Consider the following 72,089-nt stretch of genomic DNA (forward strand, 5'->3'; position numbering starts at 1 on the left):
TAATTCAAATTCAAAATTGTAATTTTTGATTAGTTAAAATTTTTAATTTTAATTTTAATTTTGAATTTAAATTTAAATTTTAAAATTTAAAATTTATATTTTTGAGGACTAAAGTGAAAAAAATATATAAAGTTTAGGAATAAAAATTGACATGCGAAATAAAATCAAGTAGGTGCGGATATGGAAAATTCATTAATTTTAACACCTCTTTTAATGGCTGGAACGTAATTGTAATAAAATCAGTTTGGAAACTTAATTGAAATAAAAAATATTAGGGGCCAAAATAAAAAAATAGTGCAAAGTTGGGGACCAATGGTGCAATAAATTATGTACGTGGGCCTCACATCTCTCCAGAATGTGGAGAGTCCTCTATTAAGGTTGCCGATTCATGTATTTTATTATTTTATTATTTTATTTTATAGATTTAGAAAAAAAAATATTGGGGACCAAAATAAAAAATGATGCAAAGTTGAGGACCAACGGTGCAATAAATCATGTATGCGAGCCTCACATCTCTCCAAAATAAGAAGAGGCCTTCTTTAGAGTTGCTAATTCACGTATTTTTATGTATAGTTTATTTTATAAATTTTTAAAAAAATGTTAAGTACCAAAATTAAAAAGGTGCAAAGTTGGAGACCAATAGTGTAATTAATCAAAATAAAGAGAGGGCTCCGTTAGAATTGCCCATTTATGTATTTTTATATTTACTAGTGAAACGACCCGCGCGTTACAGCCGGTAGATATTGTTGAAATAATTTTTTAAAAAATTTTCTTTAATATCATGTGAGAATAAAAATATAAAAATAACCTGTATTCTTCCACAATGAGTATGTCAAAGAAAAAAGCTTGCATACAAAATTAGTACATATGATTGCAAATTTAAATGATGATCTCAAAATTCCACCGTATTCCTCGTAAAGAATTAGGGGAAGGTCGAAATGGTAGATTGTCACATGAGGCTGTATTCCTACAAAACAAAGCATTTGCTGTGTCAGTATCCGAGTACTTCGCGAAACTTGATAATTAAACTTTAATGAGGTTAGGTAGGAGAGTAACCTTATCAGCTGCGATAAATGATCAAACATTGCTCTCCCCATTCTTTTGAAGTTTCTCATATAGTTTTCTCAAAACCTGCAAAGTCGAAGTAAGATAGGACACAGGAAAACCGAGCATGCATATATAGGAAAAACAAAAACTAACTACCGGGAGAGAATAGTAGTGGTTTGAAGGTTCTCGATCCTAATTTTCCTAATCAAGTCTTATAAAATAGTCTGTTGGAATTGGACCAGTAGTTTCTCCTGATAAACCTATTAAAAAGTCAAAATTTTCTATCGGCATCCCAACAAAACAAATGGGTGACTATTTTTTAACCGTCGTTTCTCATAAACCTGTTAAAGAATCAAAATTTACTATTGGCTTCCTAACAAAATATATGGGTGACTGTTTTTTAACAAATGTTGTGATTCTATCATTTTAGGGGTCAGAAGGTGATAAAAATCTCTCGCTTTAGTTTACTAACGAACTGCACCAATTGCATGGCTTTTATATAGTAGAAATGGTAAAAGCTTTCTCCACCCAATAGTATATACTATGGTACTCTATCAAGTTGCATGGCCTACAATAAACAGCTCATTATACTGTTGGCATTACCTTTATTCAATTAATCGATTCCTTAAATTATACCAGATTTAGCATATAACAATTTTTACCTTAATTTTTTTTAAATTTTAGAATTAGAATTGTCTAAGAATAATAGGGTATTTAACTCACTCGATGTGAAGTTGGAGAGCCAGAGCCAATAACAATGTGATTAGCAGGTGAACTCGGAAATGACTTCCCAGGAGAGCTTAATATGGTTGGTGTTGGGCCAGGAGCTTGAGCATAAGGCGAAACAGGATAGCGTAATATAGAACTTTGATGATAAGGTGAAAGCGGAGATTTTGTTGAAACTACATCAAACAAAAAGGAATCTTCATGAACACTTCCTCAAAAGAATTAACCTTTTAGAAATCATGATGGAACATAAGATACTGATGAACAGCACCTTCATTTTCAGGTTCAGGAAGAATCTCTCCTTCATAAAAGCTTGGCTCAAAGTTGGTAACCGCTTCCCTCCCATTACACCTAATGGCGGCCTTGTCATATGCCCTATTCAAACAAAAGGAACAAAAAAGAGACAGGTTCAATCAGTTTAGATAATATCGGGTTTTTAATCTTTAATGTCAAATTGACAAACAATACTATCAGTGGCAAAATATTCATTTCATAGAATAACCTTGCAGCTTCTATTTCACTGTCGAACAACCCAAGATAAATGTACCTGCATGCAAACACACATTTCTAAGTTCCAAGTTTGCTTTTTCTGAAAAATACAAAATTGGCAGAAACAGAGTAATCCATCAAATATGCTTATTGTACATCTAGAATAACTTAATTCCACCTGCCTACAATCTCCATCAATGTTCTTATCATAAATGTACAATAAATAATGGGACGTAGCTATGAAATTCAATGATGATAAGGAAAAGTTTGAATCTTTTACAGAAATGCATCACGAACAAACAAAACCGAAAATTGTTCTATTCTCACATATAGAAAAAAGTATATATACCAAGGAAGATTGTTCAATCAGTGATATGACCTTTTGCTATTTTCAAGCACATCTTTCCATCGACTTCCATAAATGGGTCAAAAATGACCTACTAAAGTAGATGAATTGGCAGAACTTAACCAAGCTAAAACATACCGGAGCAAAGCTTCCAAGAACTGCCCCATGCGAGCTTGCCTGAGGCCACACTTATACAATGTCACCCCTCTATACTTGGAGCTTCCCCTTGCGAACCCAGTGCTTTGACGGCGAAGTATGTGTACAAACTCTTCCTTTGTCAGGTTCCTCATCTAAGGCAAAAGACAAATTCATGACAAACTAATGGTAATCCCTCAAAAATACCAAGTATACTACAAACCTTCTAATAGTCTAGAATCTACAATCAACATTTACCTGTTTCAAATTATCATCGTAGTCGCTAAGATTGAAATTGATGTCGACGTCAACCCCTGGAAACTTAATCGCGGCACGATCGTATGCTCTGCAGTCCCAACACACCAACCATACACTCATAATCATATATAAAATGCTACTCAAAAAGCTTTCAATATATATTAAATTCATGTGTACAGTCCAAATTACCATTGTTGATTTGCACAAACAATCAAAAAGAATCATATATATGGAATCAGCGATAGATAATATTATAGGAAACTAATTTCTCTAATGCTTAATTCCTACATAAATAAAGTGTCTTCCTACATAAATAAAAGTGTCTGACATGCACCTACTTGAATAGAACGGAGGAGCTATTTCCTCGATAAGGGAATATTAATTAGCTGTGACCCCAACTCCCTATGCTTTTGTAACATCGTTGCTGTAACTTACTTTTCCCATAGGGAAATTAATACCCCATATATATATACTAGTGTAGAGACCCGCGCGATGCAGCGGGTAGATAATAAAAATAAATTTTTAATATTTTAATAAAATTTATATTTACAGCTTATAGAAAGCTATATCATGTTAAGCACAGTCAATTTGCATGACTAAATTCAGTTGTTAAAAAAATAAAATAATAGCTAGAAGCATATGAAATACATAAATAATAACTTAACGTATCTGGCTTAAGAAAATTTTGGTTGGCGTTTCAGACTCCAATCTCCGCATCATACTTTTTAATCTACGAAAGAAATTTTGCCCACAACAGTGTCTACTCAAAAAAATGATCATAATATGAAAATAAAACAAAAAACATCAATCTTAAAAAAATTAATATTTTTTTGGAGCACTTCTCTTACTCATCCAAATCTCATACATCTTCTTAATCTTCAGCTGGTAATTGCTCCGAGCGCCGAGTCATTTCTGGATTTCTATTGTAACCTATGAACAAACACCTCATCTGCATCATCAAACTGCGATATCTAAACCGATACAGCATTGCCATCATATCAACCATAGAAATCCTTATTTTTAAACAATTTGATTTACCAAGAAGTTCCTCCGATTCTTGAGAAGCGAGCTCCCGCACAACGTCGCTGCGAAGAGGAGGCTAGGATGGCGCTCCCCTCGGCCTAGTTGCAGGGGCGTGTGAGCCGTACGAGGAGGCAGCCGAGGCGGCGGCGGTTCACGGCGAGCGACGGCTCCGGTGCAGAGATAAATATTATCTATTAACCTAAGAATAAAGGGTTTCCTGCCACGTGGCAAGAAACATTGTGGATTCATTATATTTAATAGATATATATATATATATATATATATATATGAGACCAAATTACAATGTATAGCTCGCTCAATCTCTCTTTATTTTTGAAATATTTTATTGTGAGCAACTACAGTTAATTTGTTATTCGAGATGTTATATAGAAAAACAGGAATTTAAGCCTTTGAGATTCATTAAATCATAAAGTGGGAAATATCTGACCTTGCTGCAGCATGAGCAGTGTCAAAACCTCCTAAAATCCAATTAAATAGAGAAAGAAAACACAACCAAAAAGACACATAGAATCAATGCTCCATTTCTTAGGTTTATAGAAGAGGAAAAGGCGTATAAGGCGAATAAAGCCTTACCCAATAGACCTGCTTCCCATAATCCCTGTATAACAAAGAAACCATAACCCGATCAAATTAATCAAAATTGCACTAAAGAAGCAGGAAAAGGGCAAAAGTGTTTACTGATGATTTTGCTCACCATATATGAGATTCCCATCTTCCCGTCCTCCTATAGAAGGTGACACCTCGATACTGCGAGCTCCTCGACCTCGGCCCTCGTCGACTTTTCTTCACCTGTTGCTGCGCCTTCACCGTTCTCTGCCCGAAGGCGAGATCTATCCGTCGAGAATCGCCGGAGGACGGCGGAGCCACCGCCGCCAAGGACCACGCCGCGTCATCACGCCCCGATCCTTCTCGACCCCATCCTCCTCCTCGAACTCCTCTTCTATTTCCTCCTCCGCTCCATCAGCCCCCGCCTCGGAGTTCCTCAAGTTGTGCCTCGCAATCTCCACCGCCCTCGCCAGCGCCGCCGCCGACGCCCTCGTCGTGGAGGATTTCGAGGACCAGTTCGCCGGCGGCCCCAAGACCAAGGACTTCGTCGCGGCCATGCGCCGATGGGGGCTCGACCCCAAGCAGAAAGACGGAGGAGGGATCGAAGATGAGGTGGGGTAGAGATCGAAGCGGCGGGAGGCGTGGAGCGATCGAAGCGGCGGGAGTATGGGAGGGACCGAAGCGGCGGGGAGTGGGGAAGGGATCGAAAAGGCAGGTTGTGGGAGAGGGATCGAAGGGCTATGGAAAATTAAATGGGAAGATATTTGTTTGGGGATGAATTAATTAGTAAAGTGCTTAGGATGACAGGTAGGGCCTACAAAGGTTAATTAACCTAATGCTGCCACGTGGACAGGAAGGAACGGGGATTCATTATAGTTATAGATTTTATAGATTTGAAAAAAAATTGTTGAGAATGGAAATAAAAATGGTGCAAAATTAGAGACCAATGGTACAATTAACTATGTATGTATGTGGGCCCACATTTCTTCAAAATATTATCAATTTAAGATATATATCTCTGTCTGCGCATTGTGGCATTGTGTGCAATTAATGAATGAATGAATTAATTAGTATTAATATGTATATATATGTGCGCGCGGCGCATGCGCTTGGTTACAGGAATCGGCGGGGCGCCGACCCACAACATTCTGAAGTGCTCAAAATCGGACTTGGAGCGCGTGCTGGCCGTGAACGCGGTGGGGCCCTTCCTGGGGACGAAGCACGCGGCGCGCGTGATGATCCCGGCGCGGCGCGGGGTCATCATCGCGACGTCGAGCCTCGCGGGCGTGGTGAGCGGCGCGGCGTCGCACGCCTACACGTGCGCGAAGAGCGCGGTGGCCGCGCTGACGCGGAACGCGGCGGCCGAGCTGGGGCGCCACGGCGTGCGCGTGAACTGCGTCTCACCCGCCGCGCTCGCCACGCCGCTCGCCGAGCGCTACGTCGGCCTCCGGGGCGCGGACTTCGAGGCCGCCATGGAGTCCGCCGCCGTCCTGAAGGGCGTGCGCCTGCGGCCGGACGACGTCGCCAACGCGGTGCTCTTCCTGGCCAGCGACGACGCCCGCTTCGTCAGCGGCCTTAATCTCGTCATCGACGGCGCCTTCTCTGTCGTCAACCCCTCCTTCGACCTCTTCAAGGACGAAAATCCAGCTTAATTTAATTAATTATCAGACTGTTACCAGCTTGCTGGTACCGATTGAACTTTGTTTTAACTATAATGTATGTATTTTAAAAATAAATATGGAAGTTTATATTTTGCTATCATAGATATAATATAAAGCTCCAAAGCTTTTGATTTTGAGCAATGTTAATGGCGCACCGAAAATATGGTTATAAATTATAGCCCCCACCGGTACAAGGATCTATATTAATTTCTATACTAGTTCTTAAATTCTTCATTTTTGGGTTTTTGCGTATAAAAACCATTTACTCAAAATTTTCGAACTTACACTTCATTTTGCCAAATACCCTTCTGAAATGTCAATTATGTTATCAGCGAACCCTAGAGGGCATGGGTATATTTGAAGGAATTTTTTAAGATCAATTAAAGATATTTTAATCAACCAGGAATAGAGAGATGTTTGGTCAAGATTTTAAAAAATAAACCAAAATCAATAAAAGGTATTCTAGGCTGATCTAGCGAAATGCTCTACAATTTATAAACGGAAATCAATTCTAAAAGTCAAGATCAATTCTAACAAAATCACTATTTCAAAAACCATGCCGAACACCCCCCTAAATTAGTTATTTTTTAAGTTGGGCATATTTGATATTATCCAAAATCTTTTAATATAAAAATTCAAAATAGTTGTCTAAATCTCTGGATGGGTGGGTGTAAAATTTGCACCCTTCAATCACTTTTGTTGAGTTCAATGTGACATCATCAACTATGAAGTCGACCCTTTACTAATATAAAAATTCACAAAACTAATTTTGAACCATTTTCTAGCACATTTGGTTCATGCTATGCAGTATCTTTAGTTATTTCAACATAACTAAAATAAGATCTTGTTTAGTGCAGTAATAATTGCGCATACAAAATTATTGTATTTTGTTTATCTTATGAGTTTCAGTGATCTTGCATTTTGGAGAGAGAGAGAGAGAGAGAGAGAGAGAATACCTGAACCTAAAAATCTTAGAATGGAGAGGTAGAGAGGAGAATGGAACTTCTCTATGATTGAAAAGACGAGGTGAGTAGAAGTTTTCGGATGTTGAAAGAGGTAATTTTATAAATATTCATAATTTGTAGAATATGCAATGCAAAATGCCCGTGCCTCTCCTATAATATTTTTGAGCTAATTATATACGGGATTAGCAAATGCACTAATCTGAAAAGATTTATGCAGAATTTCTAGCAATCCTAATTGGATAGCGCGAATCAAGCACACCTAGATAACCTTGTGGGTATGTTTGGTTCGCACTATTAAAAATTACTAGAAATAAAAAGATGTCCGAAAATTTTATTTCTATTTATTCTATTACTAAGAATATAGCATTTCTTTATTTGGTTCGCACGGTAATATTATTTAGTCATATTATTTAAAATTATAAAAAATATACAATTAATTTATTTTTTTCTTTAATTAATTTTAGATAATGCTACCAAAAATTTCAACATCTTTTTAGAAAAAAAGGGAGAGAGAATATAGGTTAGAGAGAGAGCATAATTAAAGAAATAGAAAGAGAAATAGAGTCTAGATTAGAGGGCGTGAGAGAGTTGAGATTTAGAAAATGAGAGGGAGAGAGAGTTTAGTTTAGAGAGAGAAAAAGAGTTGAAGTTTAGCGAGATAAAAAAATAAGTTTAGAGTGATATATAAGGTTAGAGTGTAAAAAAAAATAATACTAACTAGCCGGCCGGTAGATAGAAAGAAAAAGATTAGACATATTATGATTATCCCAATCCATTAATATGAGGATACCCATCATTCTTCAAGGGAATGAGATTAGTAATTTGGGATGAATCTCATTCCCAAGTAAATCTAATATTATTGCTAAGTGCGTTTAGCCAAATACCGTCATATTTTTTTATTTCTATTGGATTACTAGGAATTTTAAAAAGATAGCGCGAACTAAACGCACCCCGCACTAAGATCTTTCGCTGTCCATTTTGCCGTGAAGTACCGTAAACGCCGTCAAATGCCAGGCCGAGTAGGTCCAATATCTACAAGAGCAATTCACGGTCCGGCTTGTGACGTTCATATGCCATCATTCAGCCGAAAGCTAATGGAATGGCCCACTAAACAAACCAGACCTATATTTCGAAGGCCCATTGGACAATCGGAGCTTCAAAGTGAAGTGCCTTCTGCCCCTCTCCGAGCGAGGAGCGTCCACTCCTGGCAGTCCAACCCACGGCCGCTGGGGAAATCTACGGTAAGTAGAGGACGAGCTCCACCAGCGGCGGGCGGCGGCGGCGGCAGCGGCAGCGGCGGTGGTGATGGGGGCCTCCGCTTCAGTGCTTGGCGTCTCGGCCTCCGTCCTCTTCGTCGGCGTCGGGTGCTTCGCCGTCGGCTACCTCCTCGCCCACCGCCGATCCCTCTACCTCTCCGCCTCCCCCTCCCCCTCCTCGCCCTTCACTTCCGATGACAGCGACGAAGATGAGGAGGCGAAGGAGAAGGCGACTAAGAAGACGAGGAGCAGAAGCCTCTTCTTTTGGGCCAGGAGCGCACTCGCTATGCCCGTCCCCTCGGCGACGTCTAGGGAGCCCAGGGGCTCTAAGCCGAAGAAGAAGCAGAAGCCCCCTCCCCTGGAGATCGAAACCCTAGCCGAAATCCTCGAGGACTTCAAAATGGTAGAATTTACTGACATTTCATCGAGAGATTTTGTTTTTGCCTTTCTTTTTTACTCTCTCTCTCTCTCTCTGTGTTTTTTTTTTTTTTTTTTTTTTTTTTTTTTTTTTTTTTTTTTTTGAATGTTTTGACAGCCGACTTTGCAGGTATTGGTCGTTAGGAACGATTTGAAGATGGGGAAGGGGAAGATCGGCGCGCAATGCAGGTGCCTTCCCTTCTTTGTAGCTTGTGCTTCCATGATTTTTGCACCTTCCTATCTCATTCCCTATTTTTCATGTTTTTTTTTTCTTTAAATTATTTGCTTATTAATTCTGATTTTCTATGTATTTTTGGTGGAACTAGTGGTTAATATATTTGGTAGAATTTAGGGCATGTTTGGTTCTGCTGATGAGTGTAGTGCTGCATGTGTAGTGCCTTTGGAAGAAGCATTATTTCGAAATTCTCTCAACAGACTCTCGTCTGCAAAAAGTAGAATTATCAAATTGAAGCTTCTATTAGAATTTCATTTTTGATCTCTGCTTCACTAGAAGCAGCGGAAATTTCTATTTGCAAATACTTGAATGGAAATGTTATTGCTGGAAGCAGTAATAGAAGCGGAAGCAGGAGCAAAGACAGGTAGTTTATGGTAGAAGATGTATGTGATTACTATGGTTTCTAGTTACATGGAGAGTAAAGAAGTTCCTGGTTTGCCATCACATTAGCTGAGATAGTGTAGTGGGATAGGAGGTGCTTCTTACAAATAACTGAATAATTGCTTTTCAACTTTTTCTACTGCATCTGATGAGCCTCGAAAGCATTTTTTGAATTGATGAATTGTCTTATCAATGGTATGCATATATGCATTCTTTCTAATGCATCAGATGAGCTAATTAATCCCGTTTGAGATGCGGAACCTGTCAAAGGAATATTACATGATCTATTGAAAATACTCTCTTGCTTATTGTCGTGTAGACAGCAAGAGTACAACCAGTCGCAAGATAGATTGGTCTTAGCTGCCTATCACGGTGCCTCGTTAATCAGGTTGATGGTACTCAAAAGGCCTGATAAAAATGTTTACCAATACCTCTTATTTCAATCTTTTCTTTTGTCAATATGGCATGTCCTACTTGTTGGGAATAAACCGCACTAAAAATCAATCCGATTGTGATTAATTATCTAACAATTTTTGTGATAAAGATTGATAAACCAACTTAGAAGTGAGCGCTTAAAATTTAGAAATTGTAGAAGGAGAAAGCCAAAATATTTGATCCGAAAGCGTGTGAGCACTCCTCTAAGGCGTTTTTCCGTCATTCGTGCGAAATTAGTTAGAAACACCCCCTAAGGTACGACCGGAATTCCCTCTTCCTGTGAGCACGATCGTGGGGAATGTTGACGGAGCTTCTTTTAACACTCGGTGATAATGAAAAATTCAAAGGAGATTAAAGAATTAAAAAAAAAATCTCTCTTTATTTTTTATTTTTTTTTCTTCTCTTTCTACTATGTTCATATATCACATGAACAACAATAGAGAAGGTTATATATAAAGGAGTGGGAGTCCAAGTGGGATTCGATCGTTGCTTCAACGTTCGGCTCTGACTCCACGTCTTGCGAAGTCTGCGCATAAGTGCGGACGATCGCACCAAAAATGCTCCAAAAGAGGATTCAAAGAATGATTAAGATTAATAAATAAAAATAAATAATAAATAAATAAACAAATAAATATTAAATAGAATAAATTTATAATAAATAAATAAAAATTTTGGGTTTTCACTAACAATCCCCAACAAAACTCAAAATTTTAAAAATAAAAATTAAACTCAATAAAAAAATAATGATTAAAAATTAAAAATAAATAAATAAAATCGCTAGATGCTTGTACTATGCAATAGGTGTCACGCCCCGAGACCGCTACCAATTTGGTCCGGTCCGAGTGCGCCGAACAGACGCCGAACGGACAGCATCTCCGATGTCCGCCCAAGGCTCAACAATGAGATCAAGTACAATTAAGCGCCCAGGAAAAGCTTAATGAACATACATGATCAAATGCGAAGCACGACAAGTGCTAACAAGTAAGACCAAGAACCACAAGTGCACAACAAGTGAATAAAGAGAGATATTCTAGCTATTACATCCATTCAACCATTCATTTACATCGAGTTTACATTTGTAACTCCCAAAAATGAATATATACAATGTTTATCCAAAATACATAAACAACTCTCCCAAAATACATCCACCTGTCACAGGTACATCGGTACTCTAATGCATAGGGAGCTGCTAGCTAACTAGGGCACGATGCCCTTACCACGGTCCTCTGCCGATGCTCTCTCGCTAGGCCCTGCAATGAAGTGGGATGAGAACTATTGTCCATAGTTCCCAGTGGGTTCGGCCGCCAACTCCGCGATCTCCCTACTAGGTCTAAGCAGGCATAAGTAGATAAATAGATAGATAGATAGATATCTAAAGCTGTAAATGATGCACACTGAAAGAATTGCATTATACTACTATGCCTTGAGATTCAAGAATGAACAAGATAGCCATGCATTCGCTAACATGCTATAATACCAACATCAAGTATAGATACAACTCTACTATGCTCAATATGCACAATATGCCCAATTTGCATAACTCTCTTGAGTTTATTACCCAATCATCTGGCTGGCCTATAGGTGCGCCTTCAACTCACATCTCAAATCCATCTATGAAGGGGGACTCGAACCACCCGAGGGACTGTCTGCGGGACCCCACATAGGCTATCCCTTGGGACCCCACATAGGCTATCCCAATCAATTCACGTGCCAAACTCCGGAGCACACTACTTGTGCGGAGCGACCGCCACAAGTGCTGAACAGACAATGTGAGTATGATCCATTCCTCGTCCAATGAGGAGATCCGGTCACTAGGACTATCATGCCACAAGTGTTCTTTAACACTAAATTCTAATGCTACTCGTCAAGTTGTTTACTTGGTATACATGCCACTCATCATAATGCAATGTCTCGACTATTCTAGTCATATATCATTATACTCATCCATGCAAGATCAAGTTATTGTTTAACTTATCTCTATAGGGTTCTATGTCACGAAGCTCATTCTCATGCATTCCTAAGTTCACATGCCAAGCCTACTATGCCGTATTACAAAGGAACATGCAAGAGTAGTAAAGTAACATCTAAACACCTTACCATACATGATGCTATATATGGAGTGTAATCAACGTAGAGATACTTAGACATAGGGAGAAGCCCGGTTGCTTCGGGATGACACCCCCCCCTTTATGCGATATAGCGAGGTTAGGAACTTGATTTCGTGATCCTTAGTTGCCGCTTCGACTCTTCGAGTCAACACGAAGCCACGAACACTCGTTTCAGCGATATCTTTGCACCCGCTTGACGAATCGACGAACCGACCTTCCCAACGTGTTTAGACACCTAGTAATTAGGTTTACATATGATCAATTTAGATTAAAACCCTTCACTTTCAAAAACCTCAATTTGGAGCCCTAGGTTCCAACCAAAGCAAGAATCCCCTTCAAGCTTCAAGATTCAAGCATAAAGCTTTTATTTGGCATCAAAAAGATCCAATGGAACCAATTCTAGAAGATAAAAATCCATCAAAATGGTTCTACCATGAAAGCTCTCATGAGCTTACCTCTATAGCAAGCTCCAATGGTGGAGAGGAAGAAGAAGATGCTACTAATCCTTCCCTTGGCCTTGACCTCCATCGACTTCTCCTTCTTCACCTTCTAGAGAGAGAGAAAGAGAGTTTAGAGAGAGAGAGAGCTAGGGCTTAGGTGTGAAATGAGAGAAAGAGAGTGTTTTCTCTTCTATACCTCCAACTCAAGTCACAATTGCAGTTTAGCCCCTCCACTTTGCTTCTCATGCCCTGCCCAAGCTGGGCAGTTTTCGGGTACCGGGACCAGTCCCTCTATGGATAGACCGGTCTCCGAGAGCAACATTTGCGGGCGGAGCTCTTCTGCCAGCTTCTACGCGTACGGAGACCGGTTCATCCCACCAGGGACCGGTCCCCCAGAGCGGAACTCTCAGGACTTAGCCGATTTTTCCTTCTTTTCGCTGGCTGCGCGTACGGGAACCGGTCTGTCCCACCAGGGACTGGTCCCTGAGAGAAAACATGGTGCGCAGAGGCTTCTCTGCCGCACCCCTGCTTACGGGAACCGGTCCCTCACACCAGGGACTAGTCCCCGAGAGCAAAACCTGCAACTTAGCAGATTTTCACAATCTTGCTCTCCGAGGTTCATTGCAATGCACTTTTCGCATTTTCAACTTCTTCGGCTTTTCTGAAGCACATCCACTCGACAATTAGTCGATTCTGAACGAAGTCCAACTCTCGTATTTCGAGAAGTCACTTCCTTTCAATAGGTAAGGTGTCTTTAAAAGACTTAATGCCATTTATTGTAAGCATTTTTTTTCCGAAGGAATCGGAGTGAACCAAGTCTTGAACTACGTTTCTTTGATCCCGACTTCAATTACGTCACACATAGTATAGAGTTCTCCGTCGCAGGTCTGTGCGTTAATAATCATGCACAGTATCTTGATTTTTCATAAGAGTTTTCATAGACAACCTACATCTCATAATCACGGCCATATACGGATACTCTCATATAGGTGGTTTTCTTTAGAGATGTGTATAGAGTCACATCTCGTGAAAATTACCGCCTCGGATTTCATTAAGAGCTATAAGTTCAACCTCAATCACTACATAGCGCTACTCGCCATAGGGATGTGATTGAAACTAAAACTCCTCTATAAACTGTAGTAAGTGCTCTTTGGCTAACCTGACAGCTTATTTTTACCACATTGAATCTTCTTCAAGGAGTTTCCTATCACAAAGGTTGGGTTCCCATTATAGGAAGACCTTTTATGGGCAAAGTCCATCCCCCTTGATTACTCCAGGACTTTAGTCCCATTCAGACCTTTCGTCAAGCAACTGCAAGATTCTGTTTAGATTTGATAAAACTCAAATAAATAACATAATGAAAAATTAGTCATCTAACATACTTCTGTTTCAATTTAGTATGTCTGCTAGCCTTAAAATTTATCCATTTTTTTTTTTACAAAAATCAATTGTAGCTTGAGAGTCACACCGAATAGAAATAGGTGGAGTACGAGAGGAAATCAAAGGAATCGAAGACAATAGGTTCTTGAACGACTCGACTTTCAAGACAAGTAGCGTCAAGGGCAACCAACTCAGCCTCCATAGTACTTCTGGCTATTATAGTCTGTTTGGTCGATTGCCAAGAAATTGCACCGCCACCACGAATACATACATAACCAGAAGTGGATTTGATATCCAAGGAATCAGAAATCAAATTGGCATTATTGTATCCCTCAATTATAGTAGGATAGCCAACAAACTAGAGAGAATATGAAAGAGTACCTTTAAGGTAATGAAAAACTCTCTCCAGAGCAATCCAATAAGTCATACTAGGGTTGCTAGTATATCTACAATCTTGATATGGTATAAGCAATATCAGGTCTAGTCTTATTGGTTAGGTACATAAAAAATATATAATCTTGGCATATCTCTCCTGATTCACAGGATTACCAGTGTTCTTCACAAGTTGAAACATTAGGATCAAAAGAAGTAAAAATAGGAGAGCAATCAAAATACCCAAATTTATTAAGAACCAATTGGGTATAATGAGATTGGGTCAGAAGTATAGAATCGGATGATCTAAGAAATTTCATTCCTAAGATTACATCTGCCTCACCAAGGTCCTTCGTATCAAAATGATCCGATAAGGACTTAAATTGGTTAATCAAATATAAGATCAGGAACAAGAATTAGGATGTCATCAATGTAGAGGCAAAGAAGGACGCAACAATCAACAGTCTCTTGAAATAAAGACGGTTGTCAAAATCATTGGTTAGAAACCTATATGATGCAATCATAGTTAGTTAATTTGCATTCGGCAAAAATTCGGTACAGGTATAATACGAAAAAAATTCGTATCCTAATTTTTTAAATTCATTGAAAAATACGGCTTAAAAAACAGATTTGCTAATTATTCAGATACGCGATTTATACGAAATTATATGTTCATCAATTAAAATATTGGGATAAAAAATTCGGCTATTAAATTAAACTTTTTTCCCTAGATTTATGCTACTAGCATAAATAATTATAATTCTTAAGAATGTAAAAATAGAGGACTACAAAATAAAATAAATTAAGTAAAAAAAATAATAGTAAACTACATTATACACTACAATATTTAAACAATCAAAAAAGAAAGATATTAAAATAGTCCATAATTAAACAAAAAATATATAAGATTTTTTTTAGGGCGAACGAACAGACAATTCATACTTAAACATAAAATATTAGTTAATCTATACTTAAACATAAAAAATATAAGGTTTTTTATTCAGATTTTCAATAATTCGTGAATAATTTGTGAATAATTCGGCTATCCCAAAAAATTCACGTTTATTCCCTTTTTTTGAAAAAAAAATTGCATACGTACTGCTTTATTCGGATTTTCAATAATTCGCGAATAATTCGCGAATTAACTAACAGAGGATGCAATAACACTGTCAAATTTCTCGTGCCACTGCTTAGGTGCTTGTTTTAGTCCATATAAATAGCGGACTAATTTACACACCTTAATTTTTTGAACAAGTACAGAGAAATCTTTAGGTTTGAGTCATATAGATTTTTTTTTTTTAGGATCGCCATGAAGAAAAGCTGTCTTGACATCTATCTGGTGAATCAAAAGCTTATGAATGGATGCTAATGCAAGAAGGACTCGAATAGTAGCTATGCAAGCAATAGGCGCATCAGTGTCAAAGTAGGCAATATCAGCTTTCTGTCCAAAACTTTGAGAAACAAGCTGCATTTTGTACTTCTCTACTCATCCGTCAGTTGTAAGTTTCTTTCTAAAAATCCATTTACATGCTCAGGGTTTGTTCCCAGGAGGTAAATTAGTGAGAATCCAGGTGTTATTACTTATAATTGACTCGATCTCACTGTTTATAGCCTCCTTCCAAAAAAAAGCTTTAGGAGAACTCATAGCTTCCTTATATGATGAAGGTATACTTTCAATTAAGAAAGTAAAGAAACCTTCACCAAAGTTTATCTCAGTACGAGTTCTCTTGCTTCTCCTTAATTCGGCTGGTGGGTTAGATTCTATAGGATCTAGAATATATGGTAAATCAAATGTAGGTATATGATCAGAAATAGATACAGGATCAAAGTTAGGGTGATAATCAGGGGCTGATCTAGAGATGCGAGTTTTGAAAGAAAAAATATTTTTAAAGAAAGTTGCATCTCTAGATTCAATCAAAGCATCATTGAAAATTTCAGAAATCTCAGAGTTGGTCGCTAGAAATATCTGAGTATTGCTATCTAGGAAATATCCAATGAAATGGCATTTATAGTTTTAGGTCCATCTTCTTTCTTTTTGGTCCAGGAATTGATACCTTAGCTAAGCACCCTCACATTCGGAAATTACTCAACCTAGGTGCTCTCTCTTTTTAAAGTTCATAAGGAGTCTGGGTTCTATCCTTAGAGAGAATCCTATTGAGGATATAACAAGTTGATAAAAGAGCCTCCCTCCACAAGTTCTGAGGTACACCAGAACTTAAAATCATGGCATTAACCATATCTAATAGAGTTTGGTTCATTCTTTTAGCCACACCATTTGACTGAGGTGAATATAGAGTAGTTACTTTATGAGTTATTCTATGTTCCTCGCAGAACAGATTTAATTCATTTGAAGTATACTTGTCTCCTCTATCAGACCTTGGAATTTTAATCGTCTTCTTTAATTGGTTTTCAGCCTCTGCTTTGAAGGCTTTAAACTTATTGAGGGCTTTATCGTTGGTCTTTAAGAGATAGGTGTAATAGAAATTGAAGTAGTCGTCTATAAAGGTCACAAAGCGACGACTTCCTCCACGGGTAGGTCCTCTATTAGAATCAGTGAATCACAGACATTACTATCAATCAGTTTAAGAATCTGGGTATCCCTATAAGGAACAGATTTAAAAGGTTTTCTAGGTTGTTTAGCTTGGGTATAGATCTCACATTTGGATTTGGGATCAACCTTGAGTTTGAGTACAAGATTAAGATTGGTCAATTTCTAAATAGATCTAAGGTTCACATGCCTAATCTGCCATGCCATATATGACAAGACTCGGTATTTAAAACAACAGTAGAAGAAGTGGAAGAAGACGAAGAAGAATTTTTATTGTCAGCAAAAGAAAGTACATTCAGTTTGAATAAACCCTCAGATACAAAACCTTTTCTAATAAATATTTTTTCCCTAGAAATTACAACTTTATTGGATTCTAAAACAATCTTATATCCTAATTGCACTAATAAAGATCTACTAATTAGGTTCCATCTGGTCTCGGGAGCATGCTGCACATTGTGAAGGATTAGAGTCTCTCTAGAAGTTAATTTCAGTTTAACTGTTCAGATCCCCAGCACATTGACAACTTTTTCATCTCCAACAGTCACAGATCCTCCACTTGTGCCTCGGTAAGAGGAGAATAGGGACCTATTAGTATAGGCATGGACATTGGTTTCTGAGTCTAATCACCAATTTAAATCATGATAAATAAGGTTAACATTAGGTAACAAAGAAGACTGACCTAAAAGAGGAGTTGGAAGGTTCACCCTCAATCATGTCAACCTATGGTTTAGGATAGTTGTTCTAATTGTTTCGGCCCTTCTTGTATACAACCTTCTCTTTCTTCTGATAAAAACATTTTGAAGCAAACTGGTTGTCCCGACCACATACATAACAGAATCCCTTCTTGTTCCCACTAGATTGGTTGGTATTGTGTTTTTGGGTATGGCTTCAGTTTCTATTCGGATTCCTATCCTTAAATCCTTAACCCGTAGGTTTAAATATCTACCTTTGTGTTTAGGCTCATGGCTCTAGTTCTGAATCTCGGCCAAGTTTATGTTTGATCGTTTGTGGGAGGTTTAATCTCCCTGAGTTAGTATTGGTCTTCTATTTTGATAGCTCGGATTACCAACCTAAATTGAAGAGTTCCCTGGGTTCGTCTAAGCTTTTGGGCAAATTTGGACCATGAAGGGGGTTAATTTGTTCAGTAGACAGGTAGCCTGATAGGTATCATCTAAGATTGAACCATTTCTATCAATCTCTTGGACAAAATTCTGAAATGGGTGGATTTGATTATTTATAGGAATGTTAGCCTACCATTCTAAAATTGTTGAAATAAGTTATGGTAAACCTAGCAACACCTTCATTATCACTAATGTAGACATCTTCTAGGGCGTATCATAAATCTTTGGCAATTTGGTATTTCCTATAGGTTTCATAAAGGTTCTTAGACAGGCAACTAAGTATTCTAAATCTACAGTTAAATTCAATTTCATTGGAGGATTTATCAGGTTTAGATCTGTAACTCAGGTATCAGCAAATTTAGACGAATCTTTAGATTTAGAAAAATCAAATGAAGGAGTCACAGGAGCAGCAGAAGAAACTTTAGAATTAGGATAGGTAGGTGTTTTACCAATAGCAGTTATGAGGCCTAGAGTAATGAGCTAGGCCTCTAATTGTTCTTGCCACCACATAATGTTACATCTTTAAATTTTTCTAGCTTAAGGCTAGAAGAATCATCAAATGCCATTATAAATAATCTAGTTGAGGGAATGAAAAGATTAAGGATGATTAGAACGAGCTGCAAAAAAGGTTCAAAAATCCTTCTTAGAAAAGCAAACATGTTGTTAAGGTCAACCGGAATATTTTAGGGTTTTAACTTTTTAAAATTAATTTCTTATCAGAATTCATTTAGCAGCAAACAGATGGCCCAAACAAGTTTAGAAGTTTGATTTCTATTAGATATTTTCGATCAAATTATAGATGCAATGAAACAATATCTATTCTGCATATAGCATTATAAAATATATAGAAACAATGAGAAAAGTAAAAATTAAAGGTGGTGCTGTAGGCTAGAGGAAGCTTGCTTAAAGAGTTTGTCTACAGACTAAACCTATCGTGGGTTCCAATCCCACTTAAAGTAAAAATATTTTTTAACTGTAGTAAAACAGTAATTTTTACTGTAGCAAATTTTTTTAAAATGCAATAGAAAGCAAATAACTCGAAAAGAGTATTTGTTACTGTAGCAAAACAGTAAAATCAAACTTTTTTTATTGCAACAAAACAGTAATGTTTAACAATAATGTTCAAAAAAATTAAAACTTTCTTCTTTCTTTTTAACAGTAATTATTTTTTTATAATAATCACCAAAAATAAACAGTAAACTTCAATAACTAGAATAGACAATGAATTAGATAATATGCAATTACAGGTTAAAGTGCTAATCCCGAAAAGTTTATGTTTGAATGCCAATCATACAAGTTAGCAAACAAATTATATGCATGATAAAATTAATTAATACAGATTAGCACCTGGTGGACTAATCACAATCAGATAGGGATATGCCTTAGATTGTTGGGAATAAACCGCACTAAAAATCAATCCAATTATGATTAATTATCTAACAAATTTTGTGTACTTACAAGTGAGCGCCTAAAATCCAGAAATTGTAGAAGGAGAAAGCCAAAAATATTTGATCCGGAAGCGTGCGAGAAACTGCCCTAAAGCGTATTCCCGTTCTTCGTGCGAGATTAATCAGAAACACCGTCCCAAGGTGAAACTAGAATTCCCCCTTCCTGCGAGCACGATCGTGGAGGAGGTTGACGGAGCTTGTTTTAACACCCGACGATAAAGAAAAATTCAAACGAGATTAAAGAATTTTAAAAAAAATCTCTCCTTTTTAAAATTTATTTTCTTCTCGTTCTGCTGTGTTCATAAATCACATGAACAACAGTAGAGAAGGTTATATATAAAGAGTGGGAGTCCAAGTGGGATTTGAATGTTGCTTCAACTTTCGGCTCTGACTCCATGTCCCACGAAGTCTGCGCATAACGTCCGCACGGAGCATGGACGGTCGCACCAAAAAATCCAAAAAATGGTTCAAAGAATAAACAAATAAATATGAAATAGAATAAATGTATAATAAATAAATAAATAAAAATTTTGGGTTTTCACTAACACTAATTTTTTTACTTCTTAGCTCATAAGGTCAAAACTTGAAACCTGTATAATTAGAGCAATAATTGATCAAAATCTCAACTCTCAAGGGAGCAACATCATATAACCGTTAGCATTGAAAATGTGTTGTAGAGTTCTTCATTGAATACGTTTTGACATTTTGAGATTGGTTTCATTAGGAGAAACTGAATATTCAACCATCTAACCTTTGGCTGATTCCTCCTAGATTTCTGTAGAAATGCTGAGGGTTTGAGAGAAACAAAGAAGAAAAAAGTGAAAGAGGTGGTTGTATTTTTAAGACAGTATATACCCTTTTCCTTTCCCTCCCATTAAATAAATCTATTCAGATTGACTTGGGTAAGTTCCAGGTTTAGAACATCACTTGTCATGCCCATGTTGTGGTCACCGTGTGGTAAAGTTGCCATACCATATTGAGCCAATGCACGAATTGGGACATCTTACGAGCCAGTGATTGTCTATGCACATGTGACAAGCAGATGTGTACTCATGATATTTGCCATAGAGTATGATCTTTGCTATCTGTGATGGAAACCTTCTGCCGCTATGTGTCTGCTACACACCCTTTATAACCTTATCCTAGGAATGCTTAGTTTTAGAACGTGGTTCTAATATGATAGAAATTGGCTTAGGCTTAAGCTGATCAACGCATGGGCTTCATTTGTTTCATTTTTGTCTCATGTTGTATTGTGATCTCTTTAGTAAATAGTAACATGAAAGGTGCCTGGGTCTTCATAGAACAGCTTGTTATAGTAGCTCAATATATGAAATGTTGAAAAATTAGGTCTTGCTATAACTATTTGTGCGTTTTATCTTTTCTGTGTACTTAGAATAATATTTTGGGCATTTATATTAGAACAAAAACAAAAAACTGAAAATGTTGAAACCACTAAAATTCTTGAGATTGAAACTCTAGAAATCATGATAAGACTAAAACAGAAAGTAAATTCAAACTGTATTGACTTTCCTCCGATGATTAGAATTCCACAACTAGACAAAACCAGAATACTAGGTAGAGAAGTAAAATAATTTTCTCAAGAGCTTTTAAAATTCTCTGCATCAGACAAGCTTTGAAAAGATTTTCTGATTCTTTTTTGTCAGTTCTACTAACTGGTTAGTGAACAATCACTTGTCCTGGTGCAACACATGATAGTTTGATGTGAAAATAGTATAGGACATAGAATATGGAGAATCATTGCTCATGTATGTGGAACTGCTGTCCAATGTTTTCTATGTAACCACCCTGATGATATTCCTTTCCACTTGACCTTTTAGTTCATTATCATTTTGTATGCCATACTATCTTATATCCTTTACTTCATGCTCCGCATACATTCATTTAGTGATGTGACTAGTAATGCTCTCTCTATGCTTTGAAGCTTAGACAGAGAAAATAGGAGATATAATTATGCTGACTATCAATATTCCAGATTTTGGTTAATTACTATTCCAGATTTTGGTTAATTACTAGAATTCTAGAATACAATCTTTATCTCAATCTGCTTATCACTTCATGAGTTCTTTTTATATTGTTTATCCAAATATCTGATGAATGCCCTATAATTTAATTGTAATTTTGTTATGTGTTTTGGGCCAGCCATGCAACACTGGGTTTGTATAAGAAACTCTACCAGAGGGCGCCGAAATCATTGAGAAGGTAGCTTGGCTACTTTACCTAATGAGTGTGTTCTACGAGTCTCTGAGATTTTTTTCTCTCTTGCAATTTTCCATTTTCATATGAAAAAATTTTGTTGTCTTTTGGAGCATCTGAATTTACCATGTTCTGCTTCACTTGCTATGGTTTTTCACTTTGCAGGTGGGAGATGTGTGGGCAAGTTAAGGTGGTGGTTAAAATAGAAAGCGAGGAAGAAATGCTTGTTTTACAAGTATGGTTACTAATCTGTTTGTTGCATATAAACTGATATTTGTATTATTAGTGATCAGAAGAGGATAGAGAAAAGTCAAAAAGAGAGCATATATAGCTTATACGTGACACACTAGTACGCTATATGCAAAAATCTGTAGACATATTTGGAGTCCTCTTTTTTCAAGTTGCACCTACTAAGAGATCTTCTTAGCTTTCACTTCGGAACATTTAGAGCACGAGAACAGCAATTTGGTGGATCGGTTGAACAGACTTGATTCTAGAAATGAATAGAAAGGACATGATTGTGGTTAATGTTAATTAATCAAATAGGTAGAATGGTATTATATTTGTCATCATTGAAATACTCATGTTGTAAAAAAAGAAAAAGAAAAAAGAAATACTCATGTTGTAAACATTTTTAGTTCATTAGTAGAAGGATGTAATTTTTACAAAATAATTACGACAGAGTTTCTGAGTGATGTTAAATGAAATCTTATGCTACTTTTGAGAGGTTGGTAAGATGCTCTATATTAGAGTCATTTTAGTTTAGTATCAGAAGCCTGTCAGTTTTCAAGCTTTATTTTGGAATCTTCTAATGTCTAAGTACACATTTCTTTTTTCCTTTATCATTTCCTTCTTCGAGTGAAGTTCTATGTTTGACAGGTTGATGTCAAATTTGATTTGATCTACGAACTTAGCATTCTTTTTCAGATGCAAGTGATGTAGATGTATCTTTTGTTCTTGGTGGAAAACTCTTTCTTTGCCATGCCTGGTTTAATTCTTTTTTCAATCTAAAAGTTACATTTTGAGTACAAAATCCCTGAGACTTCATGTTACAGAATCATTAAGCTTCTAATTTTCCGGCAGGAGAGAGCAAAGTCATTAAGGTTACCGACTCACATAACAATTGATGCGGGAAGAACACAGATTGCACCAAGTAAATTGTTTGACTTTTGTTCCTGTTCATACTTTATAGTGATATTCAATTAATATTTGTTTAAATACACTCACATTTTTTTACAAGTGTATATCGGATTTTACTTCTATTAATATTCATTGTGTAAATTCCAATTCTGGTAAGATTAGATAATTTCTTCTAACTCCTCGGTCTTATTTTGCAGACTCTAGGACGGTCATGGCTATTCTTGGTAAGTTGTTTTTTGTTTGTCAGCCTTTCTTTAGTTGTGTTTTATCTTTATTTCGTGTGTGATACATCATATTTATTCCAGATTACTTGTCTGTACCGATCAAATTCTGTTCCTTGCTTATTGGTTGCACTTGCAATGCTCTTTTGCCTTTTTTGTTGCAATTAATGTGGTCAACGAGATGTGGTACATGAGAAAGAATTCATAGATTTGGAAGGAAGAACAAATTTGAACTTGCTTAGATTTTTAAATGATTATAGGCCTTTAAAAATTTAAGAAAGCTTCTATAGTGTATTTTACACATGTATTATCTTTATGGAGCTGGCCTTTGAATTGGGACTGCTAGACATAGTGAGGACAATCAAGATACCTGGATTATATACCAATACACTAACTTGTACAATTGTTCTAGCTTTGTTTGTCAGAAAATATTATCAACCATATGAACCATGACATAATCATCATCTAACTTCATCAATAGATATTTAGTTGCAGAAACAAGATAATTAGTCATTGAATCATATTTGTTTCTAAATATCATTAGGTTCTACTATATAAAACGTTAAGGAAAGAAAATATGCCAACACTTGAATAAAAAAGGGAAAAGAAAATGATTCTCTGCGACCTTTGTTGGTTGGTACTAGGTTGGCCAGTAAAAAAAAAAAAAGAAAGCTAAACCCTAAAAGCCTAAATTCATAGCTTAATACTGTGTGTGTAGTCGACCATTGACGAGCAAAAATATAAGTAAATGATGAAGAAGAGCAATTGACATTTTCTTTACACTTTTCCTTATTTTCTATGGGTTAGGATGTGGATATTTTAAAAAATATTTGAGTTCCAATCCTATTAGACCCGAGAAGAACCTAGTGGTAGCTTGCCTGTATGCTGGGCCATGCCCTCCCGTCCCCCTGTATCTCAGCCGTATCTACTTTCTTGATTTTCTAAAATTACGGATACCAATCAGTAATCCCATAACGGATACATATTGGCCATGTATCTGGTGCATAGAGTGGATGTGTCTGATATGTATCCAGTTTGCTCTTGGTATCTAAACTGAAGTGTGCTTCATAGAGTTTCGTTCTTAGTTATCTAGATAAAATGGTGATTACTGTGAAAAGAAAAATTTTAATACTAAATATAGTTGTTAGCACGAAATGCCTATGTCTGTTTAGAATCTGAACTTGAGTAAATGTGGAATAACCAATTGAAAAAATATGAATCTGAGTAAATGTGGAATAACCAAGTGTATACGAACATTTTTACAAGTGTATACGAACATATTTATTTAAATGATGTTACATTTTTGGATTAATAGTTTTAGTAAAACATATGTTGCACGGACACAGATACAGGACATGGGACATGACACAACTCAGACACGACGACTCCACAACTTCGAAAAAATTAGGACACGAACATGGCAAGGACATGGTTAATAAAATACTAATTTTAATATATTAATATGTATAGTTAATATATAACATTAATATTTTAAATATAATAAAATGATTTTATCCAAACCAAAAAAATCTTTTTTGTCAAAACCGGTTTATTTTGGTTCGGCTCTGATTTTTAGATGTTCAGATAATTGGTTAAAACAAACCAAATTGGTTTGGTTTTTATATATCATTTTCGTTCACCTCTCTTTGGATTTTGGGTTCATTCCATGTGTCCCTAGAAAGCAATAAAATTGCATATTTATACCTATAAAATTTCATATGTATTGCTCCAAAGTTGCATGGTTAGCAAACATGTCCTCTGTTAGTTCACTAGTTGACTATTCTTCAACAAAAGACCATTTTACCCTTAAATATATATCTATTCAATTACAATTACTAGAATTTATTATTTTTAATATTTTTATTTTAACTTTCATGTCATTCTACGCAAACTATAAATTATAAATCCTATAAAAGTGATGCAGGCCTAAGCCACATTGAGAGGGAAGAAGCACAAGGACCGAAAGAGATGATACATGAAGAACCAATTCTTTGACAAAGACGAAATATTATTATTCAAATCTCAAAATCTGAATTACATTAATTGAACATCATATCTATATATAGAGGTGATACCTGAATGGTACTAAACAAAGATAATAAATTCTAATATATCTCTAAGCCTAATCAGGTTAGAAATAATCAAATAATCAGACTAAAAATAGAAAAAATACAGGACTTCTCGGAAATAACCTAAAAAATGCAAAAACGAAGGCCGAAATAATTAAAGATTTTTCACGCCGAGTGTAAAAATTACCCGAACTCAACGGGATCTCGGCTCAGCTTGGTTGAGTCGTGTGTTTCCAGGAACTCTAACGCCAAATTGGACGCATCAAAAAATTTTTAGAAAAACTAAATAAGGGCATGACGGTTCAAATAGTGAAAATTTAATAAACTAATAATCAACCTGTATGGATAAATTTGCATATTTTGGAGCTCTGTAAAGGGATATATTTAATAATTACAACTTATAGGGATACAGTAAAACTTTTTAGGGATAAATATGCAATTTCATAGCTTTGTAGGGACCCATATGCAGTTATCCCTTTGATTTCTTTGTTCCAAAATGCGAAGCCGCTTCTACTACCTCTCTTATAGTCCCTCTGACCCTTCTGCTCTCACTTTCTTTGCCTTGCTCACTGTGCTGCCTTAGCCTCTCTCTCTCTCTCTCTCTCTTTCTGATCTTCATCATTGCCGGCACCAGACAAGTCCTTGCTGTGTCTTTATTTATTATATATATTTTATTTATTGGGATGCACAACGGACGTGTGGATAGAGGCATGGCTTTGTTGGAGTCGCGTTTTGTGTTGGAGTTGCATTTTGTGTTGGAGTCGCATTTTGTGTAACAAAGTAAGACGCCGTTTCCAAAGATATTCCTGATATGGGAATAGCTAGATTTGTCTTTATTCCGTTTGTAGATAGCCAAATCCACTTACATAGAGTCTAAAAGAGATGTTGCACGAGATAGTGCTCCTCCCTATTTGAGTGTTGTTGCTAACATTGTCCAGCATTTATAACCTTTGTTAGGTCATTTATGTAACGATCTGGCCAACTAGCACTAGCAACTCGTTGTGAGTCCAAACCGCCAGCTTTAAATACTTAAGCCTAGTTATTATTTCTAATAATATGCAAACTTGTATGCCCATGCTCTTACGGATTTTCTACCCAATGTGGGACTAAACCGAGGTGTTATAGACTCCCTTTTTTTAAGTTTTGATGTCTTTGTTAAGCTCAATCACATAATCACACATAACCCAAGATCATTAGGTGATATGAGACCTTGTCTCACACTTCTGGTTGGCCAACTTGCTCTTATACCAGCTGTAACGATCTGACCCCCACTAGCACTAATAACTCGTTGGATCCAAATCATCCGCCCAAAATGCTTAATGTGCAGTTATTACTTCTAGCTACACCCAGCCTGATTTACCTATGCTCCATGGGTTTTCTACCCGATGTAGGACTAAGCCAAGGTGTCACAATTTAGTTAATGGCAAGGATTTAAGTGCTGTGGCAAGGATTTAAGTGCTGTGGCATGGGGTTGTGCTGAAAACTTGTTGGCACGGTGCTAATGCGTGCCGTACCGTGCTAATGCGTGCCGTACCGTGCCGATGCGTGCCGGTCAAAAAAAATTCTTGTGTGCCGACACATAATAGTATGAAATATTTATTTTCTTTAGCAACAAAATATTCTAACTATTTATTATGTCTTTTTATCACATCTTTTGAACTTTATTGAGGAAATTATTTACTAATTTAAAGAATAGAGAGTTTTGAGCTGTGCCATCGACATGGGATCTGTATAGTGCTGGTATCTTGTTGGCACGGTACGGTACGGTGGATACGGCCTGTGCCGACGGGCACTTAAAACCTTGGTTAATGGTATAACTAAAATTAAAAGTAAGTCTTAACAATGCTCGAGAATCAAATCTATTTTGAATGCTATTCTTAAAGAAAGTTTTTTGCATACATTAGATTTTTCAACTTTTATTTGCTGAGGGGCTGTGCGGTTGTGACACCTCAATAGTCTCATATCACAATAATTCCATATCGAATGGGGATGAGATTGTGATTGGGTATATAAGAGATCATGGACTCTAAAAATAATAATTGGGCTTAAGCATTTTGGGTCAGTGATTTGGGCCTAGCTGTCACGCCCCGGGCCCTTTTGGAAAGCTAATTTTTGAAAAATCTGTCCAATTTGAAAATAGAGTTGCAGAAAGCGTATAAATTTCTTTTGTTTGTAAACCTTGACCGAGACATGCACAGACCCGCCACATGCACAGGGCATCCTCTGTTTATGCGGACAGAGTCTCATCTATACATACAGCGTAGGAGCACAGATACAGAACCACAATCAAACAGAACAAGAATATTTAATTGTACAACTACCAATCAACCCAATACTAAATCCAGAATCGATTAAACCACTACATTAGGAAGAACCCAAAAGAAACTAAACTCCAAACACGCATGATATCACAGTCACAATAAGATGACAAGGTACTGAGATAAGTAAAATCTAAAACTAGAAACTGAGATCCATGGCACAAGCTATCTAGGCGCTAACCAACTGTGTCCTCACACCACGCCCCGACCCGCACTGTCAGCGATAGCAGTAAAAACAATGGGGTGAGAAACATATAAATATGTTTCCCAATGGGGGCAACCAGCCGACGAGGGCAAGCTGTACTCACTGGCAAACAAAGGTGTACGATAAGCAAGATAACTGTAAACGAGTAATCAACCGCAGTAGCAAAAAGGTTAGACAAATAGATATCATGAATTGAATACAAGAATAGTATCGCTACTGTAACATGAATCAAATACTGAAATGAAGAATACAAATCAACCACAGTAGCAAAGAAAACTAATGAGTAGTCATCACGAACAATCATGTACGAGGTATCGCTACTGTAAACAAGTCATATGCTAACATGAAGGATCACCAACTACTGTAGCAAGATAGAGAATGCACAGTAACATGACCTACTCATGATGGAAGCTGCTACCGTAGGCTAAACAATTGCAAGATACCATGCAAGACTCAAATCGAGAGACTATGCATCAACTGGACATACGAGTAGTCCAAGGTATACCCAATTCCTGTGGCCCGTCACAAAGACCCGGCCTAAGCTTGCCCATAGGTCTCAAAGACCACAAATCAAGTACCACTCCGGAGGGACACATCAACCCGCACCCAAAGTCGCTAACTCTGTCTAAGCGCGGTGTATATCAAATCTAGGGGTGAGAACTTAGGGTGGTGAACCCTGTCTATGAAACATCACCTTCCACTGGGCTGGCAACTGAAGTACTCTGGGTTAGTAACCCTGTCTAAGACTCCTTCAGTGTCGTACAAGCTATAGTCATTTGTATATGCTCAAAGCTCCAATAACCTAGACTCAACAGTCAAATCACTGCCCGTAGGTGACAATAGGAGCCAAGAGATAATCACACTGGATGCCAATGAAAATATCAAGAACTAACTGTTCGGGTCGACTAGCATGCTACACTAAACGAGTATGTAGGAAGGATAAGGATGATACAAGTGACAGAGGTGAGCATGTAAAAGACCCAATCACGATGAAATGCGTCATCCGACCCTTAAGTCAAAATCTGCGGAAGTGAATACCGACTGACTAGGTCAATCTCATGGAGTAACTCTCCAATAAGGTCAGGTTTCACCGAAGATAAATCAATTGATCAACATGATCATATCTCAACAAGGAGTACACATCGATCTATCAGATCCAATCATACATAGGCACATATTCTACTAGATCATCACCTACTCTACATGTCATACACGAGATACGAAAGGGCTCAATCAAGAGTCTACAAATCTATATGATAATCAACAAGACAATCAATAAGTATGTAGAGTAAAAGTATGAACCAATGTGAAGTCAAAAGAAGTTGTCCTACTCAATTAATAGAAAGGATCAAGCGGAAAGAAAACCGAGTAAGGTACAACTTTACCGACTTCGGAATGGAGCACTCACCGCAACAAGTACCCGAGTCTTCGACTCGATTGATGATTCTAGAAGTCACCTGTACCCAGAATATACAACAAATTCGTCATCAACATCCTGTGTGTCATCTATATCAATCCGACACATCCAATCTATACTACATATACCGCCACGCGGTCGGAACGATAGTTTCACAACCTGGTATACATAACTAAGCCCAAGCCGAGTCGACTCAACAAGGAGTCATAACCACAATCTCACGATTCACCGTTTTAGGTGTTGAGATAACCGCACATTAAGTGCTCGATAAACCGAACGACAATCGCCGCACAAGGCTACGACTGAATCTATAAGTGTCGTTCCGATGATCCGAACCCACTTTGGTGTCGCACCATGCACACACTGTACGATTGGGCCGATGATGCTCACAATATGGCAACATCACCCGTTGGTGATATAAGGTCACCCACAACGTAGAATAGCACGAACGGAACATCGAACGTTTTTACTGATCTCTTGAATATACCGACTTCCGCACAAGTCCACTGGCATGCCACTTCAACTTACGAAGTGTCCCAGGTCTCACCATACATCTCATCTCTAAGTCATACCCGCTGTCCCTAAACACCTTATTTTAGGTGTTGGGACAGCCGCAAACAAAATGCACCAAGACGGTGGCCATAGCACCAAAAGCGACTCAAAGTGGGTTTCGTGATACCTATTTCGGTGCCCGGAACACCCACAACGCACTCGCTGCCATATTAGGCATAAAACATGAGCCAAGACTAGCCAACAGGGCTTGGCAATAATTTCGGACAGCAATAGCTCCAATCCCAAGTGACCGGGACCGAAATGTGTAATAACGAACTATTTAAGCATAAACTAGTGCCGATTCGCACTAATTCAACCCTAAAGGGTTTCAGACCTCGAACATTTAGTTCGAACATGCTATGCCAATACACGTCGCTGTCCAACACCACCTATGGCGTGGAAAGCGCTGCAATACTCTATATGTATCACCTATGCACATATATCGTTCAATATAGCAATCGGAACGGGATTTCAAGTAATTTACCAAATTTCGATGATCCGGAAGTGAAACGGAAGTGCACAGGGGTCAAACGCGTGCCTCAGGGTGCCACGAACCAATGTTGGAGTTATCTTGAGGTCCTTCAATCACTAATGAGTGAGAAAAGGCCGCGCGGAGCCGAAATTCAGGTACATGATAGCTTCGCAATTCCACCGAGCGTCCAGATCTTGCCAACGAGGTGAGCACCGCGAAGATGAATGCCCGCTGATCGCCGTGCTCCCAAGAAACCCAAGTTTCGACCACTGGATTGCCCGGAAAAGCCAAACGGAGAAACTGTCAATTTATCGAACACATGACGGGCACTGATGCAAACCACAGTTCGGGACACAGTTACCTGAAATTAAAAGGAGCATGGACCAGCACCGACGTTAAAAGGGGTTGCACTCACCAACGGAGGGTTGCCGGAGGCTCCGGATTGCCGGAATGGCGAGTCGGCCAAGATCAAGGCCTAGAAATCAAGTCACTGGCAGCAGCAGGGACACATGCGCTATTGGAAGCTTGCTGGCAAGGATAGGGGATAGGGAGAGGTTGTCCTGGAGGTGGGGGTGCCAGGGCTCACCTTTGTCGGCACCAACGACGGCGACAGCAACTGAGGAAGTGAGCTCGACTCGAGGGGCCAAAACTGCAGCACCAACAACAACAATTCAGCCACGTGAGGGAGGGGTTGCATGAGGGTCCAGGGAGGATTGAGGGAGGAGGTGGAGACAATTGGCCGGCCGGGAAGGAGCTATGGCCGGCCATGGCAGCGCACGAGGGCTGCGGCCGCGGACACAGGAGCAGCGGCCCAGATTTGATCGCGCACTGCCGTGCGCGGGGGTGGCGCGGCTGGGAAGGGTGGCCGCACAGGAAGGGTGCTCGGCCTCGGTCCGGCGGCGGTGATGCCGGAGGTGGCGGCGTCGACTGTGGCAGCGCCGGCGTCAACCCGAGGGAGGGGAAATCCACTCTACGTATATATATGCATATGTAGAGTGAGAGATAGAGGACTTCCCGTCAACCGGAGCTTCGCTGGAGAGTCACGCTGACGGCTGAGCACATGGGTGGCGGCGGCTGCACAGGGAAAGGGGAGGGTGGTGTATGGTTAGGGCTAGGGATAGATTAACTATATATATATATNCGAAAAAAACTAAAATTTTATTCCTAAGAACTTCATTTACCTTAGATCATATTTAACGGTGTGGATCGATAATTTGAACACCCTAAAATCGAAACAAGACTATAGTACCGAAGCTCCGATACTATAGATAGTTTAGTAGCCTAATCCTATATATATATATATATATATAATCCCTAATGTAACAATTGCGGCTAGCCCCACTTTACACATGATCTCCAAGGTGCAGCCTAATTTGCACATAAGTCCCCCTCCTCGATAAGAATCTCGCCATTTAATATGCTAAAAGTCTTACATTTGCAAAGTAGTCCCCCAAACGGAAATCATCTCTTTAGGAACAACTGCGTGCCAAATTTCACAGAAATCTCAGAATTTCGTAAAAATTGAACCTACGTGATCCACTCTCAGTCTAGTTTCACATGAGTCCATCCACTCACAGAAATTTCTGAAATTCTCATATGAAATAATAACTCCTTCGCATGTGGCCCCTTTTTCGCCAATTGCAAAAATTGCAATTTACATCCCTCCTATTCGCAATTCCAAACCCAAAACTTGCCTATAGGTGTGTTAAGCTCATAGTTCATCTAAAAAATGGTGCAATTTGACACATGGAATGTCGCGCTTTTCACAAAATTACTCCAATCCGGTGAATTTGCACTTATGCAAATTCATCCCCAAAATATCACCAAATCACGCCAAATTGCATCGGGGTCCATTACCGGATTTACTATACTGGCGGACCGTGAAGGTGACACTTTTCGTTTCATCGAAAACCGCATCAGATTGCAAAATACCATGGATATTACACCAGCGAATTATTATTGCTAGTGGGTCGAGTTTTACATTGGTTCCATATAAAACTGTGGAAATAATTTTTGGTGTAAAGTAGTTTTTGGTGGAAAAAGAGTTTTATGCTCTTCAGTGTTTGGTTTGTAGGAAAAGAAAATGACTTTTCCATGGTGCTTGTTTGGATAGTAGGAAATTGAAATGGAAAATTGTATAATTTGTTTTATTGTACTGAGTGCACTTACGCACGACAGTACTACACTTCAATCATTTTCTCATATTTTTAATTTAATTGTCAAAATTTTAAATATAAAAACAACTATGAAATATCCAATGGTATATACTAAAATATAGTAGAAGATTGATGATATATAAAATGAACCTGGTGTTTGTAACATTCCCATTATTATAAAGAGTCAAATTGAAGTGCCGGTCCATACATTCATTTCTTGCTGTGGACCACATCAATCGTGCACCATGTGCGCTGCGTATGTTTCCAGGTCAAGTTTTCGTTTCCCACTCGAAACTGGCGGAAAACGAAAATTCAATTTTTCGGCAAATCTGTGAAAGCATTTTACAGAAAAAATACTTATACGAGTACACAAACAAGTGAAAAAAAAAAATTCTAGCCAAAAATAATTTTGGGTAGTTTTTACGCCAAACCAAGCACCCCCATAATGTTAAAAAACATAGTGGCTATATTTGTTCTATGTTAGCAGATGCTTAGAAAATCAGAACTCTTCTGACAGTAAGATGCTTATCTGATAGCAAGGAGTGATGGTGATATCACTAGAATCTATGTTGTTGATCAAGTCTTAGCAGATGGCATTTTTTAGAGCTCAAAGAACTTTGTAGTTTTAAAAGGCTAGAGCTTTATTATGCTTCCTACCTCATGGATATGGGAGTTCTGTCTGCAAATAAGTGTTTGTTTTTTAATGTTTCTTGGAAGATTGAGTATGCTTGCCCAAATTCTACTTAGAAGTAGCAATGTTGTTTGTGGCTCGGCATATATGATGCAGAACGGATCATCTTTTTAATAGGTCCTCTGATTTGAAGATAAGAAAAGGAGTCATCTCTTCCCCTTGAAAGGAAGTCATAATGATTACCTCGGTCTTGGGGTTCATTGATTAATGTCAAGTGATAGATAGCTTGTACAGTTGATCCAAAATATCCGCAATTTCATGTACTCTATATCCCTCAAAATCTTTCACAAGATTTTTTCTATTTTATATCCTTTGCTATCAAGATCACCCAATGGTCTTCAAGTTAGCTATGTGATCATGAGGGAGGGACCAGCGTGTTTGTTCAGTTGATATTCGTTGTTTCGGTTGATATTAACCTAGAAAATTGAATAAAATCATACCGAATTTAGGTTCCTTTTTTCTGCAGTAGTATTTGCCATAGATTTGTCTTTGGCAAGGTAATACCGAGACTAACTGAGGCCTGTGGAAAGACCTTATCCAAGTTAATTTTTTGGGGGCTATGGTCAATCAGTTGTGGGGTGACCTGTCAAAGTTGTGCTTGTATCTTTCGTACTTTTGAGTTGAATTATGGCCTAAACACCCAAATTTGTCACCTACCTCAAACTAAGTTATCTTGTAAGTATCAGCAAATAATGTAATTACTTTCGTCAATATATTGAATTCAACTTCTGTAGAGCTGGAAACTATAGTTTCTGCTAGTAGATATTGGACTTTCATGACGATTTGTCCATTTGCTGATATGAAGCCCTGCCGTGTCTTCATCTTCGTCATTACTTGTTCATGCCTAGCAATTTTTCTTGTTCCAACATGTAAATTTGCTAAATTATTTGATTTTTTACGGCTTTGGTCTGAGGGACTATATGGAGGGACTATATGGAGAGAGCTGTAGATCAACCTGCATTGCAAAGATGCAGTACAAGTAAAACTCCATACCAAAGTTGTAGTATATGCCGTAACACTTGATTATAGGGAATGAAATAATGAATTTTTGTCAAATACAGAGTTTTGAGTAAAAGAATACAAATTTGGTCGGAAGACTAAATTGCTTCATTTCATTAGACCTGGCAATTATAACAGATTTGGTCAAGTAAATCTACGTCAATTGTTTGGGTTGGATTTTATGAGTTAGGTCCAATTGGTTTTAGAAAGCTTGCTGTTATGGTTATTAAGTCAGTGAGTTAAACACATACTTCACGGTATAAATTCTCCTCATTAATTCAGCACATAGACTTCGTACCCTCTTAATTCAATGGATGGAACTTGAATAGTGTAAATAGTGAATAGAGAATGTGCTTTTTCCCTTGTCATTTACTGTAAATTATTCACTAATTTTTTTTTTCGGAAGAGAGAATTTCTAGGGGTTTCAATTGCCTTTCACATGTCTGAGGTGAAATTATTCCCGTCTTTCTTTGCACCTTTTAATTTTATTTAAATGCTGCAGTAAGAGAATTTCAAAATCATCAGATGAGAAAATGCATGCTGCTCCAATTTAAGAACTATTTATTAATTCTAATAGTTGATACTGTTGGTGTGCTTGGGCAGGACCAGCCGATTTGGTTGATGATGTAACAGGCGGTTTGAAACTTTTATAGTCTCTGCTGATTCAATTCTATTTATAAGGTCAAAGGAATCTTCAGTTTCTGCTAATTATTTCAACCGTTCAGAATGCTGTGGCCGGAAAGGAGATCCCTCTTCGCTGTCGGCGCCTTCTGACTTGATCAGATGGTGTGAATCTGCAAAAACACCTGCTCCTAATCTTCCGCCCTCGCGTGCTTTGTCTGAGTATATCCGTTGTGTGGATTTAATTCAAACTGAACTCGGAGCGCCTTCCATATTATTCAATTCTCTTAATGGGATATTAATGAAACAAATTGATCTTTTTTTCCTATCTCTCTTTCACGCTGACATTTCTGAAGGAAAGAGATGTTCGATAGTTTGTGACGGAACTGAAAATTGTATGTAGATCACAAAGTTTTATGTTAGGACTAGTGAACGTGCACAGTAAGGGAATGCTATATGCACAAGTGTACTCGAGTTCATGTGCGAGCGTGTGCTCATGCTCGCACCTGCGTGTGCGCATTGAATATCCCAACACTTGGCGCGAAGACGAGGAGATTGTAGGTAAAATATGTTGCTCTATTAAATTATGGATAATAAGATCTTTGAAGATGTAGAAATTAAATTCTTTAGTTACAATCATGTTAGAATAGTTTTATAGCGAGTAAGTTATTTTGACGTCCGAACAGGACCTTAGTCTCTTTACTTATTCGCTCGAAACTCTTCAAACTATTTTGAGGCTTTTGCCGGTGAAGTAGGCATGCATCCGCAAACTCAGAGCATTTTCCTTATGAAATCTTTCAGGTAGTTTAGTGCTCAGTTGCTTTTGAAGCATAGTCTTTATTGAGAGACATAGTAATGGCCATTATTCATACATACGTGCTTTCTTAGTTCACACACTTGCCATTTTTTCAATACATATATATATATATATATATCGCACTGCATGCAAGCTTTCACTTACTATATATGTACTCTTTTCATGCTAGTAGTAAATTAGTTAGTTATATCAATGCAGCCACCACCTTAATATCATCGAGGGTAATGGCTCCATCCCCGTCCCCATCCAAGCAAGCAATGATATCCATGCACTCGTCTATGCTCACCCCCGCCATGCGGCTCATCACGTTCGCGATCTCCTCCGCTGCCACCGCTCCGTCCTCATCGCACCGACTGACCACCACTGGGGCACCCGCCGCAGCCTCCAGCAGGCTGCCGAGCTCCCCGAAGTCGTGTTCGGCCCCCACGTTCGCCTCCAGAAACTCCTCCACGCTCAGCATGCCGTCCCGGTCCGTATCCCAGTGCCTCATCATCTCCTTCGCCTCTCTCTCGCCCTTCTCGCAGCCGAGGGATGCCATGATCCCTCGAAGCTCGTCGACGGTGATTTGCCCGTCGCTGTCGGAGTCGAAGGCGCGGAATGCTTCTACGAGGCTGTTGATGTAGCTTAGAGCCTCGAGGTCCAAGGACAGACAACTTTGATCTGAAGGGTTTTGAGCGGAAGCCATCATCAATTTAATTGACCAGCTGCAGGGGGGGGGTACTAGTGCTTTGTTGGCCTGGCCAATCTCGGTAACTCGTGCTTGCCCTTATATAGGGGTAGAAGTTTGTTTAGTGGACAGCCGGCCAGCTGCAGGGGTATGATTTAAAAATTAAAGAGTTTTTCAAATCATAGAAAGAATGGTTACTAAGTTTTAAATAGAGACAAATTAATATATTACAATGGATCAGAACTTCTCAACAATTAATGCGTCATTAATTAGAGAGCTCCCAACTAAATTATTTCTTTTATATATATATATATATATATATATATATATAGGAAAAATAAAAGCCTAGAAGCGCGCACCTAGAGTTTTTCAGACTCGTAATTTATTATCTAGACTCTAGGCTACGAAATTTACCTTCTGCATAGTAATTAATTTCATTGCTGTCCACCACAAAACCTTAATTTGTTTCTGTCAAAGCGACGTGAGGTCTGTTACTCATATATATGACTGACTGTATGTTGTGCATGGGTCATATTTTAAGTGAAATAGTTAGCTCGGACTATCGTGTGCGCGCGCGACTAGATCGAATGATTAAGTTTTTTATCGGTATTTAGATGGATTGAAAGAAATAAGAGTTTTGTCAGAGATTGCAGTACTATAATTATGTCCATGCGTTAAATTTTAGTACTCAAGTTTAAGTCGATGTGAACTTCAGTAATTGAAGTTCAGATGGTTGCGGAGTACTGTTCCTTCTTAAATCTATGTAAATGTATGGGAGAAATAGTTGCTTGCACCGTGTTCTATATATGTACTGCGAGAAAACCCAAAAGCCTTACCGTGTAATGATGTAAACCCTTATTAAGTATTATTTGTAACCTTTAAATAGTTTAAAGTGGTAAATAATTATTTTCTAAAAAGCTACAACCTCGGTATCAAGTGGTCACAAAATTCAACTATGTCAGCGAATTCTATTGTTTCTTACATAAGAAAAAGGTTATTGGAAATTAGGTTTTTCAACAAACTATGGACATTTTAATTTGATGTTTTATATTTAGATTTTATGGCTTGTATTTTGAGTTTTGCTCCAGTAAATGTTGTAATTTCAGCACATGCAATATACCTTTCTGAGCAATGCTAGGGATATATATACCCTACACCTCACCCATTCAAAAATGGGTTTCTCTCCACCAACCGCATAAGGTGACTAGTGGGCAGCTTTTTACCCTTAGATTGGTAGGGAGTAAAAAATGTACACCCATTTTTGGGTGTACATGTAGTATTTTTTTTTTTTTTTTTTTCGAGTGATAAATTGTACTAGTAGTTCCGAAACCTTCATACAACTTTATTCTGGTCCTCCAACATACTTTTATATTCGACATTAAAGATCTCAAACTCTTAAAAGAGTTTCAGTTAAGTTCATAGTTATATTTAATATTAGCAAATGAGTTGTGGCCTACACCTAATGCATTTATACATTCGTGCATACATTTATTGACTCTCTAATCGATCTCATATTACAGTTCTACCAATTATTGAGTTAGAATTTTTTCTTTTCTCCAGAAATATGTGATTGATGGAGGACGGAAGAATTCGCAGTGTAACGACATACAGATGAATCATGATCATGCATGTAACAATTTTTACACCAAGATCATAAGGACTAAGATTGAAGGTTCAAGGACTAAAAAGAAAATCTATTGAAAGATTATGGTCTTGAATGTTGAATTTAAAGATTGAGGACCTAGCTGAAGCTTCAGTTAAAGTTCAGGCACTCCAACAGTGAAATTCCCCTTTCAATCTTTCATAGCAACGGGGGAATCTAATTCCTGCTTGATCATGTAATTTGTGCTCCCGCAATATAAAAGTGGGAGAGGGAGAGGTATCTTGTTCTTCCTTATCCTTTGCTAGTGCACCGCCGTATAGATTCTCTATAAGCTGATTAGAAGAATTTAAAAAGGTGAGGATGACATACGGACGGGGCACTGCTGCCATCTGGGAAATAACGGTGTACGTACGCATTGGACAGCTTTCAATGCTTCTCGGCGCGACGACTAATTTGTTATGTACCAGAGTTTACCTGACGAATTTTTTTTATTTCTAGCTTTTGTGTATTTTTTTGGCAATAACTTAAAAAACGAATCGAACGGATCGGTTTGACTGTAATTCAGTTTACAAAATAGTTCGATTTAATCTTTTTAAGTCAGATAAGTGAAACTATAGTCTTGAACCGTTTGAATTGGCATTCAATGTTTTAAACCAGCGGACTAGCTTGGTTTCAACCTAATCGGCCAAATTTTCTTAATGAAGTCATATTAAAATTCAATGGCTTAAAATCAATTCGACTGATTCTTTTTATATTAGATAAATTAATCTTTTAAACAATAATATTTAAAAATTTATATCTACTTTATTTAGTCTAGATATTAATATTTAATGATGAAGTATGTTACAAGAGTAATAATATACTTATATTTTTTTATATACTAAAATTTAGAATAATTAAATATATATATTTATGATGATATATTAATGTCACTGGTTCAACTAATGATTTACTCACTGGTTGAATTAGCGACTATGATTTGATAATATTTTTAGATCTCTGTTCATCCGGTTTTTAGAATATTGCTTTTTTGTAACATGCTTTTATACAGGCTCCATGAACATGGGCAGTATGACCAGCAAATTAAGTGAGTGTCTAATAACTTCACATAACTGCCCTAATATGTTATGATATTGATGAAATGATTTTGTAAAAGCTTAAGTAATTGTTTTACCAAAGAATATTTATTAAAGAAAACATATAAATACTCAGAATTGATGGGAGAATAACACTGAGTCCTTGCGATGCTTGAGATATTTTTGTGTTCTTTCATAGAAGTTAAAGTTTTTTCTAAGGCCAATGTGTATAAAAAATTCACTAGTTTTGCGATTTTACAGAAGTGAGCCATTATTTTTAATTTTACAGATTTGAGCTGAATTTTCAAAAAACTGACAAAAATACACTTATTCTCTTTTCTCTCACTTTTTTTCTTTCGTTCTTTTGTTTTTTTCCCGACCCTCCTTCACTGCTTTCGCGGCCTTCGGCAATGATAACGAGGGCGACGTTGCCTCCTCTTCCTCCGCCTCTGCCTCCGCCTCCACCGGCACCGGTATCGACATCGATGCCAAAGGAGAAGAACTTAGAGCTGCTTCCGCCTCCACCGGTGTTGACATCAGTGCGGTGCCGGAGGAGGAGAACCCAAAGTGGGCGCGGGTGAGGGCGGAGCGGACGAAAACGATGAGGTCGTGGCCGAGGAGGTGCTCGCCACTAGTGAGAGTGAGGACGAAGACGAGCCCATCTCCAAAGAACGAAAAAAAAAAGATGGTAGAAAAAAATAAAAAATAAAAAAATAAAGAAAAAAATATTTCTTCTTGAAAGATCATTAAATATCATCATTGTTATAGGAAAGACTAAGAAAATTAGAGAAGGAGGAAGAAGAAGATGAATGTTGCACTGTTAAAATAAAATTACATTATTTCACAAAAAATTGGACTGTTTTATAGCTTTATAATAAAAGTTGCACTTTTTTTGACAAAAATTATACTGTTTCAGAAAAAATTGCACTCTACCTTTCATTGTAACCACCCTCGCCAACGCGAGCCTCTCTACCCCGTGCGTTATGTTGGAGCTCGTCCCGGGGAGAGCGGTGATGGCGGCAGCGGCGGTGGCAGTAGAAGCGACGGTGGTACGGGAGGCGCAGTTGATGGAGATGAGTAGGGATGGAGAGGGAGGGAGAGAAGGGGTCGAGGGAGGACTCAGATTTGGGCACCTTGCAGCCGTTGCGCTTCCCTTGATGATCTTGTTGAACATGGCACTCGGGGTTGGTGGTGGCGGTTGGCGAATCGCCGCCGCCGCATGGGAGTATGGCGAGCCACATGTAGGGAGGTGGGTTGTCTCCTAGTTTAGTCACTCTAACACGAAGCGCGGGGTGGAGAGGCTCACGCTGGAGAGAGTTTTCGCCATGGAAGGTAGAGTGTAATTTTCTCTGAAACAATATAATTTTTGTAGACAAAGTGCAACTTTCGTTTCAAAAAAATGTAAGTACAACATTCATCTTAAACAATATATTTTTTTTTTGTGAAACAGTGAAACCTTCATCTTCTTCTTCATTCTTCTCTGTTTCTTGGTTTTTTCTGTAAAACAATGATATATAATAGTCTTTCAAGGAGAAATTTTTTTCTTTATTTTTTTTACTTTTAATTTTTTTTCTACCCTTTTTCTCTCCCCTACTTGGAGATGGGTGTGTATTCATCCTAACTCTCATGGCTGGCAATGTGAGAACTGAGATTTTTGCAGTGTAGCTAAACTCTCAGTTTACGATGTTTTTGTGTGTAATTTAATTACATAAACACTCGTCAAGTTTCGGGAGAAAACGAGTAATGGAGATTTTACGCGATCTTTACTTTTCACTTAAAGTGAATTGTAACCTAGATTTTCGGAGAGGTCAATGAGTAGGGATGGTTTTTGGTGTGTATTGGACTCCGTTCATAGTGATCCAATAGCTCGTTCCCGATGGTTCGACTATCTTGGATCCAATGGAACTGACGGAATTGGGTTTTGAGGCACGATTTTCGAGAAAAGGGGGGTTTATTTGTTTTACACACACACACACACACACACACACACACACATATATATATATATATATATGTAGGGCTTTTGGAAAATTAGAGTGGATGAGTTTCATCGCAAATTGGCGACCAAAGCTGATGAAACAAAATTGTAGATTTAATGCCCCAGTCATGCTGAATGCGCTGGCGCGATCCGATCGGAAATCCGATGGACGGATTTTTAGGAATCGCGAGATGTTCACTGAGGGGGTCGAAATTGGCAAAACGAAAAATCTGCGAAAAGCCCAATATTTTATGTACTGTTTTGTGTGATTTCGAAAGTCGAGGTGCTTGTGCACAAGATACATGCGCTGGCAAGGACTCAGCTGAAAATAATTAGCTTTTGGGGGATTTATCTGCAAAAGTGCACATGGTATATATGTGGCAGCTAGGGTTTCTATGCATGAAACCCTAGATCTAGCTGACCCAACTCCCCAGCTTTGCCCTAACCGACATCAGCTAGTCCCTGCCCTTGTCGTGCGCACACCCTAGCCGTCGGTGAGCGTCCCCGGCCGCCGGAAAAGCTTGGTCGGTCTCTCCTCCATCATCTTCTCTACCTAACCACCACTCTCCTCGGCCTTTTATCTCGGGAAGTCACCCACACGTGTCGGGCCTCCACCCCCGAGCCGAGACCGACCTCCGGCACCGTCCCCGCCGGCCCCCACAATCTGCGTGCACCGTCGGCGCCGCCTGGACTCCCTGCGGCCGCCCAGACCTAGAGCAGGCCGAGCCAGGGCCATCCTGGCCTCCACGCGCCACTACCGCCCTTCGTCGGCTTTGCTCCCTTTGGCCATATTGTGCGGATCTGTGCCGAGCCGGGGTCACCTTGGCCTCTGTGCGCTACCGCCACCGATCGTCGGCCGCGTCGCTCTCCCTTGGCCTCCGGCGACCGACCGCCGTCGCCCCGGTGCTCCCTCGGCCACCGCCCGGCCGCCGTCGCTCCCGGAACCCGAGCCTAGGCTGCTCGGGCTCGTACCGCTCCATCGAGCCACCCGCCGCCTCCCCTCACCGACTAGTGCGTGCCCAGGCCCCCTCTGACCGGCCGTGACCTTCCTCTGCCAGAGCACCCGCCGTCCGGCCGCCGCCGGTGGTCCCGTGCCCTACCTTGCTCAGGTAAGGCAAATTGCTATGTTCTGCACATCGTTTCGGGTTCCGGTAGCTTTTCCAACGATCCGAAGACATCCCGACACTCCCGAAAGTGAGCACGATGATCCCTGATCCATGCTGAACATTGTGCTCACCTCCGTTGGGGTCAACAATGCCCCGGTTTGCGTGTTAAACGCTGTTTAGGCATTTTGCGCACTTTTTCGCTGAAGTTCACGTCGCTCCCGCGCTCGCCACAGTGGCCGGCCGTGCTCCGAAGTGTGAGCACGGCCTCCAGCACATCGAGACCTGTCAGCGAGTGTCTCGGCCAGGTTTGAAGACCCGCGGTTTGCGCTGTTGGGCCATAAAACCCTCAAAAATCGCATGAAATGATGTGATTTTATATAATCGCAGGGGCTTTTATACAAATTTATATTTCATGGTTACTGTTGGCAGTGTGTACGGGCAGCGGGTGACCTCTGGACTGATTGTCCAAGGCCCCAAGCTTTTTCGAAAATCGGATGTTGATTTCAAGCGTGTTTTTCTGCGAAATCTGCCGACGGAACGCGTTTGCGGTTCGAAATTCTTTTGACAGTGCCTCACGGTAAATTGTTTAGTTGCTGAGCCTTATTGGCTGGTCACTCGTGTCATTTCGAGGGTTCGATAACGACGGGTGAGCGATGGTGGGTTTCGATGTCGAATTAGACATTTTTGGGAACCCGGATCGTAACGATTATCCGACGATAATCTTTTCGATGTGAGGATGTGTGTTTGCTGCCTGGTCACACAAACAATTGTGTTTAGTGGCAGCGGACGACTCGTGACATGAGTCGGTGAGTTCCGGGACAGTTCGTGGGTCCCGGCAGAGTCTCGGTGCAAGTTTCGGGACTTCCGGCGAGTTACGGCAATCGATTTTGGAAAACTGATTTTCATGGGTTTACTAGTGGGGAATGTGAGTTTGTGTTTCGTATATGTGGGTTGGATACTAACTTGGTGGACCCTTCGTAGGTCCGGTTGACTTTCTTTCGCAGATGGGAGATCAGTGCTACGTATGTACATGTGGGTAATTCGATCCGAAGTCGGTACAATGGTGTACGCTCGATGACATCTTCTTACCCTTGTTCTCTTGTTGTTACCTTGCATATATATAGTGTTGAGCCTAGCACCCATATTGTTCCTGTTATGTTCTACTCGGTTATTTTCATGTCCAGTATCATGAGTAGGAGTAGAGCAGGTTTATGATTTCATGTGAGATCGGTGACCTAGTTGGTCGGTTCTTGTATCTCGTATCTATGACCTATTCGGTCGGTTTACTGCATCTGTTATTATGGTCTACTTGGTCGGTTGGACTACTTGGTGACCTACACGCGTCATATACCCTGAGGGGGGGATGGATTGTCGGCTAGTTGCCGATGTTTGGCTATTGAGTATATTAGCATCGATCGGCACTGCTCGTACGCATTTCACAAACACCAGCGGTCTGATCTACCGCAAGAGGCTGTCCTCTTCCGAAAAAGTGGTTGGGAGTGCCAGCCCGTGAAACCTGGGTGCTTTATGAGAGGGTTATATACTTTCAGACTCGGGTGCTTTATGCGAGGGTCATATACTTTTCAGACCCGGGTGTTTTATGCGATGGTCATATACCTTTCACACCCCGGTGCTTTATGCGAGGGTCATGTATAGGTTAGAGCAATTGTGGCACATACCTGAGGTGTGCGGACCAATATGGCTGATTTCTAATTGGGTACTTTTGGACTTGTCGTTCGGTTACATACATTAGCAGTAGTGATTCATAGATACATCTCGTTTTCCTTGTTTATCATTGCTACTGTATTACCATTATCTATTTATACTTGTTGTTATCCTCCGTGACTGGTGAGTACCCTCGTCCTCGTCGGCTTGCGGTACTCACTGGGAGGGGAGACATGTGTACATATTCTCATCCCCCACCCCCATTACAGGTGACGTCGCGGGTCCTAGTGGGACAGTTCATGAGGAGCGCACTTAGCGATTCGATAGAGCTTTCGGACCCGTCTCTTCGGTTTAATTCTTAAACTCAGTTTCTTTTAAATAAATAACTTAGACAATAATTATGGTTCAATGATCTATTACTTTTAGATTCATCTAGTTTTATGAATGTAATAAAGGATTTATGATTCTTGCAAAAATGAAAATAGTTTTTTTATCCCTCGTGGTAGCGAGTTTTAAAGAAAAAGGGTTTCCGTGTGGGAAACAGTTTTAAAAAGATTTTCTTGGTTTTCATGACTTAGCATTTTAAAACGAGTTTCCGGATAGGAAATATTATAATTGATAGATGTGGATTTATGGATAATTTGTGATGAAATAACTGTGGATGTGAATGGTGTATGAATACGTGGATGTCATATGTGTGGTTGTATCTTGTATCGTGAATCTTATATCTTATACTTGTGTGACGCCGTGCAAATACAGGGGAGACTCTGTTCGTGTGAACAGTGGACTCCCTATATTTGTGGCGTGTCTTGTATACCCTGGGGGTCAGGATTTTCAAAAAAAAAAAAAATTGGGGCACTCCGCTATGATTTTAACCCAAAATGGGAGCCCGGAGCGTGACATCCCGACCAGAAAAAAAAAAAAATTGGATACTTCTGCATTGACTTTTAAATCAAAAAGGGACCCCGGGGTGTGACAGGCGAGCACCTTCTCGGCCACGACCTCATCGCTTTCATCTGTTCCGCCGTCACCGACGTCCACTTTGGGTTCTCCTCCGCCGGTGCCGTGTCGATGCCACGACGTCGTGTCGATGCTGGAGCTAACGGAGGTGGATGCGAAGGCTGCCCCGAGTTCTTCTCCTCCGACGTCGACGTCAGTGCCGACGTCATTGTAGGCGGAAGAGGCTGCGGAGTACCATTGGCGAGAGCTACGGAGGTAGCGGAGAAAAGTCAGAAAGAAAAAAAAAGAATGAAAGAAAAAAAAAGAAGAGAGAACATATAATGATATTTTGGCAAGTTTTTCGAAAATCCGATCCGAATTTGCAAAGTGTAAAAAAGTGGCCCACTTTTACAAAATCGCAAATCGCAAAACTAGTGAATATTTTATGCAAATTGGCCTTTTTTTTTAATAATTTATTATTCTTTTAAGGTGCACTTATTCATGCTTAAAAGGACACGAGAATAACTAATAAAAGTGCTCACATACTAGTGTAGCTCCCATGTATTGTGAAAAAGCATCTACCTAATTAACATCTTCACCCATTAAAATACACTAAAAATATTTTCTCTATTTCACTCATAATATTTTTATTTTACACCTCTCACTAAACCAGGGGATTGATTTCTTACCACTTCCACACTTGTGGACTTGTCAATATTTTTTGTTCTATAATGACAACAAAATACAATCACTCTCTCGTAAAGTTGTAGGGAAATAAGACCAAATTTCCTATACAACAAAACTAAACTCTAGCGACACTTTTAATTGTCCCTAAAATCTTTAAAAAAAAAATACACCGACACTAATTATAGTATTACTATATGTGTAGTCGCTAGAGTATATAGCGACACATTACTAACTGTCGATATATCCCAAAATAAATGATGCAATTTAGTGACACTTTTTATTGCTTTTAATAACACATATAAGTGTCCATAATTTGAAAAAAAAAAGTAATATCTTTTTTGCATAGTGACACGTTTTAAGTGTCCCATTGTCATTCAAAGTACAATATTTTATTTAAACATCTAGTTTTAAACTTTAGTTAAGTTAATCTTATTTACATTAAATCGATGAGACTACAAAAAAATCAATCAATAAAATTTCTTAAATTTTTGTTAAAGTGATAAAACTAAAATCAAATATCCATACGTCACAACAATAATATCGACTCACATGTTGTAATAATTATAACAAACCAAACTCTTTAACTGAAAAAAAAAATACAAACAATAAAAAATTATATGATAACAAAATCAATGTGTATAAAGAAATTCTGATTGACTCCACCACGACTATATACTTGGACCTGCACATTGAATAGCATTTGAATTAATTCAAATTTGTACAACATCCTTGATTTGCCAGAGCATTAAAAAAGAAGAATGCACTGCGTATGTTCTATAACAACAAAATGCAATAGAATTCTGCAAGAAATTAAAATAAATTATTTTCCGTCGAAATCAATACTGAGACATTAATAATCCAATTTGAAACTGCTGGATGAAATTGGCACAAGAAACACTGTACAAAATAATTAAGTTACACCATTTGTAGTTCTTCGACTATCAAATAAATAATGTTGAACTGTTTTAAACTAATGCATATCAATCCACAATACCAATAAAGCACTCTGTAGTCTGCAGCACTTTTAAATTGATTCTTTTTATCTATAATCTTTCTTATTTTTGAATTCTGGAGTTGTAAATACAAGTTACATTCTCTCTACCAAGATATGTTGTTGACACACAAGACAACAAGATACTCTGTACACGGTTAAGCTAAGATTTAGAAAAATCACTCGACCATTAAAGATCTATTGAGGTAGAAATAGTAGGTTCAAGAGAAAATAATTACAAAATTCAACCCCGCAGTAATATTATTTGCTTGCTGCCACATGTGCTCGGCACATAAGAACTATGTAAACTTTATAGGAGTAAGAAGGGTGCAATAAATACCATAATCAGACATAAAACTATTCAGAGTATTTATGACTTACCTTAAGGCCATCTTCTGATAAAGCATTTTTCTTCTTTACAAGCCCAACACATGCATGTCATCACCATAACCTTTTAATTGTATTTTAGTAGAATAGCTTCCTTCAAGAAGAAACTTACTAACTTGCATTGCAACACCGATTAGTTCTCCATTCATATCCCCAGAGTAAGTCTCCTGTACTTTCGAAAGTACGGAGACCTCCGTGCTTGTGAGTTGTTTTCGATGATAGGAAATCCGATTCGACGATCGGCTCCATTAAGTATAATCTATCATATTGGAACTATTTAGAAACTAAATTTTATAATTTTTTGACATCATTTACCAAGCGATCAAAAGGTCTCAAAAATGACTATTCTAACGGCCGATGTGGCACGTTTTTAAGTTCAACGGTGTAGAAGTATTCAAATTAGATGAAAATTTAATAGAAAATTCTACTTAACATCAATAGCAAGGCCAATACTTCCGATTTGAAATTTGAGTCCTTTATCACTGTTTTTTATGAGATTTTTATTTTCAGCTTTTCATTTTGAGGCTACTTGTTTACTACACAAACGAATTCAAAAAATTATGAAATTTGGTTTCTAGGTAGTTCTAATAGAGTAGATCATGTCTAACGGAACCGATTGCCGAATCGGTTGTCCCATTATTGAAAACAATTTATAAGCACGGAAGCTTCCGTACTTTCGAAAGCATAGGAGCCTAGCTCCGTATCCTCATTCGAATTTTAGTTACTAAAACAAGAAGCCAACAAACACAAAACCGTAGTAGTAGAAAAATGCATGAATTTTTTTTTATATATAATCCTATCAATATTTATAATTATAAAAATAATTTTCTGAAAAAAATAATTATAAAAATAGATTTATAAATGCGGTGAATCATTCACCGCTTTCATAATTACTTAAAACTAAAAGTTATTTTAAATGCGGTGAATTATTTACTGCTTTTATTATTTTTTTCCTTTCATTCTCTCTCATTCTTTCGTTGTATATCTTTTTTAAAAGCGGTGAATCATTCACCGCTTTCTCTCTCCATAAAAAAATTTGACGAATGCGATGAACCATTCACCGCTTTCACCACTTACAAATACAACGGAGACTATATTTACAAAAAGAATTTTAACATATCTAATTTTAAAATAAAGTTTTTGAAGAAGACTAGGTTACTAAAATCCCCAAAATGCATAATTATGTATAAAAGGAAAAACTCTATGCAAAACAACAATCTAAAGTGTCTTATGCAATTAGCCAAAAGATGAAGCAAAAAATCTCTAGCTTTTACTAGAAAAATGCTCTAGAAAACCACAGAACTCATAGAAAACCAAAGCTAGCTACATGCCTTAACCACAGAATTCATAGGAAATTTACCAATTTTCAACTAGTTTCCAACTAGTTTTCAGAATGGCTTGCAATCCAGGTTGATCAACTTGCAATTTACCTATTTTCAAAGTAATAATCATGGCCTAAAATATGCATCCAAGTCACGAAGTTTCCCTTATTAGAAAGTAACAAGAAGATAAGGAGAGACTTAGAACAAGAAAACTTATCATTGGTCATATCAATTATAGGCATCAGAATGATTTTTTTGAAACAAGTTACCATAATAGCTCAGGAAAAAGGAGATGAAAAGATAAAATGTAGACATCTAGACATTCTTCAGAACATATGCTTAAGCAAAAGGAAACCAATTACACAAAGTTTTGAGATACTGTTAAAATCGGAACGGTGAAAAATAGATGCAGAAAATAATTTAATGCAGGAAACAAAAAGAAAAGAGAAAAGAGCATACCGATAATTTTACGTGGTTCGGCCACTGGCCTACGTCCACGGGCGAAGACGGAGTAAATAATTTATTAATGCCGAAAAGGCGGAGTACAAAGAAGATCTCTCAAAAAAACCAAAACTTAATTAGATCGGAAACACAGCAACAAACAACTCCAAAAGTGGCTTCTCTCTCGACCCGTACGGACCAACAATTTGGGCCTTAATAAGCACACGGCTCTTCAACCGTACGGACAAACCAATGTGTCACGACATACAGGAAACACTCCTCCTTAATTAATTAGCATGGTAATTAGAATGTGGCTTCTTTGACTGTACGGAACACTATGCTTGAGGGATCTTGCTCCAAGAGGCTTTAATTAATTAGCGCACAAAGAATAGTCTCAGCCGCACCACCTCTTAATTAATGTGCATGGCTCTTAATTTTATCGCGGCGTTATTAACTTGGCCGTAACATGTATATATAATACATATCTCCTAACTAGAGTCTAATTCTAATTCTAATTCTAATTCAATTAGAATTACACTCCTAGTTATAATCCATATATGCCAAATTATATCTAATCCCAATTAGATTAGGATTTAACTCCAATTTAGATAACTACAAATCTAAACCAAATATAACAATCTCCACCTTGGTTTAATTTGTAGTGTAGCCACTATGTCGAGATCACCACGACAAAACTCCACCTTGAATTTAATTCGCCTCAATATTCTTTAACGCTCCGTGTTTCGTCTTCTCCAAACGCCCCATAGGGCCTCAAATGCTGCTAACTGCAACCAAGTCCAAACAATGCTTAAACTTGGCAATAGTAAGAGACTTAGTAAGCATATCTGCCAGATTGTCATCAATTTTCTTAGCAGTCACTGTGCATTTCCCAATCACATCCCGAACAAAGTGAAACTTTACATCGATGTGCTTTGTCCTCTCATGAAACATTTGATCTTTCGACAAATGAATAACTCTTTGACTGTCTGAATAAATAATCGTCGGATCCCAATAAGAAGTAAGCTCTCCAAATAAGCCTCTTAGTCACATAGCTTCCTTCACACTCTCTGTCATAGCAATATATTCCGCATCCGTCGTAGACAAGGCGACAATAGGTTGTAATGAAGCTTTCCAACTAACTGCACATCCACCAATGGAAAATACATAACCTAAAAGTGATCTCCTCCTATCCAAATTACCTGCAAAATTCTAATCAACATATCCAACCACACCATCCTTACACCTCCAAAATTCCAAGCAAGTGTTAGTGGTACCTCATAAGTATCTCAAAATTCACTTAATAGTCTGCTAATAAGCCTTACCGGGATTGGTCATATATCTGCTAACCATGCTCATTGCGTAGGAGATGTCCGGCCGTATGCAAATCATGGCGTACATGATGCTCCTGACAGCACTATAATAGGGAACATGTGACATGTACTCCCGCTCATCATCGGACTGCGGTGATGCTTCGGCGGAAAGTCTGAAATGCGCCGCAAAAGGAGTGCTCACCGGTTTGCGTTTGTCATCCCGAAACACTTTAAAATCTTCTCTATGTATTTTTCCTGTGTCAAATGCAGTAGTCCTGACTTATTGTCCCTCTTAATTTTCATACCAAGGATTTTCTCAGCAGCACCTAGATCTTTCATCTCAAACTCACCATTCAATAAAGTCTTTAATTTATTTATCTCAACTATGTCGCTGGAAGCAATTAACATATCATCGACATAGAGCAACAAATATATGAAAGATCCCTTATCAAGCTTTCTGAAATATACGCAACTGTCACGCTTGCTTCTGGAATATCCGTGACTTGTTATGAAGGAGTCGAACCGCTTATACCATTGTCGAGGAGACTGCTTTAAGCCATAAAGCGATTTCTTTAACAGACAAACATGGTCCTCCTTCCCTTCAACAATGAATCCCTCCGGCTGTTTCATATAAATTTGCTCCTCTAGTTCTCCATGCAGAAAAGCTGTCTTAACATCAAGCTGCTCAAGATACAGGCCATTCATGGTTACTAACAATAAAAGAACATGAATAGAAGTATGCTTCACGACGGGCGAGAAAATATCATTAAAGTTAACACCTTCTACCTGACTGTAGCCCTTAGCAACTAAACGAGCTTTATACCTTATATCTTCCACGCCGGGGATTCCGTCCTTTTTCTTGAAGACCCACTCGCTGCCAACAATTTTCGTGCCTGTAGGCGGTTTTACCAGCTCCCATGTGTGATTCTTATGGAGAGACTCCATCTCCTCATTCATCACCACCAATCACTCTGCAGAATTGGTACAAGAAATAGCTTGATTATATGTGGAAGGCTCACCTTCTTCTTCTGTGTCTTGTGCCACTGAAAGAGCGTACGCAACCATATCTTCATAATCGTATCTCTGCGGTGGTTTGATTTGTCTCCTCACTCTGCCTGTAGCAATGCTCTGCCTCTCAACTTGTGGGGTTTTAGTTACTGAGGTGTCTGTCGAGTGAACTTGTTCTGACTGAGAAGAGTCCTGCGACTGAACTATACCATCGGTCTCTACCTCCACATGTTTGTTAGCACTTGGGGTCTTATCAGAAGAATTACGGTTAGGATATAACATAATAGATTCATCAAATGTGACATCCCTACTAATAATTAATTTAGACGATTCAGGACACCACAATCTATATTTCTTAACCCCCGATGCATAACCAATAAAAATGCACTTTTTAGCCCTAGGTTCTAACTTGCCTTCATTAACATGAACATAAGTAGGACAACCAAATATGCACAAATTAGAATAATCAGAAGGGCTGCCAGACCATACCTCTTCCGGAGTTTTGCAATCAAGTGCTGAATGTGGAGATCGATTCACCAAATGGCATGCCGTAGAGATCGTCTTTGCCCAGAAACTCTTCACTAAGCCAGCATTAGAGAGCATACAATAGGCCCTCTCCAAAAGAGTTCTATTCATCCGTTCGGCCACTCCATTCTGCTGTCGAGTATGCCTAACGGTTTTATGTCGAACGATCACTTCCTTCTTGCAAAATTCTTCAAACTCCGACGAACAGAGTTCCAAACCATTGTCAGTCCTTAATCTCTTGATCTTCTTTTCAGTTTGCTTCTCAATCATCACCTTCCACTGCTTGAAATAATTGAACACCTCATCCTTATTTTTCAGAAAGAACGCCCACACTTTACGAGAATAGTCGTGAATAAAAGTCAACATATATCTAGCACCACCATGAGTAGGAGTACGAGAAGGTCCCCAAAGATCAAAATGAATATAGTCTAGAGTACCTTTTGTCCGGTGAACTGTGGCCTTAAAGCTGACTCTCTTTTGTTTGCCAAGAACACAATGCTCGCAGAAATCCAACTTTTCTAAACTCTGACTACCAAGTAGACCTCTCTCGCCTAACTTCAATATACATTATTCACTCATATGCCCCAGTCGCATATGCCATAATCTGGTGCTATCCGAATCTGACATAGAGGACGAAGTCACCGCTACTGAACCTGTCACAGTGGAACCCTGTAGAACATATAACATGTCAGACAACTTGGCCTTCATCACTACAAGATTTCCTTTAGCGACCTTCATTAATCCGTCAGCTGAAGAATACTTAAAGCCTTTAGTATCAAGTGTACCCAATGAGATCAGATTTTTTCTCATATCCGGAACATGCCGAACCTTAGATATAGTCCTCACTACTCCATCGAACAGTCGTACCCGAGCAGTGCCAATTCCAATAACTGTACACTTAGAGTGATTTTCCATCAATACATCTCCACCTTCAATAGGCCTGTATGTTGAAACCATTCTCTATGCGTGCAGATATGGAAGGAACATGCGGAGTCCATAAGCCATTCATCCTGTTTGCGTGTCTTACCCGTAACTGTGAAGACGATATCATTGTTATCTGATTCTCCTGCTGCAACACTTGCTTTTGCTTTAGTATTGGTGTTTTTCTGACCCTGATTTTTATCACCGTTATTCTTCCGCTGCTCTTTATTTTTCAACTTAAAACAATCAGCTTTTATGTGACCCTTCTTCTTACAATAACCACAAATCAGATTCTTGTGATTTGACTTTGATCTAGATGTACCCCTATTACCGAAACCCTTCTCCCGAGACCTCCCTCTAGTGACCAAATCTTGCTCTGAAGCTCCACCTTACTACAAGAATATTATATATTAGTGGCGAGTAATGTCGCCACCATATATATAAAAAGTTGCCACCTTTTGAAAAGGTGGCGACTTTTAAAGTCGCCACTAGCTGCCACCGAAAGTGTTGCCGCTAAATGAAATTGTGGCGAAGCATGAAAAATCGCCACCTTTTTGAAATACCGTGACGACATTTTATCGCCACGAAATATGACTTTTAGTGACCATTGTTAGTCGCCACCTTATTAAAGGAGCGTGACGACATTTTGTTGCCACCAAATATAACTTTTAGTGGCAACTATTAGTCGCCACCTTATTAAAGATAGCATGGCGACATTTTGTCGCCATCAAATATGCCACGTTCTCGGAGGACTGTCACTTCGCAAGCTAATGTACCTGTTGATCCTATTCTACCGGGGGATCTACCACCAGAGAACTCGCAACCAGAAGTATCCTCAGCAAGAAAGCGACAGAGAATGCCGCATGACCCATTACAAGAGATGCTGAGTGTTATTAAAACACAACAAGATCAGATGATGGCCCTACAGGAATAGATCAGAGGCCTCAAGGCAATGCAAAGTAGCGATCCTCGAGGTGGAAATAGCCTTATTGATTTTCAGAAGCTAAATCCTCCTATTTTTCGTAGGTCGACAGATCCTCTAGAGGCGGAGTCTTGGCTCCAGAAGATGGAGAAGGCCTTGACGCGCTATGGGCATTACGAGTTTCTTGTTATGCCGTTCGGGTTGACAAATGCTCCGGCCGCATTTATGGACCTAATGAATCGGATCTTCTAGCCTTATCTAGACCAGTTTGTGGTGGTGTTTATTGATGACATTTTTATTTACTCGCGAAGTGCAGAGCAACACGAACAACACCTGAGATTAGTGCTCCAGATCCTACGTGACAGGAAACTTTATGCTAAACTAAAGAAATGTGACTTCTGGTTGGAAGAGGTCTCTTTCTTGGGGCATGTCGTGTCCAAGAATGGTATCTCGGTTGATAAGAGAAAGGTCGAAGCTGTGCAGGCATGGCCGAGGCCTACGAGTTCTATCAAGATTCGTAGCTTTCTGGGCCTAGCTAGCTATTATCGACGGTTCATAGAGGGGTTCTCTCGGATCGCAGTCCCTTTGACGCGGTTGACACAAAAAAGAGCGAAATTTGTGTGGACTGATGAGTGCGAGGAGAACTTTCAAGAGCAGATCACGGCTCTTGTCTTGGCACTTCCTATGTGTGGTGAAGGCTTCACTGTTTATAGTGCTGCATCCCTACGAGGTTTAGGGTGTGTCTTGATGCAAAATGATCGAGTGATTGCTTATGCTTCTAGACAGCTAAAGCCATACGAGCAAAACTACCCTACTCATGACCTAGAGCTTGTCGCAGTAGTGTTTGCTCTTAAGATTTGGCATTATTATCTTTATGGGGAGCAATGTGAGTTCTACACCGATCATAAAAGCTTAAAATATCTTTTCACACAGAAAGAGGTAAATATGCGACAGCGTAGATGGCTTGAGCTTATGAAGGATTATGACTTGACAATCTTGTATCATCTCGGGAAAGCGAATGTGGTAGCGGATGCGCTAAGCCACAAGGCCACTGGAAATTTGGCTACACTGATTACTGAGCAAAAGTATCTTTTAGAGGATCTACGAAAGATAGACTTAGAGGTGACTATTCACGAGCCGGGAGCTCGATTGGCTCAACTTCGAATTCGACCCACATTATTGGATCAAATTAAGTTGGCCCAGTCATCCGATGTTGCTCTTCAGAAGATCCGAGCGGCCGTGGGGGTAGGTTCTCAGATAGAATTTCATATCCACGAGGATGGATCGTTAAGGTACGGTAATCGACTATGTGTTCCCAACGATGAGGCCTTAAAGAGAAAAATCTTGGAGGAGACTCATTCGTCAGCTTACACCATACATCCGGGTAGCACAAAGATGTATCGTGACATAAGAGAAATTTTCTGGTAGGCCGGCATGAAGCGAGACATTGCTCGATTTGTTTCACAGTGTCTTGTATGCCAGCGGGTCAAAGCTGAGCACCAGAGGACGGCGGGATTATTGGAGCCACTGCCGATACCCGAGTAGAAATGGGAGAAGATTACTATGGACTTTGTGGTAGGGTTACCACGTACACAGTTAGGGTCCGATGCGATTTGGGTGGTCGTCGACCGGTTGACTAAGTTTGCGTACTTCATACCTATTAAGGTGAGCTATCCTTTGGAGAAACTTGCGAAATTATATATCAAAGATGTGGTGAGACTACATGGTGTCCCGGTATCCATCGTTTCAGATCGAGATCCGCGATTTGTGTCGCGATTTTGGCATAGCTTGCATGAGGCTTTAGGGACTCGCTTGGATATGAGTACGGCATATCATCCGCAGAGCGATGGTCAGTCAGAGCGTACGATATAGAACTTAGAAGATATGTTGCGAGCATGCGTGATTGACTGGGGTGGGTCGTGGGATCGGCACTTACCATTGGCGGAGTTTGAGTACAATAATAGTTATCAAGCCAGTATACAGATGCCCCCTTTTGAAGCTCTCTATGGAAGAAAGTGTAGATCGCCTATCCACTGGGATGATGTTGGCGAGAGACAGATTCTAGGGCCTGAGCTGGTCCAGCAAGCTAATGAAAAAGTGCGGGTTGTGCGAGAACGTCTATGAGCCGCACAGAATAGACAGAAGAGCTATAGTGATAGTCGTCGGCGAATGTTAGAATTCACAGTTGGTGATGACGTGTTCCTGAAGGTGTCGCCAACCAAGGGGGTAATACGGTTTGGGCTTCAAGGAAAGCTGAATCCGCGTTACATTGGACCTTTTGAAATACTGGAACGAGTCAACAACGTGGCGTACCGAGTAGCATTACCGTCTTCTCTTGCTGGGGGTGCATAATGTGTTCCATGTGTCGATGCTGCGAAAGTATGTTTAAGATCCAAAACACGTCATCGACTATTCTCCAATTCAGCTGAGAAAGGACCTATCATACGAGGAGCAGCCTATCCGGATCTTGGATTGAAGGGAAAAGGTTTTGTGAAAAAGGACGGTTCAGCTGGTACGTGTGCTGTGGAGGCATCACGTGGAGAATGAGGCGACGTGGGAGCCGGAAGAGGAGATACGGAGCAAATATCCTCAGCTCTTTCCAGATTCTGTTAAGTAAATTTCGGGGACGAAATTTCTTTTAAGGGGGGTAAGATGTAATACCCGTATCTAATTAATTTAAATTAGAATTTAAATATGTGGCCATGATTGAAGTTTTGTGATAAACCCGTTATTAAATATTTTTGATTTATTTGTACCGTCGAATTAAGCGGATTCGGTTGGATTTGATTTTCGGATTAATTATACTCTAATACTAGTTAAAGTAGGATTGAGATTTAGCCCTAATTAATCACCTATAAATAGATAATTTAGGGAGGGTGTACGGCCAAAAAAATATTATAAGAATAAATATTGTTGCCGGATTCTTTGTGCAAGCGTGGCCGCCGGCGGGTGCAAGACCTGACAATCGTGGGGGAGAGGAAAAAGAATGAGAGCGAGGTGAGTCTCCAATAATTAGTTTTCTCGTTTTTTTCTCTCTTTTCTGTCTTCTTCTATCTCCCAATCTTATCCTCTCTCCTCGTTGTACCGCCGCCGCCGTCGCCGGAGTGGTCGCCGGCCACCTACGAACGGGTTGGGGTGAACGAACCCCATATGGGTTAGCCATGGTTGGCCATGAGAGGGGTATAAGTGTCACGCCCCGAGACCGCTACCCATTTGGTTCGGTTCGGGCGCGTCGAACAGACGCCGGACGGACAGCCGGACGGACAGCACCTCCCCTGTCCGCCCAAGGCTCAACAACAAGATCATGTACAAGAGTTGCCCAAAATAAACTCAATTAACATACATGATTCAACAAGCACCACAAGTGCTATACCAACAAGAGCAAGAATCACAAGTAACATACAAGTGAAATAAAGAGAGATACATCTAGCTATTACATCACATTCAACATTGATTTGATTTACATTTCTATCTCCCAAAAATGAATACATGATCCTCTCACAAACATAATGCTAGCTATCCAAAATACATCATGTCTATAAACATGCACACGAGGGTGCTATAGTACAAATAGAAAACTCTACTAGCTAGCTAGGGCGCTACGCCCTTACCGCGATCCTCCGCGGAACGCTCGCACACGGCCTGAAAAAGTAGGGGTGAGAAACTATATAAATATAGTTCCCAGTGAGGTGTCGGCCGCGCTCCAGCCGATCTTCCCACTAGGTCTAAGCAGGCACAGATAGATAGATAATTTGATTGCGCACTCTGCTCTGCTTGCTTTCAAATGCAAGCAATGCATGAATTATATCTACAACAAGCCTAATATATGCTAGTATGCTGTCAAATGTAATGATAAAATAACATAGTTATGCAATCATAACTAATAGCTATGTGTATCATGGGTATGAATTGCAAATCCATTATGCTATTCATGTCATGTACCGAATCCACTAGGCTACCCGCCTAAGATCTCAAATCTCATAGGGTACTACACCAAAAATCTAGTAGGTGAAGAGTTGAAGAACTCCCCGTCTTTTCGCCGACTGATATCTCAAATTCAAGTGTGAGAAGCTTACCCCGTTTATTCAACTGCATAATCGCATTCAAGCATAGTAGTGCGAATGCTATCCCGTTCTAATTCATTAAGGTTAATGAGCTACCCCGCGTCAATTCTTCATAGTAATGAGCTACCCTGCTCAATCCTCATAGGGGAAGGGCTACCCCGCCTTGCACACCAATCACTTCGCAGTCAATGGGGTGAGGAGCTACTCGCCGCTGTTATCCCACCTGTGTGAGCTACCCGATTGTAAGTTACCAGCTCGTTGTGACAACTCGCGGAGCGCATGTTGTGCTGGAGCGACCAACAAGCTCAAAACAGACTTAGTGAGTATGGATCTAATTTCGCCAATTGCAGGGGATACCTAGGGCTTAACAAACACGCAAAATCCCTTCCCTAGGTCCATGTAAGGTGTTCTCAACCACACTAATTTAAACTCATAGTAGGGAATTGACTTATCTCTAGTTTGATGCCATTAGTGTCTCAAACTATACATAATCTCATGCAATATGGCATGACTAGGGAAACTCACCTATTCCCTATGCTCAATGCCACAAGTGTTTCTATTACACTGAGTTCCAATGCCACTCGTCATGTTGTTAACATTGTTTACATGCCACTCGTCCAAGTCAAAGTGTTTTCTATACACTAGTTCGCATGTTACTAGTTTTTATCATCAAGTCCGAGTTCACCGTTTTCTTATCACTATAGGATCTCATGTCATAAACCCTAATCCTCATGCATTCTAGATTTAAGTGTCAAGTCCATAATGCTACACAACTAAACATGCATGCAAGGAAATAGAAATGCAACTATACATACATCCTATAATGCATAAGAACAATATGTGCAATATGATCAAAAATCTAACTCGGATATAGAAGGAAGCCCAGTTGCTTCGGGATGAACACCCCCCACCTTTTAATGCTACCAAGAGGCTAGGGTTTCGATTTCGTGATTTTTGGCAGCTTTCGCCGCGAGCTGTGGCAATTTGTACTGAAACAGGACTTTTCTCCGATATCTTCGCGTAGCCTCGTCGTATCGCTGAACCGACTTCGCCAACGCGTCAGAATACCTATCAATTATGTTTATACATGATCAATTTAGATCGAACCCTCACATATTGCAAAATCCCTTTTTTGAGCCCTAACATGCAATTATCCCCAAATAATCCAAATTAAATGGAGCAACATGCTAAGAATGCTCATTAGAGGCTACTAGAACACTTAAGGTTAAGAATTAAGCCAAATCCCAAAAGTTTACCAAAATGTGAACACCGAGACGAAAGCACGCCGCTCCAACGAGCGCACGAAAGCTCGATCCGTCGCTCCCAACGCGTTCGCAAGCTCGTTCTCCGCCAATGCCGTGAATTTGGGCGAAAGATCTAGAGAGATGAGAGAGTTATTTAGAGAGAGAAAGTGAGGATTTCTCTCACTACCACCATGAACATGTGGTGTTGTGGGGGTGGTGGTGGCTGTGAAGAAGAAGAAGACTAGAAGCTTCTACTTATAGTTAACACCCCAATAGTAGCATACACTATTCACTTCAGGCAGTACGAAATATGATATCTTTCGCCGGAGCCCTCTGAATATCCGTTTGAGCTCAAATTTGACAGTCATATTCGGTTTTGCTTAACTTAACGAAAAAAATTTTAATCTTTCAGTTTCGACCCGGTTTGGTCACCGAAAGCTGTACCGAACTGTAATTTTTATCAGATAACTGTCGGATTTTATTTTTCACCTTCCGGGTGTCAGAATGACATGAAACTTTAAATCTAGCCTCATAAAAATAATTCTGACATACTCTCCAGTTTTCATAATTTTTCGACACTGTGCATTTTCTGCTAATTTATCAGCCCCGCTTTTCACAGAAAATTCTAAATCTTTTGTTTTCGCTCCGATTTCAGCACAGGTTATTTCCAACTTATACCTTACACCCTTAAGTCCAATAAAAATAGTATCTCACACTATTTTTATTTACACTTAATTTTATATTAAATTTCGGTATACTACATCCCACCGTAACTTCATAATTTCAGAAGTTCGGTACCTTACAATGAGAGAGCTTCTTTGTTTGAGTTGGGAAGAAGAAGAGAGGAGATGGGATTATTTTGGATCTGGCTAGACCCGGTTCACGGTGGACCACGTTAATTTTTGCATGGTTTATTTTTATATTTAGGTTTCAATTTATCGTAGCGATATTAGACGTGATTAAGTTGTTAATTAGAGTGTTTTGTCTCTATCGGTTGAATTATATTTAATTGGAAAAGCTTCTGGTGTACGTTGCCGATGCTGGATCGGGTGCAGCAAAATTTTGGTGCTTATAATGGCTTAAAAGATCAGCCAGGGACCAACCTATAAATAGCAGTTTTGGTTTTGGGGACTGATTCGTAAAAGAGGCATAACATTTTGTCCGTAAGGCGGAATTTTTCAATTCAAGCGCTATAGGACTCGTCTTGAAAATACGAAAAAGATCGCGTGGTCTAATTATCCTAATTTAATGTATAATTTTTGCAAAATTTTTAATAGTTAAAGGGCTTGTTTGAAAATATATTTTATTTGGTTCTTTTCATCGTTGTAGGTGCTGAGACGGCCATAAAACTTCAATCTTAGAACGTAACGAATTTGTGAGCACTAATAGAGGCAAGTAAATAGCTACTTTCTGCAAACGGTAGAAAATATGCGGGTTCGAGTCGGTTCGGGACATAATTATTATCTGTTTTGTTTACTAATTGTTGATACATCCGAGTGGATTTTATAGTTATTATTAACAGATATGGTTTATTTATTTTGCACATTATTATTATCATGTTCTATTATTTGATATGACTGTTACGGTCGGATTCCTCGGAGAAGAGGGATTTATCCGGTACGCGGTTTTCGAGGAGAAACGGCGCGTAATTGTAGCTCTCGCGGTTAGAGCAACGGAGTGGAGATGCTCTAAATTATGAGCTTTGTGGTTTCAAATTTAAATTATCGTTATTCTTGAACTAGATTTCTTGTTAAGCATTGCGCTTACTTTTGTTGTCTACTGTTTCAGGTACCGAGAGTCGGGGCGTGTGAGATAATTAGCCGGCGAGAACTCGTTAGATAGATTTCAAATTTTGGACATATGATTTATTTTGACATGAGGTTGATTATATGGACATTTAGGAGTTATTGTTTAGCTTTGTTTTAATTAATAAATTATTTAGTTTTTAACTGAGATGGTGGCTTTGGATCAATTTAAGGCCTTCCGTTTTCGAAGGTTCTTCCTCTGAATTCGTGGCCGGTTGTTGCAGTTCAGATCCGAGCAGTCGGATCTGAGGCGTGACAAAGGTATCGGATAGTCCGAATGCTTGGTGGGTTTATGAACCAGAGCATACTTTTAGTGTCAAGGAGGAGTGCGCGGCTTGTCCAGTGCAAATTGGCGATTGGATTATGCCGGCAGACTTGCTTGTCTTGACCCGGATGTAGGGTTTCGATGTTATTCTTGGGATTGATTGGCTCTCGAAGTATTATGCCGTCATCGATTGTGAAAGTAAGGTGATCACTTTTCGTGAGCCTAACCGAGAGGAAGTGGTATATCGTGCATGTAAGAGCTCGCGCTTCGCGGCGACGGTATCAGCGTCGAGGGCGAGAAAGTTGATCAAAGGTGGATGTGTGGCCTACTTGGCGACGATTGTAGAGACACAAAGGGAGCTTCCAGTACTTGGGGATATTCGTATTGCATGCGAGTTTTCGGATGTATTTTCGGCGGAGTTACCGGGATTGCCACCGGACCGAAAATCGAGTTTGTCATTGACTTGGTTTCCGGGACGGCGCCAATTTCGAAGGCTCCGTATCGAATGGCACCGGCGGAGTTAAGTGAATTGAAAGATCAATTGCAAGACTTTCTCGATAAAGGCTTTGTGAAGCCGAGTGTGTCGCCGTAGGGAGCCCCTGTGCTATTTGTGAAGAAGAAGGATGGGACACTTCGGCTCTGCGTGGATTATCGCGAGCTGAACAAGGTGACAATTAAGAACAAGTACCCGTTGCCAAGAATTGATGATCTGTTTGACCAGTTGCAAGGGCCGCGGGTATATTCGAAAATCGATCATCAATCGGGGTACCACCAATTAAAGATCAAGCCAGAGGATGTGCATAAAACAACGTTTCGTACGTGATATGGCCATTATGAGTTTACGGTGATGCCATTCAGGCTTACCAATGCCCCTGCAGCATTTATGGACTTGATGAATCGAGTCTTCAGGCCACTGTTGGATCGATGCGTCGTGGTCTTCATTGACGACGTGTTGGTCTATTCGCGGAGTGATCAAGAGCACAAGGAGCATTTGAGAACCGTGTTGCAAATACTCCGGAAAGAGAAACGTTATGCCAAGTTGAAGAAGTGTGACTTTTGGCTACGCGAGGTTGCCTTCTTGGGTCTTGTAATATCCGGGAGTGGTGTCTCGGTGGATCCAAAGAAAGTTGAGGCAATTAAGGTTTGGCCTCGTCCGATGAGCTTTGCAGAGATCCGCAGTTTCCTTGGTCTTGCAGGTTATTATCGGCGGTTCATGGAGGGGTTTGCCACGATAACTACTCCACTGACGCGCCTCACGCACAAGGGAACGAAATATGTGTGGAGCGACGATTGCGATCGGAGCTTTAAGGAGTTGAAGGAAAGGCTGACTTCGACCCCGGTGCTCTCTTTACCGATTCCAGGGGAGAGTTTTGTGGTATATAGTGATGCTTCGTATAGTGGTCTTGGGTGTGTTCAGATGCAAAATGGGCGAGTTATTGCTTATGCTTCTCGTTAGTTGAAGAGCTATGAGAACTACTACACTATTCATGACCTTGAGCTAGCCGCGGTGATATTCGCGTTAAAGCTATGGAGACATTACTTGTATGGTGAGCATTGTGAGATTTACACAAATCACAAAAGCCTCAAATACTTGTTCACCTAGAAGGAGCTGAATATGCGATAGCGGCGGTGGTTGGAGCTATCAAAAGACTATGATATTACTATTCTATACTACCTGGAAAAAGCCAATGTCATGGCCGATGCACTGAGTAGAAAGTCGGTGGAAATTTTGCTTACAGCAATTACGCACCAACCGTCATTGCAGAAAGAGATGCAACGGTTTGGTTTGGAAGTAGTAGCTCCTGAGGTACCGGCTATTCTTGCCACATTGGTGGTTCAACCGACCTTGCTAGAGAGAATTAAAGAGCAACAAGCTTCAGATCCTTATCTCCAGAAGGTGCGAGATGAAGTTGAGGGCGGACGTGCCGGTGATTTCGGCGTTGGGCTCGATGGTACACTTCGGTTTAGAAACCGTTGGTGTGTGCCGAGAAATGAGGATGTTCGAAAGGCGATATTGTTAGAAGCGCATCAATCTCCCTATAGTATTCATTCTGGCGGCACTAAGATGTATAAGGACCTAAAGATGCATTATTGGTGGCCGGGGATGAAGAGAGGTATTGGAGAGTTTGTGGCGCAATGTTTGAGATGCCAATAGGTTAAAGCGGAGCGCCGATTTCCGGCGGGAAAGCTTCAAAGTTTATCTATACCTGTTAGGAAATGGAAGGATATAGCGATGGACTTTATGACCGGTTTGCCTCGATCCCAGGCCAGACACAATGCTGTTTGGGTGGTGGTGGATCGCTTGACGAAGTCGGCTCACTTCTTGTCGATCCATACCACTTGGTCCGGGGACAAATTAGCTCAGGTTTATCTTGATGAGGTTGTGAGACTGCATGGGGTTTCGACGTCGATAGTATTAGATCGAGACCCTAGATTCACATCTCACTTTTGGAAGAGCTTACAGGACGCTCTGGGCACACGGCTCGACTTTAGCACGGCGTTTCATCATCAAGGTGATGGTCAATCGGAGAGAACGATATAAATCCTTGAGGACATGCTTCGAGCGTGTATACTTAATTACAAGGGTGGATAGCACGATTATTTGCCGATGGCGGAGTTCGCGTACAATAATAGTTATCAAGAAAGTATCGCGATTGCGCCATTTGAGGCTGTGTATAGAAGGAAGTGTTACTCCCCTATTCATTGGAGCGAGGTGGGTGAAAGAGTTACTCTTGGTCCCGATGTGTTATGGGAGGCGGAAGAGAAAGTTCACCTTGCCCGTCAACGACTTGCGACGGCGCAATCGCGACAACAAAGTTATGCCAATAAGCATCGAAAGGATCTTGAGTTCGCGGTTAGAGATCACGTGTTCTTGAAGGTGTCACCCATGCGTGGTGTGGAGCGATTTGGGGTCCGCGGGAAGCTTAGTCCCCGATACATTGGACCGTATGAGATTCTTGAGCGCGTGGGCGCGGTTGCGTATAAGATTGCATTACCATCGAGGCTTGCGGGAGTTCATAACGTGTTTCACGTGTCTAATCTCCGTAAGTATGCGCATAATTCGTCTCACGTATTGGTGTATGAACCGGTGGAGTTACGCGAGGATATGACTTACGAGGAGTATCCTGTATGCCTTCTTGCTCGAGAGGAGAAGAAGTTGCGGAATCGCACAATTCCGTATGTCAAGGTACAGTGGAGTAATCACGCTGTCATACCCAGGAATTCTCCGAATCCGAGAGTCGCGCTTCGTCCAGAATCGACCAAGGGTCGAGTTGATAAGCTTTGGAAAAGCTGATGATGCACGAAACCCAAAAAGTGCATTGGAATGGAGTCCGCGAGAGCAAATAATGCAATCTGCATTTTTGGGCTGAGGTTGCTCTCAGGGACAGGTCTCTGGAGGTGAGAGACCGGTCCCATCAGCTAAAGGCTGTGGGGTTGCTATGCAACTGGTCCCTGGCAGAAGAGGGACCGGTCCCAGCCTGCGACACCCGCGAGAATGGCCGAAAATCGGCTAAGTCCCGAAAGTTTAGCTCTCGGGAACCAGTCTCTCTGAGAGGAACCGGTCTCCCGAGGACCGGTCTCTCAGGGAGGGACCGGTTCCCGAACACGTGCCCGCGGGGGGAGGCCCCGGGGACCGGTCCCTGGTCGGTGAGACCGGTCCCTCAGCGCGCAGAACGCCCAGTGAGGGCTGTGTAAAAGGTGAAAAGTGGAGGGGCCTTTGGGGATTTTGTTACAAAATGAGAGAGGGTATTAGAGAGGCCATTTCCTCTCTCTCTCTCTCTCTCACTCTCACTCCCTCAGCCTCTCTCTCTCCCTCTGATGGTGCTCGAAAGAGAAAAGAAGGAATGAGAGAAAAAAAGAGAAGAGAAGAGAAGAAGAAAAAGAGAAAGGAAAGGAAAAGAAGAAGAGGACCAAGGAGGAGATCCTCTTCCTCATCTTCATCTTCATCTTCTTCTCTCCATGGAGCTCTTGGAGAGGTAAGCTTCCAAGCCTCTCATGGNAACAAACAAAAGAAAGAAGAACAAATTATATAAATTAAACAATAAAAGAAAGAACAACAATTCTTTTCACACTATCGAAATGCGAGTTTCAGTGAGCCCACATTTCGATCAGAGAGAGCCTGCCCTGGGTCGTATTACCGGAAAGGAAAGTGGTTAGGAACCCTCTTTGTCACGCCCCGAGACCGCTACCAATTTGGTACGGCTCGAGTGCGTCGAACAGATGCTGAACGGACAGCACCTCTCCTGTCCGCCCAAGGCTAACCACCAGATCATGACAAGAATTTGCCCAGGAAATAGAAATTCATACATACATGATCACGAGGGCACGAACAGTGCCAACAACTAAGAGCAAGAATGTCACGCCCCGACACCCGCCTATTTGGTCGGATTCGGGCACGCCGACAGACCGCCGAACGGACAGAGTTTCCCATGTACGTCCTAGGCGCCGCAATCAATACAATTCACGATATTNTTTGACCCTTCGTAAACCTAATTGGTAGGTAACGAAACACGTTGGCGAAGTCGGTTCGGCAATCCGACAAGCCGTTGCGAAGATATTGAAGAAACGGGCGCTCGGAGCTTCGTTTCCGCCTGGAGGGCCGAGGCGACGTCCATAAATCGTGAGATCGGGTCCCGAGCACCGTAGAGGCAAGGCGAAGATCGCTAGCACTTGAAACGGCGAAGCGGCGCGCTCGTGGGGAGCAACTGTGAGATCGGGCCCAAACGGGTGCCGAGTGCCGCGGGAGGCCGATTGTAAGTGTCGACGAGCAATTGGAAACCTAACTAAGGTGGGTTGTGCTTACCGAAGCGACTAGGTCGCCCTTTATGTCTTAGCAATGTAATTCCATGTTGATGCATGTGCATGTAGACAAGGATAAGAAATGCATGATGAATGACACGTTAAAATGCTAAATAGCAAGCATGATAAACATGACATGTAAATAATGTTAGCTAAAGCAAAGAATGCATAGTCGGCATTAAGGAATATGCTAGGAGTATATACATATAAACTAGATAATAACTCTAGTGTGAGCTAAGATGATTAGACAACTAGGTTGTCAGGTAGATCGAGTGGCATCTAACCTAGTGTTAAAGAACATAGGTTAACCAGTGAACCTAGAGTCGAACAATCTAGGTGTGTGGCATCGAACCTAGTGATAGTAAACCTAGGTCGAACTAGTAACCTAGAAGTGGACATCTAGGCAAGATGACGAGAACCTAGCAAGTGTATCTAGGTTAAGTGACATGGACATAGAACCTAGAGTATGGGAACCTAGGTTGACGAGTATAGTGGTATACCCACTAGGATGAGCTAGGTCGAAAGTGTAGGGTTGGCTATGGACCCTCGACCTGTGGAACGTGGATTCCGAAATCCCATGACTTGTTATGACCCTGGTAGAAGCTATCGCGTTTGTGCGACGACTTCGCCGCCGAGCTTGGTACCGAGGGAGGATTGGGGGCGATCACATGGAGATCACCGCCCGGGGCTTGAACCATTGCCGTGGCGTTTGTGCGACGATTTCGCCGCCAGGATGGTTAAGCCATTTGAGGATCAGACCGCCAGAGCAGACTGAATCCATGCTGGGTAAGTACGATGCGGGTGCCTCCAGGTGGCTGAGTTTGACATGTACCATTGTTGGGTATGGTGCGATCCGTTCGCCGCCAGACGGTGTGTCATGTCTCGAGCTCACGTTGGGTAAGTGCAACGCGATCGCCACCAGGTGGTCAAGTCATGCGACTTGAGCCGAGCTTAGGGTGTGCGACGACTTCGCCGCTAGGGGGCTGAGACAGAGAGGGCGGTAGGCTAATGAGCAGCCAGTGCGCGGGCTATCCGCGGATGATTGACTCGAAGCCGAGTCGGGTGGTTAGCTTCGATAGGGTAGAGGAACCCTTATGAGCTAGAGATAGAGGCTTGAGCTAAGGTAATAGAGACCTTAGGAGCCAGGGGACTCGAGTGTGAACCTAAGGTAGTAGAAACCTTAGAGTAAAGATATGAGCTAAGAATAGCCAAGTAAATGTAGAATCTAATGATCTACTAGTTGTTGCATAGAGTTACATGATTTTCATATCGCATATCGTGAGGCATGGCATGTATTTCAATTGAATATATATCTGGTGTATTTTGTTGAACTAACATGTTGCAGTGCCTCCTCGGACCTATCGGTCGAGCTTTTTCCTTGGGTGGCCGTACCCACTGGGAACCATGGAGTTGGTTCTCACCCCACGTGGTTTTGGGGTGTTTTCAGGTTGTACGTGTGCAGCGCGGTGGCGCGAGGCGAGGGCATAGCTCAGTAGATAGCACCCTACCACAGAGACCGAGGTAGCAGTACCCTGAGTCTAGCTTAGGAGACTAGAAGGCAAGAATCTAAATGTATCAAACTTGTAAAATAAATGATGTAATAATATGATTGTATCTGGAAGTAAAATGTAAATTCGAAGCTGAGATGTACTAAGTGAATGCAATGAATGCTTGTAATAGCTGTTAGTTTTATGTATTTGATACTTCCTTTTCAGTCTGGATTGTTATCCGTTCCTAGTTGGAACATTCGTTGATTGTTTGGATTGCGACGCCTAGAACGTACAGGGGAGACTCTGTCCGCGTATAGGGGAAACCCCGGTCTGTTCGGCGGTCTGTTGACGGCGCCGCGACCCGGTCCAAATTGGCGGTTGGTCGCGGGGCGTGACACACGCGGAGCGTGAAGCCACTTGGGAGCTCAAGGAGACGATGCGAAAGGCTTATCCTCACTTCTTCGTGAAAGTTTTGAGGAGCCCAAGGATCTATCTAGATTGTATCTATCACCTAGAGGGGGATTGTATCTAGATTGTATCTAGTTTGTATTTATGATTCGAATGCCTACAACTAAGTATGAATCACCATAATATGAATTAAACCTTTACCTGAGCATCGTGATTCACGTTATGNACAGTACTCAAGGGTTGGTCTTAACCCTATGGAATTGACCTATCTAGGTCCAAGCCTTTACTCGACCTAAGTTAATACTTTAGGTTCGTTGCTTTCATACTCTTAGCCTAGGTTTATTAACACTAGGTCCATTATTCTCGTCTACCTAGATTCACTTGACTCTAGGTTAACACTTTTTATCACATAACCTAGGTTTACTTTAACGCTAGGTTCATTATCACTCTTGTTCAACCTAGGTTCACGACTCTAGGTTCAATGCCACTCGATCTATATGTATACATATATCCTTCACTTAGCATTCTTACATTAGCATCCCTATAACATGCTTATCATACACGTACTTAGCATTTTTACCATGTCATCAACTATATTCTTAGCATTAACCACATGCTTACATTTATTAATTCTACATCATGCTTATCATACAATTACTTAGCATTCTTACATTAGCATTTCTACACATAAAACATGACTAACGTATGTCATTTACTTTATGCTTTCCACTTAGCATTATTTACACTATGTCATTACGCATCGTTTGGTAGCCTAACTTAGAATTCATCTTATGCATACACATGCTCTATCAATAGCTACCACTACATGCATCAATGATAAACATTTAACTTAGACATACAGGCGACCTAGTCGCTTCGGTAAACACAACTCACCTTAACTCGCGTTCCGATTGCTTGTCGACACTTGCAATCGGCCTCCTGTGGCACCCGGCACCCGTTTGGGCCCGATTTCACAGTTGCTTTCCTAGAGCGTGCCGCTTCGCCGTTTCCAGAGTTAAAGGTCTTTGCCTTGCAACTACGGTGCTCGGGACCCGATTTCATGATTTATGGATGTCGCCTCGGCCTTCCAGGCGGAAACGAAGCCCCAAGCGTCCGTTTCTTCAATATCTTTGCAACGGCTTGTCAGATTGCCGAACCGACTTTGCCAACGTGTTTCGTTACCTACCAATTAGGTTTACGAAGGGTCAAATGAGATCAAACTCATCTATTTACAAAAATCCCACTTTGGATGCCCTAGATGCTACTATTGCAAAAACCACCAAATCGATCTTCGATTCATGCAATAAACACCTATTTAGCATCTAGGAATGCTACTAAATCCATTTCTAGAGCATTAGAATCAAACTCTAGAGATCTACCATTGTAGGGTTTGGAACTTACCTCCAAAAGCTCTCCAAAAGCAATGGAAGAAGAAGAAGATGATGATGGTGATTCTTCCAAGCCTCTTCTCTTTCAATCCTTCCTCTTCTTCTTCTTCTCCTTCTCCTTCTCTTTCTCCTTCTTTTCTTTCTAGAGAGAGAGAGGGACACGTTTTGGGGGCTAAACGGGTGAGGGAGAAGAGAGAAATGAGCCAAAACCCACTTCTATACCCACTGCACATTTGCACAAAGGCCCCTCAACAATGAAAGTGTTGCACAGCCCAAACTGGGCCATTTTCGGGTGCTGGGACCGGTCCTTGGACTTGAGGGACCGGTCCCCGAAGGTCCAGAAAAACAGCATTCCAGACTTAGCCAAATTTTCAGCTTTTTCAGCTTTCGGGGTCCGTTTTCACTCTGTTTTCGCTCGTTTGACCTCCGATTCGTTTCAAATCGAACCGAGACTCACCAAACATGTTTTCAAATATGTTTTCATCATCTTTTCATCCACATTAATGCTGGATTTAGCTCACGGCCCAACATAGCCTTTTGGGTTCCGTTTTCGCGCCTATGCGCACCGAAACGCCCGAATGCTCCAGAACTTCACCGAACTTCACCGGGATCATTCAAATGGCTCTCCAACCAAATGTACACCGTAACTTCAAAGTTTTAGAAGTTCGATATGTTACAAAGAATCCACAAGCATTTACAAAATAAAGAGAGCTTACTAACTATTACATCATTTGCATTCATTTACATATTCATCTTCTCAAAATGGGTACATGGTTCACTAATGACCATCAAATACATACATTAGGAGCTCTCCAAACCCTCACCTACAGAAGGTCTCTCATATACATAGGTGTGCTAATGCAAAAATAGGAAAGCTACTATGTACTACTACTCGGGCGCGATGCCCTTTCCGCGGTCCTCGCCCGGCGCGCTCGTGCTAGGCCCTGCAACAAAGTGGGGTGAGAACTATTGTCCATAGTTCCCAGTGGGTTCGGCCGCCGACTCCGCCGATCTCCCCACTAGGTCCGAGTGGGCAAAAGCAGATAGATAGATAGATAGATATCAAAGCTGTAAATGCAATAGTAGGAAAACTATGCTACTATGCCCAATCATATGTCATATATGCATGCATCATATAGTTAAGGGTTTACTAACATGCTACTATGTCCACTATCCATGTCCAACAAGCAAATGTTCAATGACAGTGCTATTCTCATGTTCAATCAATCCTTCGAGATCCACTTGGGTTCGTCCACGACTCACCTCAAACCTCGTATGGTAAGGAGACGCACCTCGCTCTCAAACCCAAGGCCGCCTGCAGGGCATCAACTCTGCCCCTCTTGCACCAAACTCCGGAGTGCTCGAAGACTTGGGTGGTGCGACCACCACAAGTATAAACATACTGTGAGTATGATTAATCCTCTTAACTTGAGGATACCTTATCAACTCTAGGGTTACAAGTCACTCGGGAATCCACCTATCCCAAAGTCCAAATACAATGTTTGGCTACATTATGTTCTTGTTCAACGAGTCATTTAGTAGAGAATCCACCTATCCTTAAGTTCACATGCCACTAGTGTCATTACACTAAGTTATATGCCACACGTTTTTATTTGTTTAACAATCAATGCCACTCAATATGTCTTTAACGATCATCGAGTTCATCTCTTTTCTTGGCACTATAGAATTCAATGTCAAGACCCAATTCTTATCTAACCATCATCATGCATTCAACTCATACATCGATATTATTAGCAAGCATAAGGAGAGGAATAACATGCAATTCTACAATGCTATATGTAAGAGATGTAAATTATGAAATACTAAGACATAATAAGGAACCTGGTTGCTTCGGGATGACACCACCCACCTTTCGACGATGTGGAGGTCCTAAAAATGCTATTCGGCACTTGTTACGACGAAATCTCCGCCTCTAAGAAGGAAACGAAGCTTGCTCGGCCTTGTTTTGCCGATATCTTTCCAACGACTTGACGAATGCTGAATCCGTCTTCGCCCACGCGTTTAGACACCTAACAATTAGGTTTGATGCTATCAATTGAGATCAAACCCATCCATTGAGCAAAACCCCATTTTGGGTGCCCTAGGTTGCATCTATGCAAAAAAGCTCCAACAAATCCCTAAATTCTAGTTTTGAGCATCTATTAAGCATGCTAGAATACTAATCAAACCATTTCTAGGGTTAAAAATCCAAACCCTAAGCTTCTACCATTGTAGGGTTCAAGAGCTTACCTCTAAGCTAGCTCCAATGGTGAGGAGAGGAAGAAGAGGATGACCAAGGCCTTTCTTTAGCTTGCCTCTCCTTCTTCTCCACCTTCTTCTCCTTCATTTCCTTCCTCTCCTTCTTCTTTGCTTCAAGAGAGGAGAGAGAGCTCTTAGAGAGAGAGAGGAGTGTGTGTGTGTTCGGTGAGGAATGAGGGAGAGAGTGTGTGCTAACCCTCCTACGCCCCTCAACTAAAGCAACAATTGCTATTGGAACCCTCAACTTTGCTTCTCTCAAACTGCCCTGCCTGGGTAGTTTTCGCGCACGGGGACCGGTCCTTCTATGGACAGACCGGTCCCCGAGAGCACCTTTTGCGGGCAGTGCTCTTCTGCCAGCTTCTACGCGTACGGGGACCGATCTATCCCTGCCAGGGACCGGTCCCCGAGAGTAGAGCTCTTAGGACTTAGCCAAATTTTCGATATTCTCGCTGGTTACGCGTACGGGGACCGGTCCTCGACTGAGGGACCGCACCTTCAAGGACCGGTCCTCACCTGAGAGACCGGACCCCGAGAGCGAATATCGCGCGCAGAGTTCTCTGTCTCGTTTTCAGCTTACGGGGACCGGTCTCTCCCCCCCGGGACCGGTCCCCGAGAGCAGAATCTGCCAAGTGCAGATTTCGCACTGTTTGCTCTCGCAGATCCAACTCCAATGCACTTTTTGTGTTTTGGACACCTTCAGCTTTTCCGAAGCCTACCCAGTCGACAATTAGTCCATTCTGAGAGAAGTCTAACTCTCGAATTTCGAGAATTTACTTCCTTACATCCTCCCCTCCTAAAAAGGAGTTTCGTTCTCGAAACTAATCCAATTCTCAACTCAAACTTAAACTCATACCTTATTCCTTAAATAGGTGAGGATGATGCTTCCTCATCAGATCCTTGAGTTCCCAGGTGGCTTCGCGATCATCGTGATTGCTCCACCATATCTTGACGTAGGGAATCTCGCGATTTCTCAACTTTCGCACTTCTCGGGCGACAATCATCACCGGGAACTCTTCATAACTCAAGTCTCCTTGAAGTTCCGGCGGTTCATACAGCATAGCATGCTCGGAGTTATGAACGTACTTGTGAAGATTAGAAATATGGAACACGTAATGCACATCCGCAAGCTTCGGCGGCAAAGCTAGCCGATAGGCTACCGTACCAATCCGCTCCAATATCTCATACGGTCCAATATAGCGAGGACTCAACTTTCCTCGGACTCCAAATCGCTTTACCTCTCGCATCGGCGAAACTTTCAAGAACACGCGGTCGCCCACCGCGAATTCCAAATCTCTTCGGCGCTTATCTGCATAGCTTTTCTGTCTCAATTGCGCCGTGAGCAATCTCTTGCGAGCAAGGCGAACCTTCTCCTCCGCTTCTCTTAAGACATCGGGGCCTATTACCGCACGCTCACCTACATCACCCCAGTGTATAGGAGATCGACACTTCCGTCCATAAAGGATCTCGAACGGTGCCATCTCAATGCTAGCTTGGTAACTATTGTTGTAGGCGAACTCAGCCATCGACAAATGATTTGCCCAACTACCCTTATAGTCAATGACACACGC

At 40.5% G+C, this 72,089-nt stretch overlaps 5 protein-coding genes across 16 annotated transcripts; 3 read left to right on the forward strand and 2 right to left on the reverse strand.

The window, feature by feature from the left end:
* Positions 756-5,325, reverse strand: LOC109706518 (floral homeotic protein APETALA 2-like). 11 transcript variants are annotated; one of them, XM_020227404.1, is made up of 13 exons: positions 4,740-5,325; positions 4,619-4,643; positions 4,473-4,503; positions 4,040-4,223; positions 3,850-3,931; positions 3,666-3,731; positions 3,002-3,089; positions 2,747-2,898; positions 2,276-2,320; positions 2,045-2,148; positions 1,771-1,949; positions 1,057-1,131; positions 785-967 (listed from the first exon to the last, which is right to left on the reverse strand). In XM_020227404.1, the coding sequence occupies exons 6-12, from the start codon at positions 3,719-3,721 to the stop codon at positions 1,078-1,080; spliced, it is 678 nt and encodes a 225-aa protein (XP_020082993.1). In that variant the 5' UTR covers positions 3,722-3,731; positions 3,850-3,931; positions 4,040-4,223; positions 4,473-4,503; positions 4,619-4,643; positions 4,740-5,325; the 3' UTR covers positions 785-967; positions 1,057-1,077. The 11 variants fall into 11 exon arrangements, 10 of the variants coding, with proteins under 10 accessions (XP_020082993.1, XP_020082990.1, XP_020082991.1 ...); XM_020227401.1 differs by having other exon boundaries at positions 4,040-4,241; XM_020227402.1 differs by having other exon boundaries at positions 3,850-3,950; positions 4,040-4,241.
* On the forward strand, positions 4,745-5,212 carry LOC109727281 (50S ribosomal protein L4-like). The gene has a single exon (XM_020257343.1). It carries the CDS (start codon positions 4,745-4,747, stop codon positions 5,210-5,212), a length of 468 nt encoding a protein of 155 aa, XP_020112932.1.
* Positions 5,695-6,301, forward strand: LOC109706777 (momilactone A synthase-like). The gene has a single exon (XM_020227756.1). It carries the CDS (start codon positions 5,695-5,697, stop codon positions 6,241-6,243), a length of 549 nt encoding a protein of 182 aa, XP_020083345.1. The 3' UTR covers positions 6,244-6,301.
* On the forward strand, positions 8,336-35,050 carry LOC109726342 (peptidyl-tRNA hydrolase 2, mitochondrial-like). 2 transcript variants are annotated; one of them, XM_020255881.1, is made up of 7 exons: positions 8,339-8,876; positions 9,021-9,079; positions 21,519-21,578; positions 21,738-21,807; positions 22,656-22,725; positions 22,910-22,936; positions 34,416-35,050. In XM_020255881.1, the coding sequence occupies exons 1-7, from the start codon at positions 8,523-8,525 to the stop codon at positions 34,463-34,465; spliced, it is 690 nt and encodes a 229-aa protein (XP_020111470.1). In that variant the 5' UTR covers positions 8,339-8,522; the 3' UTR covers positions 34,466-35,050. The 2 variants fall into 2 exon arrangements, with proteins under 2 accessions (XP_020111477.1, XP_020111470.1); XM_020255888.1 differs by lacking the exon at positions 21,519-21,578 and having other exon boundaries at positions 8,336-8,876.
* On the reverse strand, positions 35,239-36,046 carry LOC109726359 (probable calcium-binding protein CML29). The gene has a single exon (XM_020255899.1). The coding sequence runs from the start codon at positions 35,936-35,938 to the stop codon at positions 35,435-35,437; it is 504 nt and encodes a 167-aa protein (XP_020111488.1). The 5' UTR covers positions 35,939-36,046; the 3' UTR covers positions 35,239-35,434.

The sequence above is a fragment of the Ananas comosus genome, linkage group 2, assembly GCF_001540865.1.
Source record: "Ananas comosus cultivar F153 linkage group 2, ASM154086v1, whole genome shotgun sequence".
In the NCBI taxonomy this organism is placed as follows: domain Eukaryota; kingdom Viridiplantae; phylum Streptophyta; class Magnoliopsida; order Poales; family Bromeliaceae; genus Ananas; species Ananas comosus.

Coding starts and splice junctions, on each gene's coding strand:
- LOC109706518 (XM_020227400.1), bottom strand. CDS start 3,226: ATGATTCTTTTTGATTGTTTGTGCAAATCAACAATGGTAATTTGGACT. Junction 2,149..2,275: donor AGTGAAATAGAAGCTGCAAG/GTTATTCTATGA, acceptor TTGTTTGAATAG/GGCATATGACAAGGCCGCCA. Junction 1,132..1,770: donor GCTCTCCAACTTCACATCGA/GTGAGTTAAATA, acceptor TCGACTTTGCAG/GTTTTGAGAAAACTATATGA.
- LOC109727281 (XM_020257343.1), top strand. CDS start 4,745: ATGAGATTCCCATCTTCCCGTCCTCCTATAGAAGGTGACACCTCGATA.
- LOC109706777 (XM_020227756.1), top strand. CDS start 5,695: ATGCGCTTGGTTACAGGAATCGGCGGGGCGCCGACCCACAACATTCTG.
- LOC109726342 (XM_020255881.1), top strand. CDS start 8,523: ATGGGGGCCTCCGCTTCAGTGCTTGGCGTCTCGGCCTCCGTCCTCTTC. Junction 9,080..21,518: donor AAGATCGGCGCGCAATGCAG/GTGCCTTCCCTT, acceptor GTTTTGGGCCAG/CCATGCAACACTGGGTTTGT. Junction 22,726..22,909: donor AAGAACACAGATTGCACCAA/GTAAATTGTTTG, acceptor CTTATTTTGCAG/ACTCTAGGACGGTCATGGCT.
- LOC109726359 (XM_020255899.1), bottom strand. CDS start 35,938: ATGATGGCTTCCGCTCAAAACCCTTCAGATCAAAGTTGTCTGTCCTTG.